This window comes from Astatotilapia calliptera, chromosome 23, assembly GCF_964374335.1.
Source record: "Astatotilapia calliptera chromosome 23, fAstCal68.1, whole genome shotgun sequence".
NCBI lineage: Eukaryota > Metazoa > Chordata > Actinopteri > Cichliformes > Cichlidae > Astatotilapia > Astatotilapia calliptera.
In genome coordinates, this window is record NC_137443.1 from 34,848,608 (window position 1) to 34,920,696 (window position 72,089).

General features: G+C 39.3%; 2 long non-coding RNA genes across 2 annotated transcripts; both read right to left on the bottom strand.

Moving 5' to 3' along the window:
• Nucleotides 1–26,401: 26,401 nt before the first annotated feature.
• Nucleotides 26,402–26,883, bottom strand: LOC145424398 (uncharacterized). Its single transcript, XR_013905462.1, has 2 exons — nucleotides 26,772–26,883; nucleotides 26,402–26,494 (listed from the first exon to the last, which is right to left on the bottom strand). It is a non-coding gene; the product is annotated as an uncharacterized LOC145424398 (long non-coding RNA).
• Nucleotides 26,884–30,536: 3,653 nt separating this feature from the next.
• LOC145424480 (uncharacterized) lies at nucleotides 30,537–31,519 on the bottom strand. The gene is made up of 2 exons (XR_013905573.1): nucleotides 31,381–31,519; nucleotides 30,537–30,794 (listed from the first exon to the last, which is right to left on the bottom strand). It is a non-coding gene; the product is annotated as an uncharacterized LOC145424480 (long non-coding RNA).
• Nucleotides 31,520–72,089: the final 40,570 nt, after the last annotated feature.

Consider the following 72,089-nt stretch of genomic DNA (forward strand, 5'->3'; position numbering starts at 1 on the left):
GTCTCTCTCTTTAGTATATGTGTATGTTTTATAACACAAAAATTGGTCTGATGCACATTTGGAATATGTTTCTAATTTAAATACATGAATTAGTATGGGGACACAGACAGGTCAAAATTAAATATGAACATCCTTTCTGTCTGATCTTATTGTTCAGTCTTGAATTCATTAATTAATTCAATAGTGGAAAAATATCTTGCATCACTATCTGATAATATTCTTGGTGTAAATGAGGTTTAACTGTGTGAGTTAGTTTGCCAAAAAAAATTATATATATATGCACATTTTTTCCTTAGTTAGTTGTGCATTTTTTTCTTTAGAAGTTACTTAAAAATGTCTCAGTTTTTAAAATGAAAACCAACAACTTCTTTTTTAGGTTGCAAATTAAAAAAAAACACTTTCATTAGTATGGAGGCTAAAAATGTCATAATGTGTTTAACAGCACATCATGAAACAGGCTAAATGATCACACACGTAAAAAGACCAAATATTAAATTACATTTTGACTAAGATAAAAAAACTCTTTTAATGTAAAAAATTTTAAAACTGTATCCGGCTTATTTCTTTTTGACATAAACAGGTGATTTCAGGTGATTAAAAGATATCTTTATGTTAAAAATAGTTAATTTCAGAAGACTGTTTTCTCTCTTTCATTTTATTTTTCACTCAAGTAAAAGAGAAAAGCAAACACGAAAAAGAATTTAGGGATCACCTGCTCACTTACTAACACTGACACAGCAGCTAATGACTTATAATAATCAGAACATCTTTGGAATGCCTCATATTTCACTGAATATTACTTAATAAGTACTTAAATAAATACCAGCCTCCTTTTATTTAGTAATGTTTGTGAACTTAATTTTAATTACGTTGGGTATCCACAACTTTCAGTCTAGATTAGCTTGAGTTTCATTCATAATTCAATTATTTAAGACTTAAAAAATACTGGCAGTAATTACTGGTAGAGTAAAATTTTTATTACAACGGTTTTTATTTTAAAAACTTACCAACCTAAAGCTCGCTTCGCTGCTTCATAGTGGTGTTGTTTTCTCTGTGTATCATGTTCTTCTTCCACCTGTAGGAGTTACTCCGGCCTTTGCAGGTGTCTCAGGGTTGAAGGAGTAAAGAAGGTCAGCGGTCAAATGTCAAGGGTTTAAGGGCTGTAAATGCTCCCACTGGGCCTGACACCTGTCACACATGTGGGAGGTAGCATAAGCTGTCAGCCTGTGTGTGTGTGTGTGTGTGTGTGTGTGTGTGTGTGTGTGTGTGTGTGTGTGTGTGTGTGTGTGTGTGTGTGAAGATGGACACCAGCAGAACTTCAGTGGGAAAGGAAACAAAAATGAAGGAAGGCATGTGCAGAATGTAAGGGGTTTAAAATCACTTTAGACCGTGTCAGGAATGTGTGTGTGTGTGTGTGTGTGTGTGTGTGTGTGCGTGTGTGTGTGTGTGCGTGTGTGTGTGTGTGTGTGTGTGTGTGTGTGTGTGTGTGTGTGTGTTTCCAGAGAGAGAAGCAAAACACCTTGCATGCTGCACCTGTAGCTGGGCTAAAGTTACTTCATATGGACATTTGACATCAAACTGGGAATGTGTGCTTTGCTGTCAGTCTGTGGCATGAATGGGGATGTGCCTGCTGGCTAATTTACTACATTAAATAGGACAAAAAAAGAAGGCCCTAGTAAAATATAAATAAATACATAAATAAAGAGTCAAAAATGTGCACACTCTAAAGCAGCTGCACAATTATTACATGCATTTAAGAGCAAAGGGCTACTAATTGCATTCCTTAACAATTAAACTGTAATTTCAATCATTTAATAAACTATAATAAGTAATTACATAATGCACTACACCGCTTTAAAACCACCTGAACAATGGATTTGATTGTACCACTGTGTACCAACCTTTAAATATTAACAGAAATTGTGGTGAAAATTTTATATTTTACTGTTTATATCTCTCTACAATAATAATACAGAGAAAACTAATGATTAGATGAGCCTATATGAGCAAGCACTTAGCGACAGTGGGAAAGAAAAACTCCCTTTTAACAGGAAGAACCCTCCAGCAGAACCAGGCTCATTTTAACCTTTAGTTATTTTAGTGAGGGCATTAAAATGTAACCAGCTAGACTGGGACACCCCTGTATACAAGTATTAACACTCCCTCAGGTTAATTCATTCTTAATTAGGAACTAATTTAGAACTGATGCTCTGCACTGTAAGACAAACACGTGATGAAAGTCTACATTTGAAAAATTCCGACGTCCTTAGAGGTGAAAACGTCTTTTACTGTTATTGAATACCACCTTTCGTGGAAATCTGGCCATTGTCACGTTAAAGGTTATGGTCTTGTGCTTATAGCGTCGCTGCTATAACTTAACTTCAGCTGTGCCTCTGTTCACTTTCATTCTCACTGTGGTGGATCACGTAGAAGTGAGTCAGATAGAGATTTCAATGACTTTACTTACATTTTCTTTGCTGTTTTATTTTGGAAAGCATGTTTTTCTTTCCACGCTCTCTTTTTGCCGTTATTACCACCAAAGAAAAAAAAGTTCAAAATATTTTGGCTCGTGCATGCAGAGACTGCGCTCTGTGGAGTCATGGGGATAGAAGATGACACGTATCCCTACGAGGCAGATGGTGGACGTATCTCATGACTTACAGTTTACGAATGTTCAAAACAAGGCAGAAAGCAACAGCGCTGTGTTTTTTAAACTGAAGATTTTTGTGTAAATATATATCTATTTTCCATCTTGGATCCTTTTTCTAAATATCTTTTCCCCCATATTTGTGTATGTAGCAAATTAGACTTGACAACTCATGAAATTGGTGTTTCAACATGAGGGTGGGGAGGGGTTTCCTCGTGTTGGCTAGCAGCGAGCTTGTCTCAGCACTCGTTTGTAGGACAGGAAAACTGCAAGCTGCCCTGCTGCAGCTTAGCTAGCAGCTTCTGTTAGCAGGAATGAAAATGCTTTTTCTTCCTACATTGAAAATCACTTCAAGGCCACCTGGCTTTGCTAAATGCACGGCGCTGAAATGGATCCAAGATCAGTCGGCATTACATGCAGGTTTGGTTGGAGCAGAGGAGAGATTTGATGTGTGATTAAAGGGTCTGTGTTTTTCTGTGTTCCTTAATGAGAAAAACATGCGACTGTGATGACGTTTGCGCTTCTTTTTGAGTTTTTACACACACTAATTTTACATCTGATGAGTAGCTTAAGAGTCATGATGACTGCACTCCATAAAATTCTTATGTGTCTCTGGAGGAGAGTTTTTTTTTAAACTTAGGGTTTCTGTGCTGTTGCATAAGATGCTTTTGAATTGCATTGTGGGAAATATATTTACTTCTTTGTCTTAGCTCTCTTGTCCCTTTTAAATCATGCAAAGTGGCAACAGGCAGAAAGGATGTATGATTCATAATTGAAAGAAAAATAATTTCCCCTCCTTTTCCCGCCCCCTTTAAGCCAACTTTGTTGTGATTGGCTGGCTTTCATCAACAGAAGCAGCTGGGTGGGCTGCTCTTACTGACATCACACAGAATCAAGAGCAGAAAAAAACCTGTCAGAAACCTGTCTCATGCCTCAGAATGGGTTTTCACCACCCTCATACATTAAAGTCTTTCATCTTATTTTTTCCTTTTTTTTGGTCCATTTCATAAAAAATCCTGTATAACTTGAGTAAATTAAGCATCAATTAACATAAAGTTAGCGTTATATTTAAGGTGATTTTTTTCTTGTTTGTTTATTCAAATATACGTATTCATGACATACCTGCCGTAAATTATCATTTGGTGTTGAAGCAATCGTTAGAGACCTGAACTTCTTTGCTCATTCCCTTTTATGATTCAACAAAAAGCATAAACACTATAAAGTGTGTCAAAAACACACGCGTGTATTGTGAGTGCATGCATTTTGCGTGTGTGTAGATTTCCTGAAAACGCCCAAAGCCTTGTAATACAACATTACTGGTAATTAATAAGTCAGGGAAAGGCAGAAAACACATCACTCAGGGTTTGGAATAATGCCATTCTTTGCTGTGTATGTGTGCCTACAGTATGTGTGTGTACAAGCTAAGTGGGATATTAATACAGTGACCCCGGGAGGCAAAGTGATTAAATTATAATCAGCGCGGATTAATTAATCTATAATATTTATTCCTATTATGGCGAGGGGAGAGGAGGCACAGAGCTTAGAAAAGGTTATGTGCGCACGCTCCTCGCTCTTTGTCTCAGAGAAAACCGACGCTCGGGGAGGGAGAGGCAACAAGGCCCCCTTGACAACGCAGGCAGAAGGTTATTGCTGATATCAAACACCCTGCATGCAATTATCTGTCACAACAAATAATTAAGAGGGCTGATAATGAGGAAATTAACATTTCCATTGTGGAGATGCTTTATTGTCTGCTTGGGTCACTGCAGAGGCGGCTTCAAGAGGGGAGTAATAAATTATCTTTCCATGCGAGGCTCTGCGTTGTAGTCTTTAGACAATGATAAGCAGACAAGCACAGGGACGTATTAGAGAAGTGTGAAGGCATTTTTGTGCAGAACATCACTGCACAGTGCGAATGGAGACCTGTGCATTTGGGAAAATAAGGGCAGGCAAAGCAAGTAAATGGAAAAAAAACAAATCTGACCACCAGTGCAAAATTTTTCATTTATTCATTCCATATTTGTTTGTGAGTTGAACCGAATTCCGTTGCAGATTCACATTTTTGTGACCATTAAGTTATAAGAAACGGAAATAGAAAAGATAACATGGCATTAAAGGTTAGATACAGAAATCAAAAGAATTGGAATTTATAATAAAATAATTATAATAAGTCACATAGTAAGAACACAAACCCCCGCCATGTCAGATCACTCTCTGGGCAGTGTGTACTTTTAAGCTAATAGTACTGAATTTTCTATATTAATAATCTTTTCTTTATCTTTCAAATCGTACTTTAAGACTTTTGCAGTGCAGTAAAAACAAGTGCAAAGTGCAGGTTTTTGTTATTTGTCCTGTTGAAACCCATTTAATGCCTGTATCTAATCCCTAGACTATTTTACCTTTTATACATATCTTTTCTGGCTTTGTGCTTTTAACATGTTTGACTTGATATGCATTTTATGCTTTTCCTGTGTATTAGTGACACTGACCTATTAGCATACTTGGTACTTTGTTATGGTCCTATAATATTTAATAATATTTAATTTTTATAATATTTTCGTCTTATTTTCTGTCTTTTATGTGAAGCACTTTGGTATACCGTTGGTTTTTAAATGTGCTCTATAAATAAAGTTGTATTGTATTGTATTAGATTGCACTTGGCATAATTTTGGTTATAATTATGTTTTATTATTTGTTATTTATGTGGATAGAGTACAATCTGTAATAAATATAAATAAGTGACAAGAGGTTTTGAGCACAAAAAAACCTATTCAGGAATGTTATGCATTTATTCTAATTATTATTTAACATTTACAACCTGTTATTGCGCTGTACATTACAAAGAAATAACACGATTAATCAACTATATACCATATTATATTATTATTGTTACAACCCAGCCCAAAAACCGCAACATAAATATGGAGACGAACACCAGCATTTCAATGAGAAGACGTTTTATCTTAAATTGCAGAGCAAGTTGGCTAAAATAACTGGTACCACCAAGGCAAAGACTAGTGAGCCTTTCTGAAAGCTTGCCTCAGGTATGCTTTTATCCTGACTAGGTGTGATCAATCAGCAGGGGCTAAAGAGGGGCACAACAATTATCATCACTTTAGTCTTCAAATGTGTTGACCTTGAATGAACGGTTAAATATAACATGATTTTTTCAAAATGCCTGTATAGTACTTTCTATATGTGGACAACACATGCCACACTTGTGATAAGGGTTTTTTGGTCAATTTTCAACCAATAAGTCATTATGTTGACCTCGAGACAGAATGACACATTTGTACACATGCAAATGCTACCAAAAACATAATAATACACGATGTCGGCATTGTTTGGACCTACTATCGCCCTATCACAGATGGGATGGACTCCTGACCCACTGTGAAACCAGCTAATAATAGATGGATACGTAAAAAGCTAAATTCAGGGTCCTGCAAGACTTTAAAAATCAAAAAGTCAAATACAAATGCAAGCTACAGAAAAAGTCCCAGAATACAACTTTATTAATATAAGTTAAGACTAATTCAAAATCACCTTATAAGAAAATGTCTTTCATTTTGTTCATAACCAAATTAGGATTTCAAAATGTCAAATTATGATGAGCTTGCCATTGCATTGTTTGTCTCATCAAATCGATTTAAGGACTGATTGGCAGCAAAGCAATCCCAAAATTGAACAGTACAGACGGCGTCCTAAATATCAAACACCTGCCCAGATATCTATCAAAAAAATAATAAAACAATTGAAATGTCCTGACTGCAGCGATGGAACAGAGATATGACTCCATCTGTGGATGAACTGTGGTTGTTGGTAGGTGGTGGTGGGGACAGTGGGGATCTCTGGGTGGGATTTGTGTTTTCACAGGAACTTGACCCCAGACACACACGCACACACACACACACACACACACACACACACACACACACACACACACACACACACACACACACACACACACACACACACACACACAGAAACAGCCTGGGTTGCCATGTGTTTTGACTGACGTATCTTTGACGCTTTGTGTGCAGCCAAGTTTAGCTCTCCTCTGCATGTGTGTGTGTGTGTGTGTGTGTGTGTGTGTGTGTGTGTGTGTGTGAAAGAATATTTCCTGGCTTTTGAACTCCTCCTGACTGACACAAATAGGTTTGAAACAGCCCCCCTATAGGTCAAAGTGTGTGTATGTGTGTTTGTGTGTGTGTGCGTGTGTGTGTGTGTGTGTTGGTATGACAGCACTCACTCTGGCCCCCTCCCTCCCAACCCCTGTGGCTCATACTGAGGGTCATTTTAATACCCCAACATGTTTAGGAAGAGCCAGTGGCACTGCATTGTTCGCCTACAATGGAGGGCAGACGGCAGGAGCTGGAGGTCGGAGGGGAGACGGGGAGGGCGCTGGACAAAAGGAAGAGCGAGCGCTCACGGTTCGTCTCCTTTCACCCGCCATGTCTAGACACCGATGTTCCAGAGTCTTCGAAGAAGGGCAGAGGAAAGGAAGAAAGAATGGAAGTGGAGGGAGTAAGGCTATTTTGGTGGTCTGAGGATGGAACAGCAAAGGGCTGATGGGAATCACCAGGGTTTTAGCTGCTATTACATGGTGCAGGAAGTAGGAGCAGAAGACAAAGATTAAATGAAATGGAGAAAGTGTAGTAATGGTGCCTTCAGTGACTGTTGGAAAAATGATGGACAAACATGCATAATATGACTGACACTGTTAAAAAAATAATTATTAATTAAAAAAATATATAAATCAGAGACTGAAATCTTCATCCTGCTGTTTTACAACAGCACCACACTTCAAACAAAAAATATTTTAGATTATACAAGGTCTTGAATAATCAGGCCCCATCTTATATTAACGGCCTTACAGTACCGTATCACCCCATTAGAGCACTTCGCTCTCGCACTGCAGGCTTACTTGTTGTTCCTAAAAGTAGAATGGTAGGCAGAGCCTTCAGTTTTCAGGCCTGCCTTCCTCCCCTCACCTCACCCCAACCCTCCCTCAGGCTGGTTCTACTGGAAATATCTTCCTGTTCTCCTTCCTGCTGTCTCTTTGATTGTTGGGGTTTTCTCCTTTTTCTTTGTATTATTGTAGGGTCTTTACCTTACAATATAAAGCATTTGAGGCAACTGTTGTTATGATTTGGTGCTAATTAAATTGAATTGAATTAAAATTTTATATTTTAAAATGTTTAAATTTTTTTGTTGATGACAGCTGGATATGTAAAAAGTGAAGTTAGAATTTGTTGTAGCACAGCACAAGAACGGCAAACAAAGGATATAGCTAGCTTGGATTCACTAGTGTTGCCTTAACTTAAGTTAAATATAGAGTAAAAAACAAATTTTAATGTTATTTATTAGAAAATAGCATATTGTACTTATAAATATGAATTACATAAACATGCATTTATTCCCAATATTATCAACTGATTACTGATTTTCAGTTACTTATATTTACTGATTTAAATCACTAACCAGTCACCTGATAAGTGTCAGCTGATTAGACAGGCCCCATATTGACCACTGAGGTAAACAGTGGGCTGACAACCAACACTCACCAGAGTTTAATGGCAGCCAGAGTTGTTTGTCCTGCAGGGGGCACTGTAGCAAGGATTATGCACTTGAATTGGAAGGGGTAAGAAAACAGATTTCACTTGACTGCAATATGCAATCTTCTGACATGTAGTGGTGAGATTTTAAGCGCTGTGCCTTTAAGTTACAGCCATGTTTTGCTAAGCTAATGTCTCCTGGCTGTATCACAGTGATACTTTTTCAAATAAACTCTCGTATAAGCAGATGAGATGACATTGACTCAGTTAGGTCACTTTATGAATATGCCTTAAAGGTTCTGGATTTAACACCACACAAGTATCCACATTGTGATATCCTTAATAAAGTCAAAAACGTCACTTTTCTGTCTTTCGACTTCTCTTTGAAATTACGATATTGTACACATAGCTGTGTGTTTAGGGGGTGGTCACAGGTGGTCATCTACACTGCTGGGTCAGTTTTTCTCTGACATATATTAGTTGTTTTTATTATGAATGTTATGAAGTTCATATGAACATTCCCATCAATCACAAACTGTGCATGATCCCAGTCAGCTGTTGTACACCCTCTCTTCTGACATTAGAACACTTTTATCTGAAAAAGTCTTAAAACCGAATAAGTTGAACCATTTTACAGCTTAAAGGCGTTGTTTTCAGTCAACATGTTTGCTAAAAACTGGTCTCAAACTCCAGAAATGTGTTATATTTTTAATGAAACAAGAGCAGAAACTTCTTCCTGTTGAAAGGGAATTTTTCCTTTCCATTATCGCCAAGTGCATGCTCAAATGGGATTGTTTGATGGTTGGGGTTTTCCCTTTGATACTGTAGGGTCTTTACCTACAATGTAAAGCGTGTTGAGGCAATTGCTGTTGTGATTTTTTCAATATAGAAAAAATTGAATTGAATTTGAAGTTACTTCCCCAAACAAATGATACAAAAGTCACCTGGTAACCGACTTGTCAACTCATTACCCTCTGAACCAGGTAAACACAGAGTACAGACGTGTAAACGCTGCCGTGGTGTGTGTTGACTCAGCAGTGATAATATTAAATGTGAACATCTGATAAATATTTGAATTACATTGAACTGTTACATGGAGTAACTGTTACAAATTGTTCCGTAAGATTCTCCAAAGTGCAGTAAATCAGATACACCCAGATTTTTATAATTTCTTTATACATCATTATCCGTGTTTGTGGGGGTGGTGGTTAACATATTTGCTTGACAAGCAAAAAGGATGCTGGTTCAGTTCCAGCCGCAGAATTGAACCCCTGTTGTGGATGTGTCAGGAAGGGCATTTGGTCAAACATGTAAAGCAACCCCAGCATCTATGTGTTTGTTGGTGATGCTGTGTGGTTATGATTTTATACTTGTTCATATAATTCCAGTTGTATTTTATAGCAAAGTACGATCTACTATTAAATTAGCTACTAGCTAGCTAGTTTTCCTGTGCTCACTCTGACAAAAGCAATGAAACTTAACAAAAATAAATAAATAAAAGGTTCTGCAATTTGCAGACTTAAAATTACACAGAGCACTCAAAGGCAACGCATGCACCTCCATTTTGATGATTTTCAATTGAATCCACAACATCATTAGCATAAATGTTAGACAGTAAATGTGACGTTTTGATCCATACATCACTCCCTGTCTTCGGTGCTCTGCAATCATGGCCGGCCTCAGTTTTTCAGTGCTTTAATTGCAGCTCTAATTCTGCTTGTGTAACGCATGAAACGAGACTGTGGTCACCGCGAACGTGACATTATGGAAGTCTGCAGTAGATTTGAGTCAAGGAAGAGAGACAGAGAGAATAAGACAATAAGGGAGGGAACCATATAAACAGACAAGCTTGCGTCTATGAAGGTTCATGCTACTGTTGATGGGTGCTTGTACAGTGTGTGTGTTTTAGTGGACGCTAGTGGCAGGTGGCTGCAGTTCTAGGAGAGGACCCCCCAGCCTTCACTGAATCCTTATTTTAGCCGGGCACTAACTAGTCCGGTCTAATAAACCTTTCACCCCAAGGGCTGTAAATCTCCAAACAACTGGTGTGGCTTGCCTTGCCACCCACAGTGACACACCAGCAGTCGGGCGTAAAACGGGCATGTCAAATGCCATCAGAGAGGAAACTCTAGAGGCCCCGCCGGCTGTGTCTTTGCCTCCTGTAGGAGCAGAGAGGGAGGAACAAGCCGAGGAGAGAAGACAAGTAGATTTAGCTGTTTAGCGGCGCTCCTGTAGACAGACTGTCAGGTTGGCGGTATAACAATAATTATTACAAACAAGGTGTATTCACACTCAGCATGCGTGGTTTTGAAGCGCTGGAGAGAATGCTGAATAACAAAATATGAAGACAACAAGTGGCTGTTAGCAGGAAATAAAGAAACAAGGCTAAATACTCACAAGAGACTTAAAGGAGGAATCTGGAAACATTTCAGATTTGTCTTATTATCTATATAACACTTTGTTTCTTTTCCCACAAACTCCTCATAGATCATCAGAAGCTGAGCAACAAAACCGGGGGCATACAGGTACCCCTCAGGACCCTAGAGGCTCTTACCCATATCCATAATGGTGTCAAGTTGCTTAGCAACCATCTAGCAACAGGCCAAAACAAACAGTTTTTTGGGCATTTATGCACCTATTACGCCATATAAAAGCATTCTATCATTTCAGCTTCACAACAATAACATCTCATTTCTGTTCAATTATGCTAGATGTGTTGCAACTCCATCAATTGGCCTGGAAACCACATCACAATGGGCTAAATGCACTTGTTTTCACCCTTTATGCATCTAAAAATCCACTTATGGCAGTATTATTCATCTTATATTTATGAACATAACATCTAATTTATATCCACAAAAGCTGAATTATGTATGCATGAACAATACCTAACATTCCTATTTTCCTTTAGCTAGTTCGTTTTTGTTTTTTTGTTTTTTTATTAGTAAAGACAAATTAGAAACTGAACCAACTACAAAGCTGGCACTGATTAAGCTATTTCATCATGCCATGCTATACAATATTAGCAGAATTATTAGGTTAGCAGAAGAAGCATGTAAATAAATCAGGGTGACAGCATCTCTTGAATACTGCATATTAATGCAAAGATTTAGTAAACAGGCCATATGCTGATATTATAACTCTGTTGTGAAATTTAATTAACACTGACTTATTCATAGCAGTGTCAGTGTATCAAACCTCCAGCTGTATACAGCTTAGCAGATTTATAATAAGTTCAGTTGTCTTGTAAAACTCTCTTTTTTGTCCTTGGCCTTCAGTCTGTAGGTCTGATACTCAAAATCCTCACTATGTTCTGGACATTAAAAGATCCTTTGTCTCTCTTGTCTGTAGATCAATTGTAAACTAATTATTTATGATGAGACAGAGTGTTTAGTGAAATGTTGTACTTTACAGTTTTGTCAGTCATAGATAAAGTGTTTATCCTTATAAGTTAAATGTGAAGCAAGAATTGATATAATAGTGACGTAAGAACTAAGGAGCATGTGCCAAAGAAACGATGTAAAATTATTTTGAAATGATTATTCTTGTAAACTTTCTTTCACTATATAGAATATACTGAACAGGATTATAACAGCTTGGAAGTTTATCTTCTATAATTCCTTTACCACATCGTTAATCCCCCGAGACGTGTTTATAAAGTGTATTTTCTTACCTGCTAAAATGGCTCATCTATACCTTTCTGTGAGTGTTTTGTTTGCTGTTGAATTGTTGGGGGGGGGGGGGGGGGGTCGCATTGTTTGGTCTTGTTGCAATTCAAAATAAAGGATTATTTCTTACATTTAGCTACAGTTCTGGTTTCTGGTTCTGTTGAATTTCCCACCACATCTATTGTTTCTCTTCTGCCTTCATTTCAGCAGCTCCCCTCCTCCTTTCTGTTTTCCTGCTGTCATGCCTGCTGATGTGCTGAAGCCCTTTCTCCTTCACATATACTCTCCATCTCTCTCTTGCTCCTTCTGTGTCAGCTTGGCCCCTCATTTCCATATGAAAGTGTATGCTGGGGACCCATTGGTCCCCAGAGCGCGCCGACAGACCGTGCGCCGCCCCCATTCAGCTCTCATTTCCTCTCCAACTATGAGCCTTTGCTGAATCAATCATGTTTTTGCTCCACGTCGCCCAGTAGTGTCCGGTCTCTACTACACAGAGATCAACCTTTAGGTGTCAGCTGTCGTCACCATAGCCCTCTTCCAAGCACCTAAATAATACACGGGCTAAACTGCCTCACACACTCCCCGTCACCATCTGTCAATAAATGGGACAGCACTTAGAGAACTGATTCACCTAATTAGCAATCAATTAGCTTGTTACCACCAGCAGTAATTACCTTTTATAGAACCAGAGAGGAGTGCAGCTGCTGCCACTAATAAAACCTGGACCCTCCTTCCTGGCCTTCCATGGCTAACAAGACCTGTCTGAGAGAGTTATAGGCCAAGGAGAGCAGCCAGTGTGTGTGTGTGAAGGAGAAAGTGTGTGTCTCAGGCAGGGGGCCTGGCAGAGCAAACACACTCCCCAAGGGGCCTCTCCTCTCCCTTTTTAACAGGTTTAAATCCTCTTTTAATGAATATAGGGTCAAGCTAAATGGGAAATCCATCATGGCAATAAAAGCAGGAGGCTTCAGCCAGGGAGGTTTTCCGATGTGAATGAGCTGACTTTTGTTGTGAATCCAACTTTTCTCACTTTGCTTTTAGCCAGCTAGCGGCGTAGCTTGGTGGAGAGCAGTGTCTGTCAGTATTTCAGCAACTGTTGGATGTGATCACCCTGTGTGGGTTTCTGTGAAATATTTTTAGACCTAATCGATATATTTCCATTATTATTTTTTCTGCTGTGTGCTTCATTGCCATGTAAAACATAGTGCCTGCCTAGCAGCTAGCTTGGCACACCGTCAAACAAAGCCTGAGCAGCTGTCCCGCAGTATGCCATGAATCGTAAATAACATAGTGGGTTGTAAATAACACCGGTGATTTGCTGTACTTTGTTTTTGGTGCTAATTATTGAATGTTAGCATGCTATCACTTTGAACTAAGATTCCTGCTAAACGTCAGTATGTTTTTAGCATTTAGTTTTAGCATGTTGGTTTTATGACATTTTGAATGCTCAGGGTTAGCTTTTGGGCCTCCACTGTTCTTTTTTTTGTTTTGTTTTATTTTTGAGGGAAAAGTGTCCATTTTGAAAGGTAGACTGCTAAATTATTAATTAATCTACCATTAGCTTTGACCTACAAAACTTAGGTAGTTCATTAACCAGCCAACATGGCTTTTTGTGAGAACATTTTTGAACAAGCGCTTTGCTCTCCACTATGTGGCTGTTTCTTGTTTTCTATATGTTCCTCTTTCTCTATAAATCTCTTCTGTTGGCTATTTATGTCAGGGTTGGCTGTGTGGAGGGCAGGCAGGCAGGAGTGGGGGACCCAAAATGCAGGACTCAACATAGAAATCAAACTTAAAGTGCAGCTTTATTGCTGGGACAAAAACTCCAAACATAACTCAAAATAACACCCTAAACTGAGAACACAAAGCTACTAACAAACACTTGGAGCTGGGAGACAAAAGCGTGGCCACACGAAGGCAAAACACACAGCTTGTTGAGGGTACGACACAACAGAAAACACAGGAAAACACAGGGCTTATATAGACCGGGGAGTAATCAGGGAATAAGAAACAGGAGGGAGACACAGCTGGGAGGGTTTGGGCTAACAGACATGGGGAGCAAAGCTAGACACACTGACATGAGACACAACCTTTCACAATAAAACAGGAAACAATTCACAAAGACGTAGACAAAGAAACACAGACTTTACACGGGCAGAACTAAACCAGAATGAGCTAAAACCTACTAAATAATTCTCATCATCATCATACAATAGATCAAGAAAATACCCCAAAATACAAAATCAAACCAAAATGTGAGAACTGAAAATACTGGGTCAAACTGACCCAGAACCATGACAATTTATTCCTGGTATCTTTATTATTTATCTGTTTATTTTGACAGTTAACGTAGAGCACCCATAATTTCATTGTATATGTACAATGACAAAAAAGGGCTATTCTATTCTATTCTATTCTATTCTATTCTATTCTATTCACTGGGTGCTGAGAATGCTCTTGTTAACAATCCTGCTATAAACACCAAAATACCCGGTGTAACCTGCTCATAGCAGAGAGACTTGTGGACAGATGTAGTTCTGGTAAAAACTAGCAGTTATCAAGGAAGCTGTTTTTTCTTTTGGAGCATGCCAAACAATGTTCTCAGCAGGCATTATGCAATATATAATATATTGATGTAGATAACTTGTATAAGCAAAGCCTGGACTATAAACTATGTTTCAGAGGCACAAATAACCACATCCTTTTATTAAATGTAACCTTTGCTCGACATTATGTACTATGATCAATGGTAATTATGCAGAATTAACTCATTACATGATGAGATGTGTTATTACTGCCTTGTTATTGTTGATGTGTCATTATGTAACCAGCTTTTCAGCATAGCTGGTTGAAGTGAAGCTCCATTAAATGATTTTACACACTGGTGGTTTAACCTATGCAAAGATAATCGTTTGTAGCACTGTAATCAACAGTCATCAATTGCTGACTTTACAGGTAATTATTTCCTTGAAAAAACCTAATGGAAAATTGGCTTGCGTTTTAAGTTCCACCAGTTCCACACACAAAATCTCCTTACCTCTCATCCACCTAAGCATCCAAGATACTTCTTTTTGAAATTCATCTTTTATAATCCACCATGCTTTGCTTTCTCCTGCCTGCGACTATCCGGGCTTTGATTATTTATTAAACGCAAACTTTGAATCCTTTAATCCTAAATGCATCGCTTTATCCCCTGAAGCAGTGAGAAAATAAATCGGTATGTTTTTTTTTCTTTTATCCAACAGCAGGGCAGCTCACAAATACCTATTTGCAGCGGCAGCCTCCTGTTTACTTGTAACAGCATGCGGGGCTAACAATGGCCCCAAGTGGCAACCAAGGTTAATCCTATATGTCGCCATTATGCAGGGTCAAGCTGCCTCGCCATATATTTAGTGTGTCATTAATTTCCAATCTGCTACTGCTGCGGAAAGAACAAGCTGCCGCTGCTCAGCTCCCTCAGTGAGCACACACACACTCTCAGACACACACGCACATACAATGACTCGCTACATTAGCTAAATGGCCAGAGCTCCGTCTCTCTCTTTTCCTCTCTCTAATGAGACGGGTCTCTGGATCGTGTAGTCTATTCATCATCCTGCTTGTTCCAATCTAGCTCTTCTTTTATCAGGGTTTGGTTTGAGGGCCGAAGTCGTCACAGGCAACATAAATCACCTGTCAGTATTGGTCCCTGGGCTCCCATAATGCTCTATTAGCAGTTCCACCAGTATTATTGCCCAAGCCCGGCCAGGTATTATCCTTACAGAGGCTGCAACCATGTTTTAAAATGTGTGATTATTCATTACTTTGTTGTATTGTTGCTGCTTATAGCCAGAGTGCGATTATAAGCAGTGTCCTGCATCTTAGCGGTAGCCGCATTGTCGGCGTTCAACTTTGAGGAGGCCCGCTGACATACTCTAACGGAGACATACAAATAAAAGCAGCCACATGACGACAACATGAAGAAAAAATGACTACCTGGCTGCTACTAAAACAGAAGGACAGAGTCTTATCAGAGCTACTAACAGCAAAAAGTTATTCTTAATAAAAAGATCTTCGTACAAAGACATAGATGGGTTGCATGTGATAACATGAGAATGAGGCCCACTTTTCAACTAATTCAGTTTTATTTACCGAGCGCCAACAACAGTCTCATCAATGCACTTTGCATTGTAAGGTAAAAACTGTGTAATAATAAAAATCATCTACTGTAATGAAATGTATTCCCTATTGATGTGTAATCCAGTATTTCAATTTTAATTATTTTTATTTACAATAAATTTACCAGTGGGCAATCGCCTGCTGCTGTCCAAATCACTCAGCTCTTCTCCAAAGAAGATATCATTCCTCAGCTGGATGTAATCCAGTTCCTCCATCTTAGACTTCAGCAAGTGCAGATGTGCTGTTGATAATGAGCTCGCCGAGGCTGCAGTTGGAGCTGGAGTTGGACTAGGAATTACAGATTTATGTCTGTGTCTATTTATTTCATTCAAGGGCTGTCAGTTTAGTTTTTATTAGTTTTTCATTTCACTTCTAAATATTATAACAAATTTAAAAAAAAAGAAACTTTTAAAAATAAAATATACTTGCTTTTGCAAAGACTAGAATGGTATATTTGTTTTATTTTATTTTTTAAGGTATAAAAGTTATATTTATTTCAATCACTGTAGAGTGCTGTAAAAAATATCTTAGTTTTTATGTATTTGTCAGATTTACATGTTTCAGATAATACAATACATTATTTAATGAGCCCAAGATAAGCCATAAGACTTCAAAGTGCAGTTTTTAAATGATGATCTCATCTATTAACGGACAAACGCTACAAACCTACCAAATCCAAACCTAGATAAACCTTTGTGAAAAAGTAATTATTATAAGTTCAATTTCACTAGCCAGTCCCAGGCCTGAGTTGACATCTTAAAAGGGTTACAAAGCCATTTGTAAGGGTTTGGGACTCCAGTGAGCGATGGAGAGCATCATTATCCACAACTGGAGAAAAGTTGGAGCAGTGGTGAGCCTCCCAGGACTGGCCAGCCTGCCAAAATTACTCCAAGAGTGCAGCAACGACTCATCCAGAAGATCACAAGACACCGGAACAGTATCTAAAGAACAGCAGGCCTCAGTTGCCTCAGTTGAGGTCAGAGTGCGTGATTCAACTGGGCAAAAATGGCATCCATGAGAGGGTCCCAACATGACAAGGCTCATCACACATTTACTAAATAAAATCTCAATGTTCCAAAGAGTTTTGGGAAAATATTTTGTGGACTGTTGAGACAAAAGTTGAACTTTCTAGAAGGTGTCCCATTTCATATATTATCATAAAAAGAACATCATACCAACAATCATGGTGGTGGTAGTGTGATGGTCTGGGCTGCTTTGCCGCTTCAGGACCTGGACAACTTGTTCATAACTTGATGCCCAAGAGCGCTTGCGTTATGCAGCAAGACAATGATCTGACTCTTACCAGCTAGTCCACCTCTGAAAAGCTAAAAAATAAAACAAAATGAAGATATTACAGTGGCCCAGACTTTAGTCTAATTTCAATAATCCAAATTAATTAATATTTAATATCTTGCATTTAAGAATGTAATATCAAAAAAGAAAACTAAAATCAGAATAATGTAATTTTAGCTTAAACACTGATTAAGCAACGTTAATTTTGCACAACTTAAGGTGGACAAATTAAGAAAAATGTCTCTGCTGAACTCTCCATAAAAGCCTGTAGTGTACATGACATTTTCATTACATGGTTGAATATGAAGGGTATCTCAGTGTATTTTAGTCACTTTGTTGATGTGTCCCATGAGAAAAGACCAAATGCACAAAGAAGAATTTAACCTCGTTCAAAACTCTGAGAAATTAAGATCAAAAAAAGTTCGGGGACGATGCCATCGCTATCTCTTTTCATGACAAAGTCGACCTCTCAGCCCCAACATCTGCAGTCAGTCCCTCAGGTCTGATCCGAAAAGACAGGATATGACCTCATCTGTGATCCCGCGACCCGAGGAAGTGCTTCAAAAGAAAACGAGAGTTCATCTAGGGAAGACTTGCACGAAAGATGAGGTTACTACTTGACCTCTGAAGGAGTTGATGCTCTGATTTGGTTTTACGATGAACATGTGCCAAGTAGATGACTGGATGCTGTCTTTGTTTATTCTGCACAGCTGTAAAGGAACATACTGGTTTGTGTGCTTAAAGCGGCTCTGTGTACACCTACTCTACAGTTCCGGCAGTGGTGGATTACACTGAGGCATGCTGAAACAAAGCCCATTGTGTAATTACTCATCGGACACACGTCTAATGCATGCATGAATGAATTTTATTAACAGTTTTACTTTCAGCTGATCATAATGTCACAGGCCCAAGTCTGTCAGCCAATGAGAAGAGAGTATGGTCTCTACACACTATGACACCTACTGTAATATAATCTATATAAAATAAGACTTAGATGTCTCCTTTTGTCCTTAATAGACTGCATGTAAACTTTATTATTTAGATTGGGGTGCCTAACAGCAACAATAATAATAACCAGAGGTTCTGCATACTTTAGTTTTCATGCCACCATGGGCTTCTTTGTTTTTTGCTTTTTTTAAAGTGTAGACAACAGACTTTCATTTTCTTTGTTTTCCGTGACCTACAAAAATATCAGAATATACCTCAGACTACTCATTTGTCTGTCTGCTTGCACTGAGGTTTTCTTCATGCGCAGTTACTCTCCCATCAGTCTCCTCCACTCAACACTGTTTGTCTGGTCATGCATGGCTGTGTTTCTATTTGTGTGTGTGCCATCGGTGCCGACCAACCAAAACACAAAAGCGGCCGCTGGGGAGAGGATGAAGGTATCCGTGAAGACGTAGACGCTCCAGTGCTGAATGGGAAGGAGAATGGGAACAGGCGAATAGTGAATACAGGGAGACAGGTAAACTAAGAGAGACAGACACTGGAAAAAAAAAGACGAGGGGGAGCGAAGGGGGAAGAGGCTTTACCCGTCAGTGTCTGGTCCACAGCCAAGTGCACAGTTCAGTCCGATGGGAACGCCGTCTGTACACCTGTTCTAACCAGCTGGCCAACAGTACCTGTCTCAGTGGAAGCTTCACCCCAAGACACACCCACACACTCACCAAGGTGGGGGAAACTCAGCGGCGGATGGGTAGATGGAGAGTAGCTGCTTGGCAACTGCAGACTCCAATATGGATATAATGTGGATGAATCTTTGGAAAGTGTAATGAGAGCGCTCTGGAACATGCACAAACCATCTGAAATATGGAAAAAATATGAATTGAAAAGGGAAAAAAACACATTATGCATGATAAGTGCCTTTTAGTTGTTGTTTTTTTTTTAAATTTACATTATTTCCTGTAGTGAAATCACTGGACTTACTTAAAGTTCATCCATTATGAGTTCAATGGTTTATCCTAGTGTCTCTTCATTTGATCCATAGTTGAATTTAGTTGTTTAGTTGTTGAATTTAGTTGTTTCAGAGAAATGTACCTGATTTGAAGAACAGTCAGTCACAAAGACAATATCAACTGTGATCCAATCGAACAGCCAAGCTACTGTAGCTTAAATCTGAAAAATGAAATGCTAGTTCTGATAAGAAGGTGTGAAAATACACAGATCATCACAGTTTGTTGCATTTGGGGCTGAATAGCTGCAGACCAGTCAGCATGCCCTTGCTGAGCCCTGTCCATCACTGAAATTCCCAACAATGTTTGTGTGAGCATCACAACTGGAGCATGGAGCAATGGCAGAAGGTGACCTGGTCTGATGAATCATGGATGTCCCGGTGTGTGTGTTGCTTAGCTGGGGAACACCGTGCACCAGGATGGAGGCAGTGTGATGCTTTGGGTCATGTTCTGCTGGGAAACCTTGGGTCCTGCCATTTGGATGTTACTTTGACATGTAGAGCAGCGGTCCCTAACCCCCGGGCCTCGGACCGGTACCGGTCCAGGAGTCGTTTGGTACCGGACCGAGAGTTGAGGCTCGGGTGTGAAATGTATGGTTTTCAGGGTTTTTATTGGTTTTGAGCGTTATTTTGTTACTGTTTTTATCGTTAACTCGGTTTTCCTGGGTCTTTTCACGTGTGTTATGAATAAATCTTCTTTTTTTCGGTACCGGTACTAGTTTTATTTTGTTGTATTTATCCGCGACACCTTGAAGGCCGGTCCGTGAAAATAATGTCGGGCATGAACCGGTCCGTGGCGCAAAAAAGGTTGGGGACCGCTGATGTAGAGGAAACTGTCCTCCCTGATGGGCTTGGCCTTCTTCAGCAGGACGATGCGCCCTGGCAAAAAAGCAAAAATAGTTCAGGAATGATTTGAAGAGTACAACAATGAGTTTGGGGTGTTGGCTTGGCCTTCAAATTCCTCTGATTTCAATCCAGTTGAGATCTGTCAGATGAGCTGGACAAACAAGTCGATCCTTGAAGGCCCCACCTCACAACTTGCAGGACATCTTGGTGCCGATTACCAGTTTAGGGTCTAGTGGAGTCCATGCCTCGATGGGTCAGGGCTGTCTTGGCAACCAAAGGGGGACCAACGCAGTATTAGGCAGGCTTCTGCAATATTATTCGTCTGATCAGTGAATTACTAACACCACTAACTTTTGCACATTTCTCAGGAGAATCTTAACCACAAAAGATAGTTTGCTCTCTGTTAGTTAAAGCTTCAAATATGAAGTATTTCGTTTGTTAATTTCTAAGCCACATTTTTGCTTGCTAACAAAATAAAATGGTCATTAAACAGCAGAGATATTCCCCATACACTGACCTACACCCAAAGATGTTAACACCAATCGTTCCAATCACTGGCCCTGCAAAGAAGTATTTGCATCATAAAATTAATGAAAGTAATGCATCTAAAACACATTAAACAATCCACAGACTGGATGTCCACACACACACAGTTTCAGCTGCCAGTACAACTGGATCCAATCTGTATGAAAGACCTTATAGTATCATGTTATTCCAGTGGAGCTCGCTGCCCCTCCCTGAACTGGATTCTGTTGGATGTCTCATTCTGCTAACCTGACATTTATATCTCCGTGATGGTAACCCTACCCTACTTTGGACAAGGACAAGTTGACTTTTTTTGGGAAAAAAATGTGACTAGTCAGTTAAAATTAGTATTTTTGTTCCCTCATCTCCAAGAGTTGGGAGACCAATTAGTGTTGGAGTCATCACCAACGACTACTTAGACCACAGAGGGTTGAAGAGCGAAGTGATCGAAGAAATAAAATTTTTGTCATTTGGTTTTGTTAAACTTTGAGTTGCATTAAGTGCACAACTGCACATTCCAGTTCTTCTATGTTTTCTGAATGAGTGTCATATTTTGAGGATTTTATAGAACATGAATAGTCTGATTCTTTCTTCACATTCTTCCTTGTTTTTAGTATTGAAATGCATCCATCAGATGTCCCTTCAGCTTATTAAAAAAACAGGCAGATCTCATTTACTAAACATGAATATATTTTTGTTTTATGAATACGTGGCTACGTGATAAGCGGGACAAAGGAGGCGATTCTGTTCCTCAGCTGGACTGAGTGCGTGACTAAGAGGGGAATGCTGTCGAGAGCTTCTTTCCTGTCCCCACTGATGCAGTCCGGGTCTTGTCAGCGGGAAGACGCCTGATCGAATGTTGAATTTCTCCCACGTCCAGGCTGTTTTTGACTTCTCCGTTTTTTAAGTGATCGAAAAAGCAAACGAGAGAAAAAGGCATGAGGTTTGAATGGACATGCATATGTGTCTTTGAACGATAAGAGGGCGAACAAAAAGGAGAGGGAGAATTTGACTTGGTGAATTAGGAGAAAATAAAGGGAAAAAGCAAACATGGAAGAGAGAATGAAAAAGGAAGCAAAGGGAGGACATATCCACATGAATGAACAACAGATGACTCCCGGCTCCTCTCATCCTCTGGGCTCCACAGATGTGCGTGTGTGCTGGGTGATAAAGGCCGAACCAATTGAAGTGATACAACACTGGCTCTATTAAAAGGCCTAAATGACATTTGCATGGTGTAATTACTGCTGGCTGCCCTTCTCTTTGTGTCAACGGCCACCGGGATCCTGTTGAGAAATTATCCCCGAACAACTCCTGATGAATTAGGCGGGAAAGGTGCAGAGAGGTCAGAGCGACAGTATGTTCACAGCTGACTGGTGCTCTGGAAGCACCAAATACACCAAATGGTACATGGTGTTTATGTATAAAGCATTTTGACCAGCTTCTCTGCATTTTGATGCCAGCACCTGTCTGAATTGCCAGCTCCATATTAAATTCCTCGAAGAGATAATAACGTTCTGGACATGGAAGATCACACTCGGCAAACACGACGCCCAGCCGCCAAGGCCTGCGAAATGTAAATCTCACCAGATTAGATGTCTGTAAGCAGCTTGTGTGTGTGCAGGAGATTGGTAGGTGGATGGAGAGAGAGGGAGAGGTTGTGCGTATGTGTGGTTTTATGTGTGTCTCTGTCTCATATCTCATTCCCTGAAATAGACTTTAGAGAAATCTCACTCCGTCCCATTCAGCAGTGTCCCTGATCATTCACCTCACTCTAGTTCCAAAACCATCTGAGTCTGACTTTTTTATGGATGCTACCTATTTAGCAAACTTATCAACCTGTGGACAGGAATCCCTGTCAGGTGGTGTGGAATTACAAAACCGCCTCCATCTGTCCCCTGTTGGTCACCTTTACAATTGACTGAAATTCTAATCACATTAAAATCAAGTTAGCACATCTATTTTTCTTACTACTTACTTACATATTTTCGAATGGGATAACAGATGGGATCCAGCAGATAAACAGGGCAGATTGACGACGTCAATTAAAAATGCAATTGGGCCGATGTTGGTCAGTTCTGATATTAGGCCGATATTTGATGCATTTTTAATGAAGATATAATGGTGTGATCAGCATATTTTTCAGTGCTGCATTATAGACTTTAATAGATACGTCTTGCCAGACAAACTCTGAACCTGCCACAAAGCAGAAATTGAGACTCATCAGATGTTTTTATATTTTTTACGATCTTCTATTTGCCAATTTGGTGAGCCGATGTAAACTGTAGCCTTACGTTATTATTCTTAGCAGATGGTGTGGTCTTTTGCTGCTGTTGCTTCAGGGTTTGACATGTTGTGTATTCACAGATGCTTTTTTGCAGACTTTGGTTGTAACAAAAATATATGCATAACAACTTGGGCTGCATTTTGCTTTTAATTATCGGATTTCATTTCTTTTATTCATTTGCTTCTTTGATCTATTGGAATTTTCTGCATATGGTATGTTCACAAATACCCATAAAAGCAAACCTATTCATATTTATGTAACTATAAACTCCCGTTCTTCTATATTTGGTGTATTAATTTATGGCAATACCTGTCAAGATTTTTTAAAAGATAGTAAAGCTGTATGATACGATCAAGGAGCCTTCCACACCCCCGTCACGTCATTGATCCCTGCACAACCACTGATTGGCTCTTGTTTTTAAGGTTTATTTATAGTTATTTAATTCAGACTATTCAAAAAACACATAATAATCTCAATAGAAGGAGGATGTCTCAGTGGCCTCATTTAGAGCCTCTTTAAGCTTCTATGTTACCTTACTGGTTATCCAGTTTCATAGCTAATTAACACAACTTGATATGCAGTTGGGTTAGGCCAGGGTCTTGGTTAACCATGGCATCTGCAGTTTTACAAGTCTGCTGGAATCTGTTCCAGCCCCATATAGCTACATTCCTGCTGCGATCATAAAAATGCAGTTTAACATCACAGCATAGAATACCAAAAGCTGTTCACACTGTAACTTTATAAATGTGCAGCAACACTTTATGAAAAGGCAGATGCCTGCAGGTGAGCAGGCAAGCAGAATATCTGACATGTCAGTTTGAAACATTAAAAGCGTTAATGACAAACCTCCTTCTCAGCACTGCAGCCAAATGTAGCTTTTAATGCTTAATGTGAACACATTTCTGTTTCCAAGCTCACACCTGATATCACCCAGCCATCAGGTTTTCTCTGAATGTATTTCAGAGGATTAGGCCGAGCTGCTGGCAGCATTTATCAGTGATGCCTTATATCTTATTTTCTCTACTGCACACTATCTATATCTATATAAATACTGCATGTCTCAGCATGTATCACAGTAGGATTTTGAGATGTCTGATTTGTCTGCAGCTTTTCTGTGCTGATTGTATAGCAGGTTGTTTTGTTTGTTTGTTTGTTTGTTTGTTTGTTTAGATGATACCTGTACCAGGTTGGGGGTCAGTCCAACACTCTGTTCTGGACTTTTCCAGGTTTTGGTTTCAGAGTCTTTGCTTTGAGTTTGAGTGAAAGCGAAATTCTGATATTTTATAATTATTTTATTAGTCCATTACTTAGTATTAATTAGCACTGTGTGCTAACCAAGCTTAGTAACTTAACACCCCACCGTCAACAAGACAGCTCCAGAAAACTAGTTTGACTTGAAATGTCTTCAAAATTTTGAGACTAGAACTGAAGTCACAGTGGCTACAGCCATCTTTTATATACAGTCTATGTTTACAACCTATAAAATAACAAACAACCAAAGCTTTAAAATAAATGTTAGTGGCGTAAAAATATTTTAATTCCAAATATGGGATAGTAAAAGTACAAAAATTAGAACATTAAGACTGTACTTCAGTAAAGTGCTGAATTAAATGTACCAAGGTACGCTGCATCACTGGTTGATACTGGGTTGCACTGGTCCAGCCAGTGCTCTCTTTCAGAGAGCATTGTACTCTTGCTCAGTGGTATTAGTAGAGGGAAACTACAGAGGCCAATCATGTGTGCATTTATCAGTTTTATTAGTAGTTCCTCTCCCAGAAACACAGATTTCAAATTCAAATAAATTCAAATTTTATTTGTCACGTACACAGTCATACACAGTACGATATGTAGTGAAATGCTTGGACAACTGCTCGTGACCTAAAGAGAACAAAAAAGGATTTGAAACTGCATCTGAGCATCACTGTTCAAAAATAAAATTTGTTCCTGCTTTCTACGCTTGACATTGTCCCATCCTCTTCTGTGATTGACAAGCACCTACCACACAAACCCAGCAGGGTCAAACAAACACAGCAAACCGGGTTTTTCTTCATCTGCTGATTGTGAAAAAAGCTTTTTTGTGTGTGTTTGTGGAAGAATGTGTGTTGACTCTGATTGGAAAAACATCCCCACAAGTGCAAATATGCACATTTTGAGCATGCGTGAACTCCTACTTGCACAAGTGTGTCTGTACACGAGTGTGTGTAGCTACAGTATGTGCATGTGTCAGCATCATCGCTCCATCTCCCTCTGCGTCTCCTGGAAGCTGACAACTGGATAATAGCTTTTTACTTTTCCAGAGCAGGGCTCCGGAGAGAACTAATATGATTATAAATCATTATTCAAATAGAAAGGTGACGAGTGGCGCTCAGGATAGCAAGAGAGCATGATAATAGCATCATTACCTTTTATTTATAATTCAGATTCCCCCCCCCCCCTTTTTTTTTTTCTTTCTTCGTCTTTTTTTGGAAACGTGGCACCTCAACCTAATGCAGGACTAGAGGGGATTTGTCTGGAAGTGTACATGCATCAAACCATCCTGAAAGACAGCAGATGTGAAGATGAAGTCATTTGCAAAAGGGAATATTTATAACATAGTCGTGTGTTTGAAGGGAGATGGGTTTTATTTGCTACAGGGTAAATCTTTTTTTTTTCCTTTTTCTTTTTTTTGTAGTTTGTTTTGTAACAGCCTCTACCAGCCATCTCCAATCTCAACAAAGTCAACATTGCCATGGTGACACAGTCAGTAAGCCTGTTTAGGTCAAACAGCACATCTTTGTTGTGTTTGTCTGCAGTGATCACAGTGGATGATGACATCGTCTTATGGTGCGCTTAACTCTTTGAAGTCTGAGTCATGAAATCATTGGCAGAAAACTTAAAAAGAAAAAGGAATATTTAATGAACCTTATGATAAATGAAAAAAAAATAAAATATTAATTTGCATTTATGAGTTTTGCACTATATTTGCTACATCTGGTATTTAAAAAAACTTTACAATTTGCAATTAAAGATGTATTTGCAATTTATTTAGTTGGGTTGTTTGTTTTTCTTCCCAGACATAAGTGGGCTAAAAGTAAGTAGTAAAAGTAACAGTACTGTTTGAAGATTTTCCTGCATCTTTATTTCCCTTTTTAGCTGCTTAGTTTTAAAATAGTTTTTATTGTCATTTATTTCATTGTAATTGCTTGTTATTAATTCTTTATTAATTGTTTTTTCTTTGTTTTTCAAGCTGTTAAAATTAGGGATGCTACAATGCATTAGCTAACATTTTATCCACAAAAAAGAAGGGAAAAAAAGAAAAGCAAAGAAAAGCAAAGGAAAACAAGAAGATAATGTGAAGCCACCCATTGGTTTTAGACTCCTCATTTTCAAACTCCAGTGTTGTTTTTAAATCCAGAAATGGGTAACTCTACTGTTCTCTCTATGTGTTGAACTCCCTGAGTGTGAACATAGATAAACAGCCAGCCAAACTCCTTTTCAAGAGCCAGGAAGGTGAGCGTACTTGCTCCTTTAATGACTCCAAACATAGCAATCATCTTGCACTGACATCATTGAACTGGAGTGAAACTAGAAAAACACATAATACGAAACTCTTAATCGATTGACATATAATCAGCAGGTAAATATATTCAGGCACTTACACAGGAGACCATGAAATAAGTATACTGTAGATATCCAAACTGATATTACTACAAAGAAAACAAGCAGGTAGTAGGTGAGCGTACACTTGTATCATTAGCTCAGAAGCTACACCCTATAACTACACTTCAAAGAAGGTACAAAATAATGTCTCAAAACACCCTATTATTAATTGCTTAATATACAAAGAACTGACAGAACTTACGACTATTGCTTTCTGAAGGACTCCTTTGAAGGATTGCTTTGGATTCCACATGAATGATTACAAAGTTGTAGCCATGCTTTTCCCACTGTTCTCTGCATTTCCTGCTTCCTGTCTATGCGCATGTCAAAATAAAAGCCTTCCTGTCTATCCAGATGTCAAAATAAAAGATTCACAATTTTCCGATGTATAACAATAGAAATACACTTTACACTTATTTGTGTCATTAGCATATGAACATATTGAAAACAGAACAGTAACTTCTGCATTAGCATGCTACATTAGCAGCGTGCTAATGTACCATCTAGCTAGCTTGGCTAGCCTGCAGCTATAAACTGTGATAAGATAAGATAAGATAAGATAACTCTTTATTGTCATTGCACAGTCATACATAGTACAGTAGTACAATGAAATTGGAAAAACTGTCCTACGTCGGCACTACATATAACACAACACGACACGATATGACACATCACAACGTAACAAACAACACAACACAGTATATTAACTTAGTATAAAATGCCCATGTCAACTAAATAACACTAAGTGACGAGCTAAATAAAAAAGCAATTTCACCACGAAAACTGAAGCTTCAAATTCTTTGATAGTCTGTAACATGGTAAGGTAAATGGACTAGTTCCACTATGTTGTTCTGCCAGCTGAGCCCCAGCTACTCCTAATGTTGTTCCTGCACACAGTAAGACATTAAGTTATAATGCAGTTAAACAGCAGACTATAACATGGAAGTCTACAAGGATTCGCCTCCTTTTTGAGCTTTGATCTCAGGTGGCACATAGGTAAAGTGCACTGGAGGTTTCCCCTTGCTACACATGCCTGAAGCAGGTCAGCTTAGGCCTGGTATTGCATTGGGAGAAACCCCGAGTGATCCAGCAATTCCTCTGTTTCTGGAGCTACAACTTCTTGAACAGCTTTCGCTTGGCTGCTGCTGTTGGTACAAGATTGCAAATGGCTCACAGACACAACTGTTTTCAAACTGTTCATGCTGCAAGAATTTAAGCTACAGTGGGCCCTTGGCTCTCTGCTCCCTCAGAGGTCAGGACTGTTAAGGCACGCCACTTTTGATCAAGAACGTAACTTTGATGTTCAGAGTTAATCGAAATTAGCTGAAGTGATTTCGTTGTGAAGTGTTTGCTATTTTACAGTAAGTGCTCATGTGTCAAGCCTTTAATAATTGTCTCAGACTTTAGAAAGGTCCACCTTCAGACTACTTTTCCAAAGAGGAGTAGTAAGATTGACTTTGACATGTAAAACTGGCGAAACCAGTTGCTTCAGTTGCAGCCTTTTCTTTTTGTTGTCCTCCCATTGTTGTAAGAATTCATTTGAAAAGGCAACATGTAGAAGAGGGCCGTAGTAATGTAATGAGAACATCCTGGCAGTCGTTTGCGTGCAAGGTAGGATGTTCTCTAAAAGCAAAACCTCAGATTCATCTGCGATTGCTTAACTTGGCAGACTCGTATTGCTGAATCATTTTGCATATTGAAATCAGGCTTTGATTTCACTTTGAGTCCTCGTCAACGTCTGAGATGGTTTCGCTCTGACTGCGCAGGGATTTATCTGATGCGCCTATTCAGACAAAGACTCTGTATCATTTCAGCAGGGAAGCCCTTCTGCGACTTAACTAACCGCTTTGTTATTCTGCCGCTGCTTGAGGTATGAGCAGCCTGATGAGCAGGCAGCGCATCGAACGTCACTGAATTTCAGATGATTTAGCAGCCGATTAGTCACGAAGCCCAAGCTCTGTGTGGAATGCGACAGGGAGGGAGAATAGAGCAAATCTGTCTTTGTCAGAGCACGGAGATGCTGCTTGCTATACACACTTAGCGATTCCCTCGCTGACAATTCAAAATGATAGAAATCAGAGAATATGTGAAGTGACTGAAACAATGTCATATAGTCGAAGATAAGATTGCCATTAAATAACCCGAGAGCAAAAAGATTTAGTCTAAAGAACTGATCGAGGATCAGCTCTTCCTTTGAGGTTATGTCAGCTATTTTCCAGCCAGAGATAAAAATCGATGCCTTGATGTTTTCTCCAACAAAATGTTTGTTTAATCCAACCATGTAATGAGGCTTTTTTGCACGCGCTGTGCACATACATCTGTGTGTAACGTGCTTGCATATACAACAGAGGTGCATCTGAGTATAGCCTCGTGTGTACAGTTGTATGTGTGCAGGGTCTTTTATGGCATCCTGTTGAGTAGGAATCTCGCCATTTGTCTTCCAGCTGATTTCTGTAAATGCAGCAAAGGGGGCCCAGCTCCAGTAACTTTATTTTTGGCCTTTGAGCTCTAAGGCTAAACAGATGTCACTTCTCAACTCCTCTGCAGCTTAATGTAGAAAATACTTGTTTTAGTAATGGGTGTGAGAGGAAGGCCTCACCAAGATTGTGTCTCATACTCCACCAGAGACTAAGGAATGAGGTTATTTTATAAAGGATGTAGGTAGATTTATTTGTGCTAAAGTTCTCCACTGCACTTTCATCATTCTTCCTGTAAGAGTCAGGGTACACCGTGGACAACATGTCTGTTTGTCACCGTTTGTTGCTTTGGGTTGTGACGAGAAGTTGGTGTTAATCCAGCGGAAACCTAAACAGGCACGGGGAGAACAAAGTGACCGGGATACCAACTAAGGCTCCCCCTCGCCACCATTTAATGGAAAATAATCCAGAATAGATACTTCAGCTATTTTATCAGTGTAGAATATATATCATCACAACCCAGCAATAGAAGCTCAAGTGACATATACCCAAGTAAATATGGTCCAAATCAAGAGGTACCACTTCAGTGAGGGTGGGATTGTTATAGCAAGGCCGAAAGTCCCATGATGTCATTTATATGCCAAACAAACATAACACAACCAATGAAAATGTAGAGGTGATGGTAAACCTGCTGCCTTTTGTCAAACTCAGGGTAGACGTTGGATTTCATAGGGTTTCATAGTTGTCGGGTTTGATTCTTGTGAAGGAGCTGCTCTCATGACTCATCCAGTGATATTATTCCCAGGCCAATCAATGGCATGCAATCGGTTGGCGTCACATTTTTGGTTTGAACAGTTTGCTTAGAAGTAGTTACTAAAAAGTTCCTGGTACGAGGTACTACCACCTACTGGAAAACTTATAGGAACTACTTCATAGTAGATAAACAGTTGAATTTTTGTTTGTTTGTCTTTTAAATCATTTTAAAGATGTTATTTGTCATGTATTTCCTGCTGTCTCCCAGTGTGAGAAAAGATGATCTGCAGCAGGGTGACCAGGTTGAATGGCATTACTTTTTTCTTACTTGCTAAAGATAAGGCTTTGGCCTGAAAATACAGCAAAATTTGCTCCAATTTCTTTTTTATCACATTGTTTAATATTGAAATTAAAGCTATTTTTAGCTGCTCCCAGATGCCTTTCCTGACACAACCCCAAAGAGCTTTGTACACAGCAAATCCAGCATGTCCAAATTAACACTGTCGGATTTGATTTCAACACTATTAAAGTGTGTATATGGGTCCACACCAGAGAGTGTTAATTTACCTCTTTTTGGAGAGTTGGTACGTTAACTCTGATTTAGTGTTAACCACCAAATCTGTCTGGAGTTGATAATTTAACACTTGGTGTTAAGAGTTTCTATATTAACTCTCAAAGAGTATTTTAATTTAACTACGTAAGAGTTATATTCTAATTCATTCTAAAAAGCGGGAATTTTACTGTTCTGAACTTCTAGAAATTTCTTTTGGAAATAAACATTTACTAAAAAGACGCAATGGTTTTTGAAAAACATCTATTCTGAACTGTGCACCACAATTTCAAAACATTTTCTGAAAGATGTAACAGTGTACATGTTCTCACTTTCATTAGAATTTTGTTTATCAACAGGTCTGACGTAGGTGAGCTGGTAAATGCAAATAACAGCATTCGCATCACTTATTTCTTCAATACAATATGCATGTCCTTCATTCATCCCTTTGTGGAACTTCAACGCACTTCTGCTCTCCCCCATATTCCATCTTCACAAGCATATCCTGTGTGGAGATTGAATAAAAATTAGTTGACACTAATTAATGGCACAAATAATCCAGTAAACAATTGCAGCACAGTAAAAAAAAAGGAATCCTCTTTGAGCCATTACTTGTGTAAAGTATTTTCCCAAAAGACAAAGACACAGGCAACAGGTAATACTGAACTAAATGTAAAACCTCAACCTTTTTCATTTTTACCTAAACCGTGTGCACAAAACTCTGGATGGATCTATGCTAACGTAGAACCCAGTCAGGACGTCTGCTACTGCTGTTTGCTCGTGTTTTTTTTTTTTTATGGGCGGTCGTTTTCAGGCTTCAAGTAGCACCATTATACCAACATTTCACATTCTAGGCATTGTTTTAGGTGTATTTGACCAAAAGTTTGACTGAAAATTCACATGCAAGCTTTTTTTCCAAGGCTGTGGTATTTGCCCGCAAATAATACCTTTCAGCTAGCTAAAACAGAATATTATGCTATCAGCGAGCAACATGGCTAATGCCTTTCACACAGCTTTGTCTCAACTCCAAAGAGCCACAGAAGTAAAAGCTCATAATAATAATTGAAACAATCTTTGAAAAAATGACTTACCAAGCATGGCAAACAACTCAAATATGTAGAGCAAAATGTTCTGAAACGGCTTCACTTCAGCTTCGATTGGAGCCTATGGTGCTGGGGGCGGAGTCTGTGAATTTACTCTATTGGTGTCATAGCCCCTGTAGGAGTTCAGAGTTAAGAGGTCAAGAGTTAATGTTTCCATTGTAACACCTCCAGATTTGACATAGAAACACTCATTTTTAACACTCTATTTTAACTACTATCATTTTACACCTCAGAGTTACATTGAAAGAATGTGACTCTGCTTAGAGTAAAATTAACTCTACTTTTGCAAGAAGACTATTAACACCAAAACATTTAACACTTTTGAATTTGCTGTGTATCTCCTCCTGGGATCAAACTGGGAAACCACTATACTATGAAGTCACTATGCAGTGTTGAAATTAATTGTCAAAAACATGCAAAGAAAAATAAAATAAAGTCTATAAAAAACCAGTGTGGGGCCTTTCTCTGTGTGTGGGAGCTCCTTCCAGGTAGCCTGAACTCCTCACAGAGGCCATAGACATACATGGGGTTCTTCATTGTGATCCTAAATTGATCTTAGGCATGAATGTGAGTGTGAATGGTTGTCTGTCTCTCTGTGTTCGCCCTGCAGTAAATTGCCAGCCTGCCCAGGATGTACCCTACCTCTTGCCCCATGACAGCTGGGATATGCTCCAACCTTTCCATAATCCTGAACTGGTGGATAAGCAGAAGAAGCCTGATATATAAAATGTGGTTTGACATTAGCTCTGCCCATGTCTGGTTTACCTGCAACTGGAACAGATAAAGATCAAACTCTACGAGGTGATACATGGAAACAAAAATGCCGTCTGCTGCTTATCGCTTCTTCCAGTTCCAGTTAATGTCAACATCCTCTGCTAAACGTCTGCTTACCTTTGAATCACACTTATTTCTGATGTCCCCTCGAGCAACGCCCTGAACCCTTTAATTACCTCAGTGGAGAACAAAAGACAAAGCTGTGCTCTTTTTTTCATTGAGCAAGTGTGAGAGTGGGTGAGAAAACAGTGACTCACCGACAAAAGAACATGCAGATTCAGCAAACATTTCTTTGTGGTATTTTTCTTTTCTTTTACTCTGTTTTTTCAGAGAGCAGACATAGCCAAAGAATGCAAACTGGATCCTGGCCAGAGCAATAAAATAATTTTTTAAATCCTGTCACAGCTGCAGGGTTATGCTGATGGTTGATAAAGCGGGGTGTGGTGGGAGACTTGACCTTGTAGCCCAGAGGAAGGGGGGGACCCATCATTAGCGTGGCACCAGGAAGGTTTTACACTTGACCCGACAGCCCTCACTGTCCAGATAAGAGTGAAGGATCAGCTTCGGATCCTCCCCCCTTCCTTTCGTCTGTCGCTTCCACACACTTATTCGCCCCAGTCTAAAAGCCAGCACAGTTACTGGCAGACAAAGAAACAGGAAAGGGAAAAACACTTTGCTCTGGTCTTCACTTGGGCTGCTGTGTTTTCTGCCTCAGCAACACTTCTTCATCTCGCTCCTCCTCCTCTCCCTCCCTCTCCATCCCCGGCGACGGCACAGGGACTTGTTAGAAGACTGATGTCTGCCCCAGTTTAACTAATTAATCTTTCTCAACTCCCAAGCTTTTCCTGAAGCCCAGCAGAAGCCATCAGACCACTGAGCGATCACACCTGGGTTTTTGTGCTGGCGATACATCACATCATTTACAACAGGAGACAAAGGAACAATACTCAGAGTAATGCCTGTGTTGAATTCTTCTTCATATACTGCAAGCAGAAATGTGCTTTTAACACTAGAGAGCTGCAGCTATACCAAAGAACAGACAATGCTGTGTAATCCTTGCTAAGTATGATAAACCCTGCTGGTTAGATGTGTATACCTACTCATCCCTCCTCACTAGACATCTGCACTGTAAGATAAAGTGCTGTAGATTGACAATGCATTTGTCAAAAATTCTTGTGGTCACATCTGAGCTCAGTCCCCCTGTGCAGAAGCCTCTACTGTGATATTCATATGCTTCCACATTAGTTTTGTAAGTACTACAAAAACGCAGATGGTGTACTGATAATGATCAAAAAAGCTGAGTACGTTTCTCAGCCTCAGTAGTTAACATTTTAGCTATGGAGCAGATGGGCAGTGACCATCGAGTTACTTTTAGCCAGACGAAGAAGCTGATAGCAACGCAAATGCTAGCTAACTAGCTAACAATGTACGTTTCTTTGTAGTGTCGCGCGTTTAGATTTTGTGTTTAACAAAATAATTTTCTCACTATGTGCAATCCAACATTTGTCAGTATTTTCCAAAAACACAACAAAAGAAAAAAAAAACTGAAAAAAATCACCGGCTAACACATTACTGTCATGCTCAGATGTTTTTGACCAGTAAGCGTGCTAATTGCTCTGTTTGATTTGACACTAGAGCAGGGCGATATGGCCAAAAATATTTATCACGATATATATTTGAAAATTTGCGATAACGATATAACTGACGATATAATTGATGCGAGACAAAATACAACTCCACAACATTATTAGCGCAAAAAGACAACCTTCCATTTATTTTCACTTAAACAAGAAGCTGGTTTTTATGTACATTAAAGCTTTATAAAAATGTAACAGTGCAAATGCAAATTACTTGCTGAAAGTTTAACCAAAAGGCATTTCCAGTAGAAATGGGCTGACATATCCTGAGCATAAACATGTATAATATCCACTGAAGTTAAAAAGAGGTGCTTTGCAACATTAGACTGCAGTGTGCCAAATAAAAAAGTCAAATACATATTTTTCGGACCACAAGGTGCACGGGATTATAAGGCACATTAAGCGAAACAAAGCAGTCAAATAAATCAAACTTTATTCAACTCATTCTTCTTGCTTCCTCCACTTCTGTACCATTGATTCGTTAATGCTGTATTCTATCACAGCTGCTCTATTCCAATGTTGTTGCATATATTAATGACTAACCTCATATTGTGGATGGATTATCTCAGTTGTTCTCCTGACTGAAGTTTGGTCCGTTTACAGCATCCTGGCACATTGACTTTTATCGAGTGGAAAAGTGTTAGCGTTCATCCTTTAGCTTCACTGTTTATGTTATGCTAACATAGCTGTGTCGCTAGCGATCACGTAGCATATCATTATATACCACCTAGCCCAACTTCAGTAACCTTACAAACGTCACTGCTGTTGAGTTTCCTGTCTTCATTTATGTTGGAAGTGATAGCAGAGCAGTACGTTTGAATTTTTTCAGAAATCTCTCAGTCAGAACATGCTTAGGTAACTACCAAAACTAGCGAGCTAACTTCTGCTAACTTCCTGCTAACTTCAAACTCTGTTAAATGTAATAAATTCTGTTTTCAGGGATGCCTGGAAGTTAAACTTCATAGTTACATCTGGTAAAGCAGCAATGCTGATCGTTTTATTAAAGATGAAAGAATTTATGGTAAATGGCCTTTATTTGTATAGCCACAGCCACCCTGGGGCGCACTGACAGAGGCGAGGCTACCGGACACTGGCACCACCAGTAGGCAACGGGTAAAGTGTCTTGCCCAAGGACACAACACTCCAAACTGTCCAAGCCAGGGCTCGAACCGGCAACCTGCCGATTACAAGGCGAACTCCCAACTCTTGAGCCACAGTTTTTAACTCTCAGTGATGCTGCAGTGTTCGTTTGGCTTTGGGACCTGACGGGACGGCGTTTAGGACTCAGATTACTCCCAGATTTACAAGCGTCTTAGTCCAACGGCCCACTTGCATGTTCTACAAAAAAAATGTGCTTTGTTGTGTATCTGACGGACAAACACCAAACCAGTTCCACATCACTGAAGTTGCACCATTTCTACAAACCAATTCTGGTTCATCCGTTTCACTCAACAATCGGCCACGTGGGTATGAAATTAAATATATAATAATCATTTCCAACCAAGGAAGCTGTTACCTATATGAAGCACTTTATACAGTTTTGAGGAAAAAAAATTTCTCAGGACTCTAAGCACTCTAACCACCAGCTTCAAGAACCACTTTTAGCAGCAGAAAGGTCAGGAGTGTATCAACAGAGTGCCAAGGAAGAAATACATTAGCAGTGTTACAGAAGCAATTGTTGTTGACCATCAGTCTGGAAATGGTTAGAAGACCATTTCTAAACAATTTCAAGTAAGAAACATCATTCATAAGTGGAAAACATTCATTTCAGTTGCCAATCCTCTTGGGACTGTCTTGACTGCTCCTGATCAGAAAACTAGCAAAACTTCTGGTTTCATAGACCTGCGCGTGAACTACATTTGGTTAGCAGAACACATGTACAGTAAACGCGTTAACTGTTTAATGTTGACAGTTTCTTAACCTCAGTGGTGGCCATGTAGTCGAAGAGGAATGACCACCAACCAATTTTCAGTAAGCAGCGGGAGGATATTAGTAGTTAGGTGTTAGCATTAGCTAGCTAACAGTGTCATATTTTAACTTGTTGCAAAGATGTCCTTTGATCTGACAACTAGCAAAAAGTAAAGGTTAGAGAAACACATTAAAAATATGAACTTAAAGCCTTAAAATCGATATAAAATGTATGCCCAGTCTGATGATATTAATCATGCTTTAAAGCATTAGTCATGTTACAGCTAATTAAAAATTGATAGGCTTTTCAAACAAGCCTTGGCTTATCAGACTGGATCTTGGCTGCTCTGAGATCTGTCTCTCTATATAAGAAACCTACAGGAAACACTTGTGTCACCCTGGGAACTGAACAAGAAACAACAAAAGCCTTTTGTAGTCTATTTTAACACATGACACATACACATTTATTACATTTATTCTGATTATACTAAATCGGAGCCCATCCAAGGAAATCTCCTCTGAGGGGACTGCCCTCTTGTCTTTGAACTTAATGTTGTAGGGTGCACGAACGTCTGTTGGATCTCTTTGAGTTTTTCTGGCACTAGAAAAGAGATTATACAATGAACAAACTGCAACATCTCATCCCCCGGGAAATAACAAGGGGATTTATGGGAAACGTGGTCCTAATACTGACAAATAGCAAGCACTAGCATAGATCATTTTAGCCATGATCTCATTTGTTTGTCACCATACCCAGATGTTACAGGTAATTTGACAGTGATTTATCAGTGTTATTAATTACCAGACATAACAGATTTAAAATCTGACCTCTTGAGCATGCAGTGTTTTCACGAGACAGTAACAAATTATGTCTTGTTCATCATAAATCCAGAATAGATAATGGCTGTTCTCTGTCTGGGCCAGGTAGGATTGTCTGTCTGCGGTAAGACACAGTATTAGCTCTTATGTCAAAGCTTCATTACGTCCCGGTCCAAGCTGATTGTTACCAGCTGTACTCCAGGATTCAGTCTCTATGTGTACATGAGTCTGTGGACAATGAGTTATATCTTGAACTAATCTAATGAAGGTCCCAAGAAGGGAAAAAATGGCAAGATACTCTTGATATGTCTTGGAAATATTATACAAGATTATATATCCAGTGTATTTCTATTTGCTTCAGGATTATACAGTTTACTATGAATGGGAGCATTAGTGCAGTGGAAACCTTGACCTCTCCAGGATATTTTCAGGTTCAACCCACTGACTTTCAGATCAGTGTATTATAACTGTACCACACAGAGGGCATAGCAGTAGTGATCATTTGAAGAACTCATCCAGAATAAAAACAAACCAATTGATATTCTTGACTCTAGTTATGGTTCTCTCCTCTGAAATCTAACTAAAACTAAATTTGTTTTCTTTATTTAATCTTATTGATCGTTGGAGAACATTTTATACGTTTTCCGTTTTATGTAAAATGCATTTAAAACCATGTTGTTTCCTAGAAGAGGCTGAAAAAAGCCTCAGGTCTGGGAACTGAATCATGAGAGTGGTTTGTTGGTTTGACCGATGACCACAAGTTCAATCCACCAGCAGCTCTGAGTTGCATTAAGGTCTCTGGCACACTGTATAACCCTTTGTTTGCTGTTGGGATGATGCAAACATATTAGAATGCCATCTGATCTAAGTTTTTTAAAGGCATTTGGTAATACAGATTTATAGCGACAGTGTCAGCAACACTCCCTTTAGGAGTCCTAAATTTTGCAGCGAGAACAGCCAACAGATTTTTGCCAAAGAACTTTATTTAGTTTGTCAGTTATTTTCTGACAGCAGAAAGTGAAAACTGACAGAACAGGACAGAGTGTTGTAGCTAATCCAATATTGGCTTGGATGTTGCCCAGATTAACAATGTCCACGTGAGAAGATGGGCGACCAGGACATACTGATGAGGGCTGCTGGAACCAGACACACACGGGTGAGGAAAGCGAATACTCAGTTGATGGAATGGGCCAAGAAGAGGAATAATTATGCGTGGCCAACAGAGACCGATATCCAGGAATCAGCTAGCACCTCAATGCTCTAACATCAGTAGATGAAAGCTACTTTGAAGACTAGTGTTCCTATTGTATTGGAAGATTCCAAAACAACAGGAACACTGACTGAAACAGTTAGCCACCCTCTACTTAAGCAGAACCTTGTAGAATTCACTGTCCAGTTCACTGTCCTTTATACCAGCAATACAAAAACCTGTAAGCTTGCAAATGCCACTGCATTGGTAGTCTTGGAGTTACTTAGTTCTAAGATCAAGAATACAACCTGAAGAGATAGCACCATGTAAAGGAGAAGTTTGGAAACATAGGAAGGAACACCTGAATCTCTAAGAGCTCTAAGAGACAGATCCTGGATGATAAAGAAGTACAAAGGATGTCTATAAATGAGGCTCTGGAACCTGCAAAACAAAGACTCATAAGTAAAAGTGCTGCTAGGGTAAAGGGTGACTACACCTAGAGGACCCAATGCCATCCAAGGTGGGCACCCAGCAAGGAAGCAATGGCACAAGGACAGGCCCACCCAGAGAGAAAGAAGGATCACAAGACACCAATAACCAAACAGCAGTTGCATTGCATGAGAAATGCCCTCAGCCAATTCACATTTTTGACTTATGGGTCAGTCGCTAGAACCTAATGATCCCACTTTGTATGAATGTATTGTCAGGATAGAAGAAGTGTTGAATGCTACATTAATGATGAAAAATTAATCCCAGAATGGAGCCTTGGGGAACTCCACAGAGCAACAGTGGGAACAAAGCATTTTTACTTTGATAAGTTAAATCACTTCAGGGCTGTCGCAGATAGCAAAGCACGTGCTGGAGTGTATTAATCAAAACACTGAGGTCAACTGGATTATGAGCTGCAGATAGTAGCTTTTTTTAAAAAGGCATTTCGATTACTTGGATTTTTGGAACTTAAAAATATTATTTCAGAATGGTTCCATTAAGTTTAAACACTGCTCTGGCAGCAAGCGCAAAATGTGTGTGCACTCAGGCGTTTCCCTCAGTGAGCTGACGGCCCGTTATAGAACTCAGTTCCATGTTGATTTAATAAAATCACACCTAGTTCTCAGTGGGACTTGCACTCTCTCACAGTGGATTGATCCTCACCCCAGCTTGACTTCTAAAGCCAATAAACAGCTATCACATGCTGATCAAGGAGAAGTGAAACTGTTACTTTTGGCTCCCTGTTCTCTGCTTTGATGTGAAGTGACTGGAGGACCTTGGCCGATAGACTAAATATATACAGACATCTGCAGCTCACTTCATTCCTGTTCTATGTTCTTTGCAAACATGTTATTTTTTTGCCTTTTACCCAGTAACTCTAAGAGAGCCACGGTAGGCTAATGAAAATCGGCTGCTGACTTAGAGATTGATTGCACGAACAGCCAATTGGCACCCCGCTACTCCCAGAATTGATTTTATGTAAACCAACAGTGCCACTGCTGCTTCTTCATTTCATTAAATGTGCTAGGCTTTAATCCTTTTTTTATCCACAACTTCTATTAGATGAAAGAAAGCCAGGCAGGATACCTATAGATCCCAAAACCATGTGTGTAACAGTTCAGATAATTTTTAGCAAAAGCACGGAGAATAGGAAGAAGAGCGTATTTAGCAAGAGAGAGAGCAGAAAAACAAAGCATGTGCCAGATGAATTAGTGAAGAGTATATCATGGAAAATGACTTCTTTACAAAGCCAGGGTCATGTACCTGTGTAGGATTTAAAAAGCTTCTATGAGTTATCATGCTATCATTCCAGGCTGTCATTGCCTTATTATTTGGAGGATCAGAGACACTTGTATTATATTTCACTTCTAGCTTCTTTGGAGAACCTTCCACTGCAACCCTGCTGGGCCCACTTCTAACTGGAGGAGTTTTAGGACTTCATAAGTTTTCCCAGAGAAAAGCCACAAGACTGATTTAGCTGTAATCTTACCCTATGTCTTTATAGAAACCAGATCTGCTGCATCATGAGCTGCACAGTCAGACATAACGTAAAACCATTGAAATGACAGCCATCACTGAAGTTACAGGGTACTACTGAGCTGAGCTGTTGTAGGCTATTGTATTGAAGGTATTGTAGACTGGTAAAAGTTCATCTATCTATCTATCTATCTATCTATCTATCTATCTATCTATCTATCTATCTATCTATCTATCTATCTATCTATCTATCTATCTATCTATCTATCTATCTATCTATCTATCTATCTATCTATCTATCTATCTATCTATCTATCTAAGAACTTTGTTTTTTTGTTTTTTTGTTTTGCACAGTAACCTCTGACCTCTGCCTCTGTAAAACAAATAAAATAAAATTGAGCAGAGTGTATTTTGCACCAAATAAAATGCAATTCTAAAAACTTCAGGCATTTTCACTGGTTGCATGACCTAATAACACAACAAGGATGGCAGTGAGAAACATTCAGACCAGGAGTGAGGGGGAAAAAAAGCAGATGAGAGAGTTGAGGCGGGGGATTAGTGGTCAGGGGTATCACGGTCAAAGTCATATCAATTTATGCTGCTAAATTCCTCAAGGGCTCTGCCCTGAAAGCTAGAGGGGGAGCCCGGCGGCATGCTTGTTTACCGCTGATGAGGGATAATTCCATATTCTCTCTCTGTGGCAGGAGTCACCTGATAGGCACTCATACCACTGTATGAAAAATTGGGGCCACGATCACAGTGGGACTATAATGACATATCAGTCTGCTGCAGTAGCGAGGCTACTTGTATACCTTGCGGCTGGATGGGTCAATTTAGATCACGTTCAGAGGATAAATTAATCAGGGAGCTTGGGGAGAGCATTTCAATTAAGGGAACCTGGGTTGAATTGCGCTCGTCCTCACAGTTAACTGGATTTTGATGAACTTATATTAATTCATACTGTGTCAAACACATTTTAACATCGTTAATATGAATTTCGACTTGTGCCATAATGACCCAGTAAGACTAAAAGAAACATTTTCCTCATTTCTTTAAGCGGTGAACCAAACGTTGCATGCATCTGAGCACAATAAATGGTGCGTCTTATGCTAACCCACAACAGAAATCCCAACTCCTGCTCCCTTGTTCTGTGGCAATGCATGAGAAGCAGTGCGTTTTGGCTTATCCCAAATGCAGATGTCAGAACAGGCTTCCTGGTTATCTGATCTGACACATAACATGGCAGATCTATCTGGGCACGAAGCAGGAAATGGAAATGACTTTACTCTCTTCTTTTTCATTTAAACTGTATGCTCTGTGATGCATGTTTCATGTTTGTGGGAAGTAAAAAATACACACACACCACCATACACAAGACTGTGTCTGTATGTGGCATCGGTCAGGCAGCGGTCAGAATAGGTTTTCATTAAAGGACTTGCTGTTCATGGGTGAAATGTTGACAGACATGTGAATGTTTGTCAGCAGACTGAGGTTAAGCTAGACGTGGAAGTGAAATGGTTTTGAGCGTTTGACGATCGGTTGTTTGTGATTTTGGCGGCCAACTGGTTAAGAGTAGAAAAGTAGAAAGTATTAGTAGAGAAACGACCTGAACTGACCACAATATAACTGCTCAGCCAAAAGAAAAAAATGTCATTAAGTCACAATGCCCGACCAGTTCCACAAATAAATGGATTTAGACAGACCGTCTTCTAGGGACTCAAAGTAAGTAGCAAGTAAGACTGATTACTTTACCACCAGAGATTGGCAGTAACGCGTTACTGTAATCTGATTACTTTTTTCAAGTAACGAGTAAAGTAAGGGATTACTATTGCAAAAACGGTAATTAGATTACCGTTACTTTCCCGTAGGAACGCTGCGTTACTGCGTTACTAAAACCGTGATTTTTTTGCGAGAATGTCTCACGACAGTGACGTAAGCGAGTGCGCCGTTAGTGACAACAGCTGTGTGCAGATCAACAATGGATCATATATTCAGGTTGTAAATCGTGTTTTTAAAAAGTAACTAAGTAACTAAGTAATTAATTACTTTTGAAAATAAGTAATCAGTAAAGTAACGGGATTACTTTTTTGGGGAAGTAATCAGTAATTAGTTACTGATTACTTTTTTCAAGTAACTTGACCAACACTGTTTACCACCAAAGTCATATGAAATCATAAACTGTATATGAAAGATGGACCTAGCCACCGACTGGCTAAAGTTCTCTCTTGTAGCCCAAAATTGTTTGTTTTGGTGATTTGAAATCTGATGTTACAAGTGACGGGTCACCATATGCTTGTATTCTAACAACTTGCCAAAGACAAGGTAGCCATGCTCTTAGGCCCACTGGTTTATAACTCCTTTGTTTCTATGTGAGGATTATCATTCACAAATACAACATCATGTCGTATCCAGTAAGACTTTGAAACTAGCAGCTGAGACCATAAACTCCTAGGACCTGGCGTCCACATATGTGGATATCACATTTTGGGTTAATTAGACCAAAATGCTCAATTTTGCTCTACAAGGGCCTGATATCCACTTACGAGGGAATTATACTGCTACTGTTCTATCAAAATTTTAAACGAATATCCTCACGTGTGGCTCTTATTTTTCTTAAAAACAAAAAAAAGTAAAAAAAAAAAAATCTGGTAATTCTTTGTTTTTACGTTCATCAGCCCAAATATCAAAGAGAAATTAAAACTGCATGCCATGGAAGAGTTCGGGTCTTAGGAGGTTAAACCATGCAATCGTATTCCTACAGACTTCTATACAGCAGCATTTATTTTTGCAATCCGAGGAGTTGATTCATATTTTCCATTAAAAATGCAGGTTTAAAGTACTTTTTAAACCTGGAAGTTTTATTCATTTTTATACAAAGTCTAACATATTCTGTTACTACATACCCGAGTTTTAATCTTACATATCTGAAGAGTTTGAGTCAGGTAAACTCTAGCAATGTTTGTGCGCATCTGCTGTTTTTACACAATGGAGACTTCACACGAAATTTCATGGAGTCATTAATGTCCACTGTAAAACAATTCATTTATTATGTATTTATTAATTTATTCATGTGAATCCTATGGAAGTGTAGATTAGTTTTTTTTAGAATTTTCTTACCCCTTCAAATTCAAGTGCATAACTGTAGCGAGTGTAGGCAGCCAGTCCTCAACTGTTAATTTGCTGGCTAGCCACATCTATTTACTTTGGAGTAGGCTGTAAAATGTTGTGAAAAGAGTCTGATATGAGTTGATGAGCCAGTGAAGCTCACTTCTGTCCGATGATAATGACACTGCTGCAAATTTTGAGGATGTCGTGAACTTTATCTGTCTGCAAGCTGGTTTTCACACTGTTAGCCTCTGTTAGCTGTCATTAGCAAAACCTTTATTTTATGTAGATATAACCTGCCGCTCACTGAATATTTTTCTTTGTCTGACCATTTTGTTAAGCCCTTGAGGTGCTCGTGTGGATCAGCATGCTGAAATACTCAGACCATGCCAGATTAAAAGTCACTTGTGTGGGGGTGTTTCTCCGGTGTTACTGTGGTGGTTTTCTGGTGTCCACAGTCTCATCTGAGGACAAAAACCTTTGTCCCGCCACATCAGCAGATAACTGGAGAGTAAACCGATTACCAAACCATATGTTTCATAACGAGTCAGAGCGTGGCGACAGATATCTGATAACCATGCAAGCAAAGTGTCTAACTGAAGATCTGAGAGACCCCGAGACAGGGCAAGGCCGTCCCACGTGCGTGTGTGTGACTTGGCTCTGTTGGAGAACGCTCGCTAAAGGAGATGTCGCTCAGCACTGAGAAGCAGTGTTGATGATAAGTCAGAGAAGGCAAACAGCGAGAGGCGAGACAGAAGCAAGAGGTAAATAGAGATAGCGCTGATGAAAAGTGGGGACGCGAGAGCTGGTTAGCAGTTATAGACATGAACTCTGGCTGAACCCCCCAACTGGTGGCGGCCTTCTCTACAACCTCAACGGGATGAGATATTAGGGTAGGACTCAGAGAGCCCGACATCAAGCCGACAGCAAGACGTGATATCTTATTTTCCCGAGCTGCGCTGACACAAATTCCACTTATTGTTTTTTTTTTCTCATGCCTGCGGAGAGAGAAAGAAGTTTCGCACACAGGAAAACTTCACTCCCAGATGTTCATGTAGTTCCTTCGCTTCTAATCCAAATAATTTCAGAGCGTTTTCCCGGATAAAGACGTTCATCTTGTCAGGAGTCTTTTGATTGAAAGAAATCCTTGACCTTCCAGTGCTGTTAAATTAAGCTGAAGGAGCACTATTGCATGTGCATGCAATTCTATCTGTCAATCCTTGAATGAATATAAGACATGTGGACAAGCCTTCACCACATATATATGACACAGCGAGAGCGTGTGTGTGCGTGGGTGTGTGTCTGAGAGAGAGAGGGGTAGAGCGTGCAGCTCCATGTTAGAGTCAGAAAAGATGAAACCCACGTTCACGATATATATTACACTTAAATTACCTTGAAGGCTGAGAGGTGTAGATTGCTTTTATCGCACAGTATCCGACATCCACGCGCAGTGGTGGAGGAATCTTTTTTTCTCCATTTGATCTCATGCTAATTTGAAAGCAGACGTTAAAACGGTATCGAATAGTCCTGAACCTGTGCCAGTGTGTCACCTCTCTGCAGCTGTGCCTCCGCGCCTCTCGCTGATGGGAGCTTCAGCAATTAAAGCTGAACAAATAAATGGCTATCACATCGCAGAGAGAGAGAGAGAGGTGAAATTGGCCCGGTTCAAGCATATCAATCAGAGCAGATGTGTGTTTAGATAATAGAAAGACCACAGCAGGGCACGCTTCTGTCAAGTGTTTCAGAGCAAGACTCACTGCAGAGTAGACTACACCCACTTCAGCACAGTTTATAATATATATCCTCTTGTTAAAATGCAGCAAAACAAGTAATACTGCTGGGCTAAAGCAAATACTTTGTCTTTCCTTCGAGATGTGTAGCTACCGGGTAAACCGCTGTTGGAATGGGCTGACTTGGCAAGCTAGGTGACAAGTGTGTTAAGAGATCCAAACATCACCAACTGTAACAGCCCATGCCAACTAATATTACTTACTAATCTAGCAGTGAGAAGCCCAACCTGGCATCTGTCAAGCAGCCTTTCATTTTGGGAAGCTCGTGCCAAGAATTAAAAGCTGGTCTGAAATCGACTCTCGCTCGGCCTCTCAAACATCAGCTTCTTCTGTCAGCATCCTTTTCAGTCTCTTCACCTGTGCTATGACATCCGTACTGAGGATCCCAAGCTGGCTTGGGGGGGTGGGTGGGGGGGGTGGATGGATTGTTCCTTATCAGCACAAAGTACACAGTGCAAGAACAACAGCTCTGTTGTGCAGAGGACTGGGGATGAAACAGCCATTGCCCTTATTAAAAGTCAATAGAGCATTAAAATGTTTTTTAAGTTCTCCATTTTAGGCCAAACTACAGGGGCCCTGAGAGTTCAAACTTAGCAAATAGCACAAAACACAAGGGAAACAGAGCAAAAACCACAACTGAAGTTGAATCAGACAGAACAAATACTGCAAACACTCAGAAAAACAAACAAAAACAAACATAAAGTGTTTTTGGGGAGATACAATGAAAGTTACAAGCTAACAGTAAATGGCTAATAGCAGACATGCATCTACAATATTATTTGAATCATGCAATTAAACTTTGTTAGAAATGTTATACTTGCAGCTTTTTCTCCCTCACAACACTGAAGAACACTCCACCTCTTTTGTCTCAGTGTGATCCTTCACTTATTTCAGTCTCTATGAATTCAATCACATTGTTGTCTCTCAAAAACACTTCCACTGTGTTTTTGTGAGTGTTTGTTTTTTTCTATTTCTGCTGTGTTTCGGCTGCTTTTGCATCATGTTTTCTATTTGGTGGTATTTTCTTCAGTTATGAACTCTCAGGGTCGTTGTACAAACAGCTGAATGATGATGCTTAAATGGTATAATGCAGTATTGTGCAAAAGTTTTGAGCCACTGTTCATTTCTTTGTTTCTTCTTCCTTAAGCAGTTGGTCACTAACTGCCTGCTGCAAAGCACATAATTTATTCCCTTTAGCTGAACCTATGAAAAAATGCCAAACATAACACAGTTTGACAGGCAAAAACTGTATTTTTGCCCCAACAATGAGATTCCTAAACAGCAGCTAGCTGAAAACTTGGCAAATCTCAAAATGGCATGCAGTGTATCCTTAAACAAAATTGAGGACACTGGACAAATGAAAAAGTGGCAAGCCCAAGACGTTAGCTACAGCAGGTGAACAGCATCTGCAAGTCACATCGTAAAGAAACGGCACTGGGCTAAATGGGTTGTTTATTATGTCATAAGTGGTAAACATAACCATTCCTTCCCACTGTCACCAACTGTAGGAGTTGTCTGATTGTTGGGTTTATATAAAGCGCCTTGAGGTGACAGTTGTTGTGAGTTGCTGCTGTAAAAATAATATTGAACTGAAATTGAATTTAATAATTGTGTACTTATTTGTATGTATATTTCCTTAGTATTTGTTTAATTTTAATAAAATAATATATGTTCGTTTGATTACATATATATTGCTCTGTAGCTCAATCTAAAGTAATGCAATTAATCTGAAAAAGTAACTAAATACTAAAAAAGTAACTAAAGCTTTAAAATAAATTTTATTGAGTACAAGATGAAATAACTGCATCCACAATAGGGGAGCAAAATCAGGAAGCAGTACAACATGGGAATACCTAAATAAAGTACAAGTACCTTAAACCTCAGTAAAGTAAATATACTCAGTTAAATTCCTGCTAAAAGCCATGCTCTCGTCTAATGGTGCTGGGGACTGTTAAGACCGCGGCTTTGTTGGGGGAGCGGCACCAGGGGTGGCCAATCGTGTTTTTGGGAGGATGGATTCTACATATTCATAAGCAGAATCTGTTTATGGAGAAATCAGAATTTCTAGGATGAGTGTCTTTTATCTGGACTTCCTGCTTGTACATGCAGTACTTGCAGTTTGAGACTGCCTGTCTGCCTGTGGCTGACTACAAAGTCTGCTTGCCATTCAGCTAAGATGGCAAGCAGAAGAAGTTTGAGCCTAAGAGGCAGCAGCAGCAGCATCTTCAAGCATTTTGCTTTACTGCCACAACTGCACATTCCAAACAGAGTCTCGGCTGGGTAAGAATGCGTACACTACTGGCCAGAAAACCAGGCGAATTAGCATAAGTGCCATGTTCGATCCATCAGCGGGGGACTCAAATGGCTGCTGGTCCTTATCCCATCCCACTCTTGGCCTTGTTTGCGGAGGAAGTCGTGAACTCGGAGAGAGGGGAAAGGGAGAGGCCGTCTGTTTAAGTTGATATTTGCTCTCAAAGTAATTTGGAGCAGATTTTTTGGAATCAGTGAAAGGGCTTCGCTGTAATTCCCTTTCATGCTCATCTTCTATCTCTGAAGTCACCATGGGGCCTAAACAGCAGCATAAGGATGCCAGATGGATTAGAGGGATCCTGTCTCTCTCTCCCTCTCTCCATCTCTTTCAATCGCAACATGTTTTGTGTACAGGGATCCAGAAGGCAGATGACAGAAGACCAAATCACACTGGCTCTTTCTCACTGTCACTCTTTCCTTTCCTCACAGTAACTTACTCTGACATGTCTTTTTTTTTTTCTTCCAGTGCTTGCTGGACTGATTTCCTCCCTCACATCATGACTTGCTTGAGCAGTTGCTGGAAAATGATGACAAAAATTGCCTTTTTTATTGTTTTACAATAGAAAAGCTTTTCATTCATTTGGAATCCGAGCTCATCGGTAAAACTCTCGTTCCGTCTCTGGTTTTACTGCTCAGTTCAAATTAAAACGTGTCCTAAATATTAACTTTTAAATAATGAATGACATGCATGCAACAGCAGGAGTCAACAGCGATGTCTCAGACATAACACACAGGGAGGGATACCCGATAGGGGTTTATTCTGCTTTAGCCGCAAACTCCATGAAGACAATGGGTGCCAGGCATTGCTGTGAACTGTGGAGGGAAAGCAATAAAAGCTGTTTTGCTGCAGCTGCATTGTTTTAAATGCCACGCGAGTGCTGATATATATATATATATCTATATAAATATATATATATAAAGTTTGCAGTTCCTTTGTTGGAACAGTCCTGGCTTATTACTGATGAACTGTCTTGTTTTAGATTACTGTGCACAGTAAAACTCGCTCCCCTCAATGACAGCTGGAGGTAACATGTTAAGTGCTATGGTGGAAAAAAAAGAAAAAGAAAGAAAGAGCAAAGCCCCACAGGTCAGAGTCATCTGCCTGGGATCTGTTCGGTGGGGTTACGAGGATCCTCGTAAATATCTCTCGCCAGCTCATCAGCTGCACTGCGCTGCACACTGTTTCCCGACGAGGCCGTGGGCTGGTTGAAACGAACTATGATGGATGCAGTGTGGCATGGACACAGTGAGAACGCCACAACATTACTGATTGTGAACAGTACAGTGTTTGTGCCTGTGAAAATCAAGCTCAATTTGTATTTAAGTGAACAGTAAAGTTCTTCTACTTTCCGTTATCCAGTTTTTAGCTTGTAAGTATCGACAGAATTTTACATTTCATGTTTCTAATGTGAAAAAAACAAGACAGTTAGTTAGTCAAACTGTAGCTGTTCATCACATGGCCTCACATTTGATTCTGGAATAAGTTTGAAAATAAAATCAGATAGTTCCAAAAATTATCACCCCTCTCTTTATTTCAAATGTAGTGTTAAAAAGCAAATACAACAAGCTGAAGCTAAAGTAACTTCAACTTTGGTTTGTTTTACATGCATATCAGATGACCAAAGCCCGTGCTTCTGATTTTATTAAGCATTTGATGAAATCATATGGAATTAATTCTGAAAGCATTCCCGGGACATGAAAATTATGCAAATGTTCAATAATCACTGTTTGGCAGTGGTCATCCGATGGACTGGAGGGTTGCCAGTTTGAACCTGTGTTTGGGAATACTGGGTGAGGATACTGAATGATAACTGGTCCCACCCACAGCAAAAAGTCCTTGAGCAAATCATACACCTTGAGTGAAGCACTCACATGTCCTCAAGGCTGTTGCTCTGAGAATTAATACCTTCTAAATAGACTTTCCTTAAATGCAAGCTTAAACAGGGATTTTCTGAATGTGACAAGCACTACTTGCTTGTGACAAAACACATTTGCTGGCGAGACATCTCCCGGGACAAACGTGAAATCCTAGTGTTGGTTGCCATCTCTTCTGTCATGCTGCTTGTAAAAGAATTACTCCCTCCTGCCTGTAGCTACACTTGTGACAAGGCTGGAGTATCGGGCCGCTTAAATTACAATTGTCATTGACTTGCAGTGGTCACACATGCAGATTAAGAGGACCGAGAAGATCCTTTTGCTTTTTTGTCTGGATTTTGTGTTGAACTGGGCCAAGGTTATGTGATGAAGTTCATCAAATGGTTGTTCTCTTAAGTTGGCACATGTTCTTTTAAAAGTAGATAAGTTGCATTGTTGAATATAAATAAACTGTGTTCCATTTGTTTTTCTTGCTAAGGGCAACAAATGGAAGCAGCATCAAATTAAAAATGACAAAGCTTACAAAGCCAAAGCCATGTTTTGCTGAGACATCGTATCCTTGACCAAGGTTTTCCAGGATTTGCCTCATCCACCACCACCTCACACATCCCTGGCAGCACGGTCTCACCAGGTGGTTTGACTTTACAGCCACTTTTCCACTTGAGGACTTAATGCAGACACACGGTCCCAGCTGGAACTCATTAGGCCTATGGCTCAACCACCTAGGCCAAAATCATAACACCAGCTCAATCAGCTGGTGCAGGGGGGCCTCTGATCTACGGGAGGACGCTGAAGAGGTTTTAATGTTGGGCCACCACAGGATAATGCGTTCCACTTATAATTAGGTTGATGCAGTTTGGCCATTGGTATAATATGGTCACTTGGCTAGTTTTAGACAGATTTCAAAAAGAAGAAGCATATCAACTTCTCTTTCTCGGGGGCTGAAAACAATCTGCAAGTACGGCATTATCCATGATGGCAAACATTAGCCTATTTTTTTTTTTTAATTCTTTTGCCTGTCCCATTTGGTTCTTTAGCCGTCAGAATTGTTGTCTGAAGACCAAGAAGGATACCCAATGGATTTACTTTGCCAAATGGATCATCATGGCATTGCCGTATTGGTCCATTTGATTGACCTTTGTTGTTATTATTTATTTTATTTTATTTTATTTTATTTTCAGTTGTTACAGACGGGACAGACGTGACTGAGGGATAGGAAAGGGAGAAAGAAAGATGAAGGAAAAGAAAAACAGAAGGGGAGAGGGACAGTGAGAAAGGGCACTTAAAAAGAGCAAGAAGAGAAAAAAACTCTCCTGGATCACCTGTTGAGAGAAAAAGAAGAGAAAACAAGCCAAAAAAAACAGAGCAACATACTAAATACAACACCATCGCATTAATCTAGCTAAGTGTAAACAGCAGTAAATACTAAATATTGAATGTTGTTGTGCAGCACGCAGGACGGACAGCGCACAATGTGCTTTGAAGTAGCAGCCAAGAAAGGTGTAGTTTATGTCTATGAACAGTGAACACCCGTGTGCGCACCTGTGTGGATCAGCGCACTTGTATTCAAAAGGTTTCCCCATGTAACGGTCTGCTAGAGGGTGTAGAGAGCCATAGCCCCGTCCCCCAAGGCATGAAGCAGGCATGGAGGAGATCCAGCCTTTTTTTTCATTTAACCTACAAATCCGACAGGCAAAGATCCTTTTGTGTGTTACCCTGCAGTTCTAACGTTCGTGGCATCTTGGTGAATGTAACCACATTTACCATCCTTTCACCCATGATTTCTTCCCCAGCCACTGAGACATAGGCTGTATCCCAATTCAGGGTCTGCAGCCTTAAAGTACACAGCCTCAACAGTCCTCAAGGGCCGCGTACTCAAAGACCACTAAGGCCGGAAGTGCGAGGCTTGTGAAATGGGACGGTCTAGCCTCAGTCGCGCTGCCCAGGTTGCCTAGCAACCATGATACTAACAGCTGGAAACGTTTCATACAGCTTCGTTTGACAGAAATGAAGGAGAAAATCTTTTGTTTGTTTGTTTCTACATGAGCTTTGATCATTCTCTGTAAGATTAAACTCAGCTATTGAATGGCGTAAATTTTAAAGTAAAGGCTTTAAAACCAAGTTAGTACAAACGTCACATAACTTTGCCGACATGTGGCCAACAGTAATGTTTTAATGTTCTTCGTTTTCACATAAATAAGTGACATAATATTCAGTACTTACTTAAAGTTTACTCTTCGGGCACCCCTCATCCGCCATTTTTTTTCGGCAAAATTATCCACACTCACTGCCGGGCTATGCATTCTGGGATATGTTGGACCACGAAGTCTACACCACCACGTCCTTAAAAACACATTTGAGGGCCGCATTTCGAGCAGCCTTCGAATTGGGACAGCCTTCGTCGCGTCGCTGTGACGTAATCGGCCTTAAAATGTGGCCTTTAAGGCTGCAGACCCTGAATTGGGATACAGCCATAGACCAGATTGTTTTGGTACATTCACCAGCTAGTTGCTAATGTTGTGTCATTTGGCAATGAATAGGTAGTGAATAGTCTTTAAAGTGTTTTTAATGGAAAAGTTTGCTTGTGCTGAAATTAAGCTGAGCCAAAACAACAGGCTAAAAGACGTTAGAACAGGGGTGTCAAACTCAAATACACAGTGGGCCAAAATTCAAAACTGGAACAAAGTTGCGGGCTAACATTAATATTTATTGAAATATATTTATTCCTCCAGATATAAGAATGAATCTTTTCTTATGGACTCAAACACGTTTTGGTGAAAAACTGAATATGGAACAAGCAAAGCTTAATACTAAACAATATATATATTAGCTGTATAATACCAGTAGGCCAACTCTAATAGTAATTTGGTATGGCTTCGTGGGCCAAATGTAATTAGGCTGCGGGCCAAATTTGGCCCGCGGGCCAGAGTTTGACACCTATGCATTACAAGGTACTATGGGAATGTGGGGAACCCTTGTTATTTGGTGCATCTGCTTTCACACTATACATATTAATATGATTCACTGTTAGTATGAAAATATTCCTTAGTGTAGCTTACATTTAGGTTTTCTCTGCATTGGAAAGGCTTGCGTGTGAAGCACCTTAAACTAACATCGACAGTTCCTCTAGTCTTTGAGGGTTAGATTACTTTATGAGCCTGTTATATGAATTATTTATATTTATTTTAATATAAATGTAGGGTCTTACCTTGCAATACAAAACACTTTGATGTTCTGTTGTTTACAACCTTTGATAAATGCCACCATGAAGCTTGGACAATATCACGTAAATAAACACAGAAATTTTAAAAAACAGGAAACAGAGCTAAATCTCAAAGTATAAAATGCTAGCAAGACTTAACAAAGGCTGAGGGCAAAGACAGACTAGATAAACACAGAAATGAGGAATAATTAATTGAGACACTAATGAGGGCAGGAAAAGTACAAAGGCAGGAAGAATCTAACTTTCAAAATAAAAGTAAAAGAGGGACAATGGGGTAAACTCACAGAGGAGAGGAGAACACAGGAGGCATGTGAAAAAGGAAGTTCACAAAAACACATCTGAGGATAACAACAAAAATCCAAGAATCAATATTCAGCAACAAAATAGAAGTAAACTGAGAATAATAGCAGCCGGACCACGTTAAAAAAGAAAAAAAAAACAGACAAGAAAAGACTGTAAGTACAATGCATGTCGCCAGCTTTTCTTCTCAAAAAGCACAATGGGGCAAAACTATATTAAAACAACAAAAACAAAAACAAATTGAACTCTCCCACTATTCCCAGGATCCTCTGGGACCTGGACAGCAACAAAGGCCTCTGAGAAATCCATGCAAGTTGTGGCCAGTGGGCCAATCTTTCTGCCGTGCTGACACATGTTTGGAGTCCTCAAAACAATGATTCAGCATGATGTTGTAACTGACTGGTACTACATGCCCTTTGATGTTATGTAAGAAGTACTTCATATGTCTGATATTTAGTCCCTGGATCTTCTGATGTGTGAAAGATCAAGGTGTGTGCAGATGGCGTGCAGGTCACTCAGGGCACTGCTCCATGTCTCGGTCTCTCACTGCTGTGTGACACTCACAAACACAGGGTGGTTTAGCCTCTGGCTGACCTGGCCTTGGCATCTTGTCAGCTTGTCTAGTAAGCAGTCCTTGTGATAGCAGTTGGTTTGCAGTCTGTTGGTTTTTAATTCAGTAGAAAACAGTATTTGCACTAGATTTATTTAAAGAAATGTATATTATTATTATCTATTTGATTTTGGAAATGATAGGGGTTTTTGGGGGGTCTTCTGGCTAAGAGGTCATTCAGTGTGGCCTGGCCATGGTCTGGTCCACGTTTGGGAGCCAGATTCTGCTCCAAGGGTCTTCACAGGTCCGTGGGGTCGCTGAAGCCTGAGCCAGGCTGAACAGGGAGACATCTGTCCAGGCCTGGAAGGATTTCACGCTTCTGGCCGTGCAAATGATTTAGGCCCTAAAGGACTACCTGCTGGGAGAAACTCCCAGTGGGTTAACCTGACACAGATGGATCCCCGGCCAGCACTGAACACACACATGGAGAAGTACACACGTGTGCACGCACATATATGAGGGTGAAGACAGATGCAAGTGTGGACATAGTGGAAGAAAAACACACTTATGCTGAAGACTGACATGCAAAAATCCACTGCCACTACGCACACAATCGCACAATTTCACACACACTCTGTCCTCTCAGGCCTCACAACACAGATGCGCATTTTCCACAGACAGGCCGACTGATGTATGTCATACCACACAGGGAACAAAAACAGCAGCCATGAACCACAATGCGCATGTAAGGATTTTTTATTTATTTCCCATTTTATTTATTTATGATGGACGTTGATCCAATCAGAACTGGTTGTTTAGTTGGTCTTGAAATTACAGTTTTATGCATGTATTTATTTATTTATTTATACCTTTTCTGATTTATTTTATTTGTCAGATAGCTGATGCACTTTAAAATGTATTTGGTAAATTGTGGTCGCCATTTCAATTAAATGCCCATTTCAACAAATAGCTAATATTACCAATATATTGGCATATATTGGTAATATTAGCTATTTTCTTAAATATAAATATCAGAATTTTAAGAGATAAGAGAAACACCCTTCAATAATGTTACGAGTGTTGGATTTGCATATTTTGTCCACCAGGGGGCACTCTGCAGCTTCTCGTTTGGCAACAAATCTTTCTTTTGGTATTTACATGTAAGCACAAAGCATTTACTCATCGAATCACTGAAATATGCAGTATGAATACATCAATGCATAAACAAGGAATTTTTTGTTTTGTTTTATGGGAGGGAACAGAGAATATTTACTGAAGGAAGAGCTCATGTATTTTGTAAAGGTAGAACTGACACTTATGTCTGAAACTTGAGCCTAGAGAAACTTGTTACCCTGGAAACGGGTTCAGATCAGAAACCAGTGGAAACCTGTCTGAAGGTAACAAAATACCTCTAAAACTCTTAAACTGTTTAATCAACATGTTGGATCTTGTCTGTTGCCACAGGTTTGCTGTTTTCACTGTAAAACTAAGCTTGGGTGCAGTTTCATATTTCACACAGATGTGAGGGATGCAATGATCTTTCATCCAAGCCTTCAGAACTTTATTGTTTTACATTTTGTGAAATAGTAGAGAACAAAGTAGGAAGATACACATAAGATATACTGACTTATGTCCAACTATGGACCAGAAGTAAAATACTGCGTTTTACACAACACAGCTGGCTCACTAGAACATCACACTGCAACACAGACATATCACAGATTGGTACTCTGCATTATAAAATAATACTGTAATACAACCCGTACTTACTGCATACTGACACTGCTTTGTATAACAGCCTGAGTATACAGTAGAAGAAACTAAAGGCTTTGCTGGAGTCCAGTATTTGCTACAAAGAGCTCATATCTTTCTGAGAACTTTTAAGTTGCATAATATGTTCAATTGAAATGCCATATTATGAAAAGAAGGAAACATTTCCCTTTAATAGCTAACCAAATTTGCCCAATGAGCCTGACTTACTCGTCCCAGTCGTCTCTCCTAATTCTGTAAAGCTGGCTGTAAACTCGCCTCTGTGGAGTGGCAGGGATCAGCAACATCTGGCCGGGACATCAGGAAACGCCTCTCCTTCTCTGTCTAACACACACACACACACACACACACACACACACACACACACACACACACACACACACACACACACACACACACACACACAAACCCACACTGAGGCACTGGTACTCAGACGTGCACTCCAGTGAGCGTGAGGCTCATGAACATCTGGCTTCCCAGACTTCTCCCAAGAGGGAATCGACTTTTTGTTGTTTTTCACCAACTGCCTCTCGTTTCAGTTTTTGGTTCTTCTCTACTTAGTCCGTTTAAATGTGGGCACACTTGTGTAGTCTTACTTAACTTTCCTCCCTCCTACACTGCAGTTATGCACTCATGTCAGAGGCCTGTATGTACAATAGTTAATTAGAGGCTGTATAAATAATTTGTCTGAGCTGTATAGATTGCGGTCTGTAGCCCTTTCTTGGACACATCTCTTATAGTTACTGAATCACTCGGTCTTTACAGATTAATTATGACCGTGTCTGACATGTAACGTGAAAAAGAATTATTTATGTCAGCCACTGAAAAGTTATAGCAGGTGGAGCTGTAACATGAAGGCAGCAGCAAGTGCACGTAGTCCTCCAATCACTACTGAGTTTTGCATCCAGGCCAATGTTATCAAACCATGTAAATACAGCATTTACTTTTTCTCATATTTTGTAGAAGCTAACTCTATTTCCCACTTCCAGCTGCTATGCCAAGTTCTCACTCAAATTTATGGAGCCAGTTTTACACTTAAAAAAGAGAGATTATTGGCATCAATGCTTCCTGGTCAATGAATAAATAATAATCATGTAAATAAAAGGATGTAGCCACTGTGACATCACCCATTGGTTTGTGAATTCCCACTTTCAAGCCTTGGCTTGAGCTTGGGCACGCTCATTAAGTAGCGACTTGCCCAATGGAGGTTACCATGCCCTAAAGCATAAGCTGCTTTACTGTCTGTTTTACTTACAGTGCAGTCATAATTTATAAAATTAACATTGTAATGTGTTTGATAATACCTAAAACTACTGATTGGGACCAGACACTTGTCTTAGAAATGCCTACTGAGATCATAAATCGAGCGAGCATTAGAGTCAGTATCCCTCGATTTTTTACACTATCTGACTGCTTCTTGCAGCTAGAAGATTCGCCCCCTGCTGTGCGTTTGATAGAATGGAGCATTTGGTACTTTTGCATTAACTTCACATTTTAGACCTATAGTCAATGTTTAACCATACAGACGGACCAAACTGATATTGTGAACCATTTAGGAACCTATTAAACCAATCCCAATGATCAAAACAGTAGGGCTTAACTAATTCCTATATTATTGCTGCTCTGTAATGAATAGTTTGACCTTTGGCCTTCTGGAAAATCATTAAAAGGCGATTGGACTAATTCCCACTTACACTGCATGCTCTTTTGCAGGCTACTTGGAAAGTTTTCAGATCAGACCTGCTGTCGATCTGAACAGAAAAGGAGTTGCAGCGTATTTTAATGACTCATGAATTGACTGGCAGCTTAACATTTGTTTATACTGATGGATTAAAACTGCTGTCTAAAGCATTAGTATGTGATTAATTAATTAAAAATGGGCCATTTGGATTTAATCACTATTGTTGCAGTCATCTCAGCTGACAGCATGCAAGGCAGAACTCACAGCAGTCTCACCTCCAATTATCTTCTTGCTTAATTCATCTGTTTAATCCCATTTGGAGTCTGCGGGGCCTATTTTGGTTTCTTTGTGAAGCGAGCGAGCCAAATAAAAAACAGTCAAAGCGAGCTGCTGCGTTCGTTTCCTCAAGGGGTGCCCTGCTTTACCGTAAGCCCATCAGGGCCTGTTTCTACACACATTAGCGGTTAATTATTATCAGTCCATAGCCATAATGAGCTCTGCATCGACCTGTGGCTGTATGTGCAGCAATAATATTACTTAAAGGAAAAACAATCAGCCGGCTTTTCCCAGTGAGCAGTCTAAAAGGTTTGCAAGGTTTGCAGAGATAATAGTTGATTGATTAAAGAGAAAATGGGAAACAGAGGTTGTGTATGTACTGTTATTTATTGTGAGTGTGCTCATATTGGTGCGTGTGTGTGTGTGTGTGTGAAAAGACAAAAAGTGAATTCCTGTAAAGTGTTTTTAAGCTGCTTTTTTTTGTCTCTTTAAATTCAATATCGCTGTGATATCAATACCATTTTTGAACGCTATTATCAAAGCCGGCGTGCTGCTTCCCTGCACAGATCTGTTTCTTTGCTCAAACTGTGGCTTTTCACATCTGTCTTCAGATACAGCTCTAACTTAGATAAGATCTTAGGAACACAAATGTTAAAATATTCCCCTAAATAAAGCCTTGCATGCTCTTTTCATTTGTGATAGTGACGTTTCCAGGGCTTCTTGGTTTGACCCACTGCGAATGTGACTTTTCTGATCTTCATATGTCAACAAGCTCATCACCTCCCTCTGTCTAAGACTCACTGCTGCAGTCAATGCCATGCTTTATGCTAAGAAAACAGTAATTTACCGTGCAGCCACAACCACACCGGCTTTATCACTCCCACTCACATTTGTAGGCCTACTTTCATTTGACCCTTTCCAATACAATTCAATTCACTGTATTGGATGTCAAGTCAATTTCGCTGGTATATCACCAAATCATAACAGTCGCCTCAAGGTGATTTATATGATACAGAGAAAACCCCAAAATTCAGATGAACCCCTATGAGCAAGCACTTGGTGAGAGTGGGAACAAAAAACTCCCTCTTAACAGGAAGATACAGAAGCGGGTAACTAGTTGGGGGTGAGGGGAGAGAGACGGGACAAAATATGAGCTGATCGATTGTGAACTGTACAGTATGGTTTGAAGAGAAAACACACTTACTTAAATGAGATATTTTTAAAGGTGTGGCCGGAGCCAGCAGGGAACATGTCCACTTCCTGTTATTCACATTGTTCAAAAAGTGGTGGCACTTCAGCCGGTGTTCAGCAGAGGGCAGCTCGTGAGATAGGGAATTTTGCTAAAAAGCTAAAATAATTATTGACACTTTTAGCATTATTCGGTTAATTTATATCACAAGGACTCGAAGGACAAGCCAAAGGGGTGTAGGCTGGTGGAAAAAAAAATCAACGTGTAATAAGTAAAGAAAGAAAAGTTGGATCATTCATGTCAATATTTAAACAGCTTCTGGAAACCAAGTGGCAATTAACTATTATGTGCTCTGTATATAAGTTAAAGTATGTTATTGACTAAATCTATGAATTTTAGTGTATTAAAATGAATGGATTTGTTGACTCTTGATAGGGTTTGGTTGTTACCATTCATATGGTGGTGTTTTAAAAATGTTTTTAATTGATTTGGCCACACCTCTATAAAGTATGTAATCTACAATATATCTATAATAAAAATATAAAATGCATATTGGTGTTTGGCACAAGTCATAAGTCTTTGACTTTGTATAAAACTGCAATAGATTTAATCATTTTAGCTTTGACATAATTTATATGTAATTACCAGTTTCTTGCTTACAGACAAAAATAACCTTTATTTTAGGGGCTAGTTTTTATAAATTCATTGGAAGGTAGATTGTGCTAATACAGGTTGATTGACCCATTAAGGATTTACACAGGGTGGACTCCCATGATGGCGCCCACTTCCAAATGATAACTATAGTTGACAGTAAAAGTCACATCAGGAACCACAACAGAAGCATCCATGTGTGTATAAGAAGCACCTGGATGTAGTGGTTGAAGGTGACCACCATCAGTTTTCATGCCTGAAAACAAAATACAGAAGCTGCAAAGTAGCTTATAGTGCTGTACTGCCCCTAATACTCAAGTATTTTAGTATAATTTAAAATCCTAAAATACAGTTTCAACAGTCTACCTGAAAAACACCAGAAAAATGTCAGACTTTTTTTCTCTACCACTTTCTATTTACAGTGTAACAAAAAGGTAATATAATCGCCATCTCCTGACAATTGAATCCACCATATTGTCCATCCAATTTTTGCTACCTTTACATGTACTGTACTGTATTTTATACGACATTATTGTCATTTTAAATCCACTGTATTTTTTTTACTTAACCTAGCAGGAAAAGCAAAGGTGGAAATTATCCCAGCATTTACAGGAGTCAATCCCAGCCTCACTGAAAGCAGGAGGCTGGGATTGACTCCCGTAAATGAGATGAGGTTCTTTTAACTGTTATTAAATAGACCTATGCTTCTTTTTGTGCAATGCAGAAATGTCTGTTAATGAACATCGACAAAAGAGATTTGAGTAGGTTTGACACATTTCTGACTTGTTAGCCTAAAAGCAAACAGAAAACTGTATCAAACTCTTGGTCACATTTCAACTGTCAAAGAGTTTATTTGATTCATCAAACAGAGCCTTCCTTCAAAGTTTCTTTACAACCTTATGGCTGGCTCAGCTGATATGCATCTACACAATTCTCATATAAAAGAGGATGCTTCTTTCAGCTGCTCCCCGATTCACAAAGGATCACCACAGCAGGTAACTTTGCATGCTTGATTTAGCAGATTTTCTAACATTGGATGCCCGTTGTGGCCACAGATGGCTGGTGTCTTCTACAAGATCGGAATCATGGACTGTTTGCGTGTTAGGTGAAAGTGTAAACCACTACACTATGAAGAGTTAAAGATTTAAATTTTAATTGTTTTATCCTTCCCACAGGTGTTACACATCTGCAAGCCACTTTGCAACCCGTCTCCCTCAGCTTGTCTTTTTAATTTCTGTCTTGATGTTTATCATACAGCTTTGCTATGCTGTGTGTGTGTGTGTGTGTGTGTGTGTGTGTGTGTGTGTGTGTGTGTGTGTGTGTGTGTGTGTGTGTGTGTGTGTGTGTGTGTGTGTGTGTGTGTGTGTGTCATGCTGCTGCTGTCTCACCTCTGGCTCTCCATGCACATATAATGGTGAGAAAGTCCCAGAAAAGGAAAAATCTATATTAGCACAATTGATTAAAGTGTGCTCTGAGCTTTTTTTTAATTTTATTTTTTTAAACTGTATCTCACTTTAGTAACTACTCCTCCACAATTCATCTAGCCATGGTATTAAAATATTGCATATACAGTATTTTAGTATTATACTCATGTGCAAAAGTCTTGAGCCATCCTCCCCCTCTTTATTTTCTGCCAGGAAAATGAGAAATGGCTGCAGTGATTTGTTCAAACAACTGTGCAAGCATACATGGAAATACAGCATATAAGACAAAAATACTTTGTGCAACTCTGCAAGTCAATATTTGGTATGATTCCCTTCATTCTTCAAAATAGCCTGAAGTGTCTTCAAATTTCATGAAGTAATCTTCAGTAGTAGTTCTCCAGGCTTCTTCAGGCACATTACAAACTCGTGTTTGGATGTTTGCTACCTTTTGTTCCTTTCTGTCAAGACGATCTCACACAATAATGTTGAGGTACGCACTACGGGGAGGCCAATCCATGACTGACGGTGTTCCAGTGTCTGTCCACATGTGCTTTACTGCACTGGCAGTGCTTTGGGATCATTGTTGCGTCTGAAAAATGAAGCTGATGTGGGTCAGATGGCGTTACATAGTGGGTCAAATCTGATGGTATTTTTCTGAATTCATAATTCCATCAGTTTTGACAACATCACTGGCTGAAAATACAGCCACAAGCATAACAGATGATTGTAAACAGCCACTCACTGTTGTACCTTTCTTCTGACATCTCTTTCATTCAAACATATTTATTCAACATAATAATAATAAAATAATTATAGACGTAGCAATTAATATAAATAAATATGAATTAAAACTCATATGTGCAAATTAATATTTAATGGATTTTGTATAGTTCAACAAAAACTTCACTTTCAAAAACTGAAATTTCTGGCAATTAGTTCATGCTTTAGGCTTCAAAGGGTAAAGAATGGATTCTTCACTCGTTCACTGAGAACATTTCTCATGAGGCTTCAGTGAACAGTCAATGGATCGACTGAAGGGCCTGATCATTATTTTTTTTTCTTATTTCTTAAGAACATGATGTGCAGATACTGCTGTAGATAGTTTTTAAGCTGCCACTTCTTGCGGAGGTGTGCCAAGTTTTTAACTCTTTGGGAATCACGTTGTGCCAAAATACTAATTTATGCCTGTCACACTGTGTTATCTTTGGCAATTTTATTAGATTCAACTAAAGACATCGGACAAATAATGTGTTGTTGTAACTGGCAGTTAGTGACAAGGTGCCTAAAGACAGAATTATTATGTATATACATAACACTGGTTTATCCCCTGAGTTACTTGTCTTATTTATTTGAACGATTCAGTCAGTGGATTAACAAAGAAAACACTTTGTCTGTTTTTTCACTCATTTGCAGAGGAAAGTCCAAACTAAAACTTCAAAAGACTTCCAGAAAGTAATGAGAACTATTGCTTAAGATCAGTTTGGAAAATTACTAGCACAGGTGACAGTTTCATATCCTCTATTTTGTTATATCTTCTTCCTAGAGTAACACAGAAGGTGGAACATGCAGTTCATGGCTCCTGCAGTCTACATGTCTAATTGCCAAAATACTAATGCCCAAATTACTTCTATTCAACACCAGTTTCTAAGGCTGTGGGATGGATAAAGCACTGTGTGGGTAGAATAAAGAGCTCTATGCAGTTGTGTGACTTGTGTTGTGTGTGATGAACGTGGCCTGGAGTATAAAGAGCAGGTAACTGGACTGGAAGAGAGGAAAAAATACTCCAAAATGCCCCTTACATCGGTCACTGATTTTACTTTATTTTTGAATCGAAAGTTTTTTTCTTGTATTTTTACTCTGATTTACAATTATTTTACTGTTATCTTAGCTACTAATTTCCGCAGCTGCTGCTGCACCCACATTTGGATACATTCACATGCCTAACTATATTCTTTTTGGTTTTCCCTTTTTGAAAGGACCATAAAAAAGCGTAACTGGAATGCCCCTCTTAAATACAGCCTGAAAGAGCAGCATCACATTTTTGAAGTCTGGATTTGTGAATTCCTGCGGCGACGCGGAGCAAAACACACATAGGACATCTGAATTCCCATCCGCCAACTAAAAATGGCTGGCAGTTTTGTAGGGTTGACCTCCAGCCGCGATGTGGGGCGATCGTGGCTCAAGAGTTGGCCGTTCGCCTTGTAATCGGAAGGTTGCCAGTTTGAGCCCCGGCTCCGACAGTCTCGATCGTTGTGTCCTTGAGCAAGACACTTGACCCATTGCCTACTGGTGGTGGTCAGAGGCTCCGGTGGCGCCAGTGTCCGGCAGCCTCGCCTCTGTCAGTGTGCCCCAGGGTGGCTGTGGCTACAATGTAGCTTGCCATCACCAGTGTGTGTGTGTGTGTGAATGGGTGGGTGACTGGATGTGTAAAGCGCTTTGGGGTCCTTAGGGACTAGTAAAGTGCTATACAAATACAGACCATTTACCATTTTACCGTTCCAGTCTTTGATGGTTCCTCACCACACACTAGTCACAACACCGGCAGTCGAGTTAGCTGTTAAAAAGTAACCATGTATTGTTGTTGTTCCTCACTTAGCGGCATGCTAATGATAGGAGCTTTTACAAGCGCTTCATGATATGAACTGCTTTTATTTCTTGCGACATTTCGTATATTTTTTCAAAATTGCTTTAAAGAATATGAACAAATATTTTTTGACTTTTCAGTAAATAATTTTGGTTCCAAATTTGGACCTGAGAGAGAGCTGTTTCGCCTTTTTCCCCTCGACCAACATGTCATTTTGCATCTGGTTTCCAGCACATTATAGCATTGCAGGAGGTCGTCCGTGTGCTGACACAAATCTGATCCCCGACCAGCTGTTAGAGACGGCTCATCTTCTGTCGACAAACATCTGTGGTTCATCTCCACAGTTTGACGGGAAATGCAAGACTTCAGCTCCCTTATGCTCCTCTCTTTGCTCCCATTCTCTCATTCCCGGTCCTCTCCCTCTCTCTCTTTCTCTCTGATGTTTGGTTTTACGTCGCAGCCATCTGCTCCTAATGATTTCTAAAACTCTGACTTTTATACACAGAGGCAGTCCCAGGCAAAAAAAGAAAACAAATGTGATCAAATCAGAGCTTCTTAATCTGCTTTATTTCTTTCCTTTTGGTAATATCTTGGAAATGACACTAAGGCAACATGTCTTCCACACTGGACGTTTGAACTCTCACCCATTTGATTCGTCACAGTGAATATGCAGGTGTTTAGCTTCACACCTGTTTACAAGAAAAAACAGGTATTCATAAGTATTCATTGTGGTAAAACACTTACTGCAGAATGTCTGACCATTTTGCCAGAGTCAAGAATTACCATAGCAGTCCTAATATTATTAGTTGCTGTGCTGAGTACAAAAACACATCTGAAACTTGAACTATCTGCTAATTTTGCTTTGCTTTTCTACATCGAGGTTTCAAAAAATCCCTGGGAGCAAAATGGGATATTCCCTAGAAAGGTCACCAGCCTAAATAACCTTTAACACTTTTAATCATAATTAAGCAGTGTTTAAAAAAAGTAATTTAAACCACCTGTCATCAAAATAAGAAAAATATTTTAGAAACTTGTCAAAAACTTATTTAAAACAAAAAATTATGTTGCTGTTTGTTGCGCAAATAACACACTGAATACAAGTTTTCTATACACAACTTTGAGTCGGCACACTGAACTCCTCTGAGAAACCAGTTTCAATAATGTGAACATGTAACGTGTTATGGTAATTAAAAATAATATGTTTTAGTACTTTTTTTTTTTTGCTTATTTATAAAACTGTATATTTACATCTTCATGGATAAATAACAATTATGTTTTTGCATTAAACGCTTGCACATACTGGTGGGTTAACCAATAATAAAAAAATAGAAAATGATTTTGGTAATTATAATTACTGTATGTTACCTTATATTGTTTAGTGTTCGTATTAAGCGTTTCACTCGTCACCGGGCTGCCTGCAAGTTTGGAAGCTGTTGTATTTTTGCATAATTGGATGTCAGTGCCAAATATTCAAGTTGCAGTTTACTTTGATATATATCTAAATATGAGATTTAACTTTTTGGATATAAAATTACTAAGTAACTAAGTAAGTATTTTTTCATGAGTTCTGGGCAAAAAGGTGTCTAATCTAATCAGTTTATCACTGAGTCCAAGTGAAAATATGTGCTGACCCCCTCAAAACATTCATGACAATGGGACAAATATGTGTAAAGACACAAGAATATATGCAGACCCACACACGTTGCTTTTGACTATGACTGTCTGTGAGGTGGAGGGATGAAATCAAATTTTGAAAAATTGATTTTTAAAAAAAAGTATATAAATTAGAGATTTAAAAAACAGTTACATCAGCCAATGTCTTAACACAAGTATGTAACTTAAACCTTTTTTGAAGGAGTTACAGATTATTTTCAGTCATTCCTTAATTTCCAGGTAATTGTTAGACTGTTAAAATGACTTTGCTTTCTTTTATCAGTCATATAGGGATGTTACAAAATCCAATAATCACTTTGGTGTCATTGTGAACAAAAATCGAATAATATTCTGGAAAATCTAACCAAAAAAAGAAATAACTTTTATTGTTAACATTATATATATATTACAATTATCATTATGTCATAAAAGCATATTCTTCCAAATGCTCCCATTAAAGACGTCTTACTTACCTCAAAAACAGAGCACATCTGCTTATTTAACATTCATACTGTATAAGCTGATATCTGCCAGTGTCTGTAACTCTTTCTTAAAAGTGTAAATTAAAAAAATTCTCCTTAGTTGTGTTCTTGTCCCTCTCACGAAAGTTAATCCCAAAGTTTGCGAGCCGTTACTTGAGATGTACATAACAAAACGTATGGTGTTATATTTCTGTGCTGCTTTCACTTATATAAACACAATAATTTAATCCAAATCAAGACTAACGTGGAACTCTGAGGCCCAAACACAGACAGACAGACAGAGTATGCTTTAGATGGTATGTCACAGACCACACATTGTGCCGGCTGTGTGTTAAAACAGTTATTCACGGTCTCCCATCCTACCCACAACCAGAGATGAGTAACTTGAACTTCATGCGTTCTTGTGTGTGTGTGACAATTTGCACATGTATGCATGTAAATACAATATTGTCTCTGCATTTTAATGAGATTTTCATCTAAATGTATTACCGTAAATAAATATGCAGGTTATTGTACTTACATGTGACCCATTGTCCACCAGATTACTTGGTCTTGACTGCAACAAATTGGATTCATTGTCAATGGCGGAGCAGCCAGATTCGCTGAATATGGGAAGCTTTACTGTCTTTTGTCAAGTGACGCTTCATAAATAACTCTGACTTCCTCCTCTGGATGCCTGCCAGTGGCTGTTCACTATAAACTACATGAGCTCCACAGCTTTCTCTGAGCAGCCGACTGCAAAATGGACTGCCGGCTGTTGGCTCCTTGAGGAGTTTGGAGCCATATCTGAGCTAACGTTTACAGTAACATTGGAGCTGGAGCAATCGGCCACCCTCCCTCTCTCCTGTTTCGAGGATCCGTGCTTGTGTTTGTATCTGTAAGCAAGATGAGACATAACTGGTTAAAATAAAGACGTGTAGTTTCCTTGAAACTAGGTTCAGGTCATTAAGTTGTGGATGATACAGTGAAATTTAAGTTTGAATTCTCAGAATATACTATAATGATAATGAGTTTTGAAAAATAGCCTATATACGAATGCATATGAGACACATTGTTGCCATTATTAACTTGTAAAATCCAAAGATTTCTTAAGGAATATGTCCATTTACAACACAAAACTTAGCTAACGAGCAAACTTCTTCTCGTACATGTATCCATCTCATGTCTCATTAATTAGGGAACCTGTGATGTGTGTCGATGGGCTTTATCTGTTTATTATTTGGGGCTTGAAAATGTTCAGTTAATTCTGTGAAATTCATGTAATTTTATGCTATAAAATCCGACTTCTTACAGCCTACTAATCTAAGTTAAGATAAACATAGGCTGTAACCAGTGTAAGAAATTGGTGTAAAAAACACTGGGGATGATTTTCAGACTGCAGTACTGTGTCATGTTATAGATTTATTAGTGAGAAGTGCTCCTGCCCAAGAGATTAAATATAATTTTGTTTTGGATGAAAGCAAAACATAAAGTAAAATAAAGTTTTTAGATTATTCACTTAAGTAAATTCTGTGTAAGTAGTTTCAAAGTAAGAGCTGTACGATTAATAGTGCACATATTGTATGATCATAATATATAATACCTAAAGTAAACATACTCGATAAGTATGTAAATCATGCACAACCATTATTCAGGTTTGTGGTTTGGAACATGCGATTGTTTATGATTGTTTATTGATTATGAGGTCATTTTCTTTTTGAAGTCTAACATTCTGCAATCCAATGATCTAAGTAAATATGCCCCAAGGTCAGACCATGATGTTCAGAGACACTGACAAAAGTCCAAGTGCTACATCTCAGACTGAACACGCTAAAGGTTTGTTTGGAAGGGTTTCCAGGAGAAAACCTCTTCTTGTGAAAAGAAAACAGCGATGTGTTTTAGGTTTGCAAAGTTGCATCTGATCAGTCAGTAAGACTTCTGGAACAATGTCCTTTGGATTGACCAAAGTGGAGATGTTTGACCATCATACACAGCACCACATTTGATGAAAGCCAAACACCTCATACCAACTGTCAGGCGCAGTGGTGAACGGGTCATCATTTGTGATTGTTTTGCTGCCACACGCCCTTAGAGTCGTTGGAGTCATTGAGGCGAACACGAGTTCCTCTAGTATACCAAAGTGTTGCAGAATCAAACGTGAGGTCGTCTTTCTGGCAGCTAAAGCTTGGCCCAAATCAGGTCGTGCAACAACACAATTATCCCAAGAACTACAGCAAAGTTGCAAAAAGAGGAGTGAAAGTTATTTAGCTTCAAGTTCCTGCTACGGGTGGTTCAACAAGGACTCGAATCATCACCTGGTCAGTACTAGATGTTTTTTCTTCTTATGTCCTGATATCTGAAAAAAACTGATGGATGGTGCACTTTTTTTTGAGCCATGACTCTATATCGCATTAAAAGGTTCCACCTGTTGATCAATTGAACTACTTATGTGTTACCAGGTATCGTGATCAATAACCATGCAATTAATCTGCAAAATGAACTAAAGAGGACAACAAAGTGTAATATTTGTGTCCAAAATATAGTGGAATTAAAGGACAAAGCAGCATAACATAACAAAGGGGGACTAGTGCCAGAGTGTCTAAACATTAAGGATACACATGCTAGTTCCTGACAGTACCTGCCTGCTGTCATCTACCATAGTGCCAGTATCATGCTACATACACCCAGACATGCAAGTATATGATCAGAGTTCACAGCTTATACAACCACATACACCCAGACTAAAGTGCCGCCCCACATTCATCATCCCACTCGAACAGTGATATTGCTCCCATCAGGGGCAATTTTCTCCCCCTCTCATGACAGCAAGAAGTCTTCCCATACTCCGGGTGGCCACAGCGGGCCCCACGCAGGGATGACATCAGCGCTCAGCCCGGAGGAGCTATGTGACAGCCATATGTAAATTGAATATGACTAATCGCTTCCCCACATCACCTCTCGCCACCTCTGGGCCACTGCGCCGAAAGACGGAGCGTTGAACGAGGAGAAGGAGTTCTCCGCAAGTGCTTTTGAAGTGTGAGCGTAAGGGGTGACAGGATAGCCAACAAGAGGGATGCTACGAAAGTCAACCGTTGTTTTATTTTCAACAAAATGAACCCACAGAAGATCCAATAAGGAGGTATCAGGTCTAAGATGTACACACAGGTGATTGCGGTGTCTCTGACAGCCTCCAACAAAATGCTGTTTTACAGCTAAGCTCAAGTCTGAAGGCTCTCAAGGGGACCGCAGATGGGAATATGATCACTATTTTCATTGATGACCATTCTGTTCTCACAGCTTTGGCTTTCTCGCTGGAGTGAAGTGGTTCACACTCGAGACAGACGGTAAAGCGAAGCGAGCAAGGCACCAGGAAGATAAAGTGCTTCCACATGTGGAAGGCATGAAGAAGAGGCAGAGGTGGGTGTGACCACCCATACAACAGGGGAATCCCAGGTGTCCCTGTCTTTGTTCTCACTGTGTGTGCCTGTGCACGTGAGCCTATCAGTAGGTCACCAGCAGAAAAAGTTTGATTCATGAATGCTGTCAAAATGCAGAAGAAATGCTGTTTTTTTAAATGACTTCTTTTAATTGAAAATAAAAAATATAATGAGATCACAGAATGCACACATTCACACTCTGATCATTGGCCTGAATTGATGGGCTGCCTGCCACGTAGCTGCAGCTGGAGATGCAGATGTCATTTCCCAGTGTTTGTTTTTTAATTAGAGTGCCATATACTGGGACATTACATCCCCGATAAAACACTGATGACTTTGTCAAAGGAGATAAAAGTGTGTGACAAATATCAGGACGTTTAATTTATGCAATTTTAGAGTTTCATCATTTTACTAACTAAAAAAGTAGAAATGCTCACACAGTTTTTATATTTTTACATATTTACACAACTTTTTTCTTTTAAAAGGGGAAAGTTCTCCTTCACTTTTGGCCTGAACACTTTGCATTGCACACAGTGATGACCCCACCTCCGTTCTCTCCACACCCCACTTGGCTCAAATCACCCCCTGATGGGCAGTGTAAACAAGTGGCACTGTGTATATCCTCCATATAATCTGGATTTAGCTCGGTGAGATCACGGCTGTTGGAGTGAAAAGCTCCCCCCTCCCTTGTCCGGACTGCTCAGCTGCATTGTGGGAGGTTCTCTTTCAGTGCCACCTTTGTCTATGAGTGTGTGTGTGTGTGTGTGTGTGTGTGTGTGTGTGTGTGTGTGTGTGTGTGTGTGTGTGTGTGTGTGTGTGTGAGAGAGGGAGAGAGAGAGAGAGACAGAGAGACAGAGAAAGAGAGAGGGCGAGAGAGAGAGTGTGCCCCTGATGACAGGTCACAACAAGTCATGAGTAAACTTCCCCTGTGGCAAGACATGATCTTGGTATATGTGTACTCCTGAAGGGAAAACACTCAAAAATTCATTCATACTGTTAGGTTGAAATCTCATAAACGCAGACTGTCGTCACTTTTTCTGTCTCGCTCTTGCACACACATGTAAGCACATTGCAAGTCAAGAGAAAGATTTGAACCCCTCAACAATTCAAATTAGGAATATTCGAGCAGAGTAAAACGTTGTTCCCAAACTAGAAGTGTTATTTATAATTGATCATAACCTACAGATATTTTCTGCTGCATCATACAGTTTAATACAGTTCCCATCTGTTGCTTTAACACTTTCAATGTTATTATATAATGCCCTAAAAAGCTTTAACATAAAAACCACATTATCCCCTTATATATCATAGCATGATGTGCTTTGAAAATAGATAACCTCTATAAAAATGTGCTCTAAAAACTTCTATTACCCCAAGTAAAAACACAAAAGCAACAGAGCTAATTGTTGTAGGCTAGCTAACAAGCTAGAACTAAAGCCAGAACAAAATGGATTTATTTTTTAAGCATTTACGAATATAGTAACTAAACACGGTTACAGACATTGCTAGTTGATGGTTGGAGGTGCTCATTTGTTGGGTAACATCAATTTCATTGTTTTAAAAAAAATAGTCGAATGAGAAGCGAAAATATTTTAAACTGGTTAGCTTTTTTTAAATGTAAGATTTCTTTGATTCGCTGCAACAAAAGGAGACACAAATGGTGCCAATAAAAATAATCTATAAAAATCATTATCTTTAAAGATAAATATATTTTGACAAGATGCTTTTTGATTAATAATTAAATAAGGCTGAAGCTAAACTTGCTTAGCCCAGCTAAACTGCTGTTAGCTAGCTTAACTAGCTTAGAAAGCAGTAACAGAAGCTCTAGCTAGTTTCCTAAACCTAGCAAGTAAGTTTTGGCTCTAGGTAGAGGATTTCATGAAATTTAGCATGATTACATCATGTTAAAAATTTTCATTTAAATGTAAGTTTATTTAAAAATTTGAGTTCAATTTTGACACAGCAAAAGTGAGACAATGTTTAATTTAGAAAACACATATTTAAAGCTAAAACAGACAAAGAAGCCAAAAGAAACACTTGTGCAACATCGTGTTTTCCCCCTTTAAGTTTTTCTACTTTAAAAAAGCAGAATTAATTTTGTAGGTATCAAATTTATAGAATGTACCAGTGGTGAAATTATGTGCTAATACCAACAGAAATTGTTTAAATAATATGGCTGATAGTCCATTTACTGTCTGTCTGATGTTGTTTATTCATCCTTTTGTATCATAGAAACAAAGAAAATATATAAAATAAGAAAACTGGGAGTCTTTCAACTGTTCATCAGACTAAGTTTAGACAATTATGTACTAAGTACCAGTACTTTAGTATGTACTAAGTTCATTGACTCAAATAAAAATTGGCTGCTACCAATAGTAAATGTAAATCGTCAACAAGTCCAAGTCCAGAGTGCTTTTTTTCTGATATTGTGCATCCATGCTGTAAGTTTTTCTCTTTCTCTCTATTATAATTTTTTTCAGTCACCCAAACAAATAATGTTTGCTGTACAGGAGCTGCGTCTTTGTATGTCAGCATTGTTTTCCTGCATTTTTTCCTGCATATGATTTTCATATTATTTTGTTTAATCCCTTTAGTAGGCAAAAGCATGTTTTTTACACATTTGTAACGGCTCCGCACATATTTTCTCCATGCACCCTGCGTTTCTACAGTGTACACTCAAACACACCGGGTGCCAGAGACATCTCCTGACAGAGCACCGAAACAAATGAATACAGTGTTGCCTCATACAGCTGGATGAGCTGCAGAATGTTACGCTCTCCATTTTCTCCATGTCAGTCCAAGAAGAAAAGTAAATAAGAATAGTTCTTCTCAATGCCATGTGACAAATTTTGGTGGTCTGCATGAAGTATAGAAAGAGCAATCTGATGTGGGACCAGCTGGACATCTGCAGAAATTTAGGTAAAAAGTTGAAAGAGGAGAGACATGAAAAGGGACTCTCTCATTGTCTCCAGCTCTCTTTTCTCTTTACAGAGGCAGCTGGGAAGGAATTACTAAACTTCTCTACTTAGCAGCACCACAGTCACAGGGTAGTGATCTAAGAAGCTCTTTTAAATGGCGCTCTCTCTCTCTCTCTCTCTCTCTGTGTGCGTGCGTGCGTGCGTGCGTGCGTGTGTGTGTGTCAGAGAGAGAGAGAGAGAGCCTAGAATTTCTTTTCCTGCCTTTTTGCACGGATGCTTGTATGTCTCTGCATGGGTGCCTTTTATTGTGTGCGCCTCTAAAAGCTCTCCTATTTCTGCGTCGATGTGTATTTTCCAGCAGCTTGTAGCACGCTGATTAAACAACACTTTGAACACTTAAATTGAATGAACTACTGAGGTCACCTCCCCTTTTGTTTGAATGGCAGGTGGTTAGCCTGCATGTTTCTAATAGGAACCCCACTTTGTGTGCTGTCACTGTTCAAAGTGTTACAAGAGGAAAAATGTTTCTAAATGTTGGTTCACCTCTACATGATGTAGATGGTTTTTCGAGTGTAGCGTAATCATCGATACATTTAACATGAATGTATCTGTGTTAACTGTAGTACAAGAGGTGAAAACTACAGCAAATATAATCACGTTTATGCGAATGAATATAAAAACTAAAGAAAGCTTGTTTTACTTTTTACCAAATTGGCTTAATTATTACATTATTAGAAATTATGAGAAGATATATATTTATATAGATTATTATTTTTTCATTATCACTGATTGCTTCATAGACAAGAGGCTTTTATAGCTGGTCAGAGTTATTGTGAAATCATGATAATGCACTGATGATGTCTGAAATTTTTTGTAGGGGTTATAAAGTTATTTATAACTTTCAAATTCATCTGTAAAGTTAGCAACAACAAAAAAAGATCGATGGCATTATTGCTACTTTGTTTTTTTTTTCAGATTTTCTAGATATTTTTAATCATTTTTCTTTTTTAAGAACAATAAGCGTGAAGTAAAAATACAATACTGTGATAAACTTGGTTTGCTTTTTCAAATATATGTTGTGTTATATTATATTTTTATGCATATTGGCAACATTTTGTTTTCATTATCACTGATTTCTTATCAAAAGAACATTTACATTTTGTAGTAAGGATAATAACTGTTATGTTTAAAATGAAATATTGTTATTG